This window comes from Gracilinanus agilis, chromosome 4 (assembly GCF_016433145.1).
Source record: "Gracilinanus agilis isolate LMUSP501 chromosome 4, AgileGrace, whole genome shotgun sequence".
In the NCBI taxonomy this organism is placed as follows: Eukaryota; Metazoa; Chordata; class Mammalia; order Didelphimorphia; family Didelphidae; genus Gracilinanus; species Gracilinanus agilis.
The window spans coordinates 361547131-361619219 of record NC_058133.1 but is presented as its reverse complement, the minus strand read 5'-3'; the positions used below and the strand labels follow the sequence as shown (position 1 = coordinate 361619219).

The 72089-nt window shown below is 36.1% G+C and overlaps 1 protein-coding gene across 3 annotated transcripts; it reads right to left on the bottom strand.

Moving 5' to 3' along the window:
• Window positions 1-20396: 20396 nt before the first annotated feature.
• On the bottom strand, window positions 20397-46900 carry AMD1 (adenosylmethionine decarboxylase 1). 3 transcript variants are annotated; one of them, XM_044676707.1, is made up of 9 exons: window positions 46409-46900; window positions 29118-29204; window positions 26899-27025; window positions 25604-25706; window positions 23828-23870; window positions 23591-23735; window positions 23392-23484; window positions 23144-23299; window positions 20397-22655 (listed from the first exon to the last, which is right to left on the bottom strand). In XM_044676707.1, exons 1-9 carry the CDS (start codon window positions 46516-46518, stop codon window positions 22515-22517), a joined length of 1005 nt encoding a protein of 334 aa, XP_044532642.1. In that variant the 5' UTR covers window positions 46519-46900; the 3' UTR covers window positions 20397-22514. The 3 variants fall into 3 exon arrangements, with proteins under 3 accessions (XP_044532642.1, XP_044532643.1, XP_044532644.1); XM_044676708.1 differs by lacking the exon at window positions 29118-29204; XM_044676709.1 differs by lacking the exons at window positions 23828-23870; window positions 25604-25706; window positions 26899-27025; window positions 29118-29204.
• Between the last annotated feature and the right edge of the window lie 25189 nt (window positions 46901-72089).

Below are 72089 nucleotides of genomic sequence, written 5' to 3'. Positions count from 1 at the left end.
CTTCAGGTTGGAAGAGACTTCAGAGATCATCTAGTTTAATCTGTCAGGAGGGCAACAAGGTGGCACAGTGGATAGAGTATTGGACTTGGAATCAAGAAGACTCATCTTCATGAGTTTGAACCTGGCCTCGGGCACTTACTATCTGTGAGACCATGAGCAAATCACTTAACCCTGTTTGCCTCAGTTTCCTCAAAATGAACGGTAGAAGGTAATAGGAGACCACTCTATTATAGATGCCAAGAAAACCTCATTGGGGTCATGAAGAGTTGGACACAATTGAACATCAAAATTCTGTAAGGAAGAGAACCTGTTCTCTTTGTAAGCTGTAGTGGTGTTAGTTGCCTCCCCAAGTCCCATATGTGGCTCAGGCTCTTCTTTACATTCATACATAAAGGAGACCAAGAAAATTCCCATGATGTCAGAGTGCAGAGCTAAATTCTCACACCTTATACCTTTAGTGACATAGTAATTAGTGTTGAACTTGAAGACGGAAAGGTCCAAATGTTAATCTTGTCTCTTATTAAGGCATTTATTAGCTGTGTGACTCTGGGCAAGTCAATTAGCTCTTTCAGTCTTGGTTTCCTCACCTGTAATTGGGGGATAATAATAATAATGCCTACCTTACAGGTAAAGATGTTTTAAAGATCAAATGAGGTATTATATGTAAAGCCCAAAGTGAGATACAAATGTTATACATTATAATTATAGTTTCTCACAAAATGCCTGAAAAATAAATATTTTCTTTATTGGTCCAGCTGACTTTTTTTAGATATCCTATTAGTTCTCATCATGTCACTTCACATTTGGACTTAGCCTTACCCATTACCTCATAAATCCAATGTGGTAGGTCAAAACAAGCAAAATCCTAGTGTGTGGCTCAAGTGTGAGGGTAAAAGGAAAGGTGGAAGGAGTTTATTTATTATTACCAGGGCAGGAGGGGGAAAGTAAGGGAACACACAGAGGCAAGTAGAAGCCATCACTGGAAAGAGTGAGTGATAGATTTAGAATCAGGGTAGATCTGATCTCTCACCCATGACACCCTAGTTTTGTGAACACAGGAAGACTATTATATATTCTAGGACCTCAGTTTTCTCATGCACAAAACATTTCCAGAAAAGTTTTTGTGTGTGCCATTAAGTTATACAAGGTATTGTAATTATTACCTAGAGACATATGGGTTGAAAATATTTGAGTGGAAAGATGTTCTTGCAGACTCCAGGATACGGCATCCCAAGAACTGTTATCCTTAAAAACCAGATATACCTAGAGTCTAAAAAGCAAAGATTATTGACAGGTAAGAGAATTGTAAACATAAGCACAGAACAAGATGAAAGGACAAGACTGAAACCTGTAACTTTCAGGAAGAGGGTAGAAGGGCCTGGGTCAAAAAAAGTTAGCTAGAGGGTAAAACCCTCTTTATGAGATGACAAAAATGTGAATACAACTTAGTCTAAATTTCTTACCATGAATCTAGAGTTAGCTACTGAAATGTCAAAGTACTATAATGCAATATACATAAAAACACATAAAATAATTTTATCACCTAAAATTGCTTCCTTTTCATCCTTTTTCAAGGGAGTAAGCAGGGCTGGTTTTCCTCTCAAAATTCTATTTCTGGTCTACTTACCTAGTCTTCAAATGCCAAATTTGGCCTTTCTCTAGCTCTTTTCCCTTCTAGTTATAATTCTCTACACCCCATAAAATGATCTCCAAGCCATCTTCTCCTACTACCTCTTTGTCCTTGTCAGGAAAACACCAACAGTGCATTCTTCTTCTTTTATATAACCTTAATTTATATTTTTCCTAAATTAAAGAGAAATGTAGGTTTCATTTTGATTGTTTTGTTATTCATTATCAACTATTGTGTGCTTTATTATTCATATTTGTTATTGCAAATTGTGTGACTTGCCTGGATCACACAGTTATACACTTTAAAACTTATTTGTTTTTTGCTCATTTTCTCATCCAAACATAAATGAAGCAAATACATTTAAAGGCTTTGGGAGGCCAGTTATTTTCAATTCACCAACTAATCATGAATAGATGTTTTGGAGATGATTTTGTCACACTGTAAGTATTAAAATTAATGGTTTGGCTAAATATATGAAAATTATAAATCTTTTATTTATAAAGTAGAGAAATACAAAAGGGTAGGAAAGAAATCAACCTCTAACTAAATATTGTTCCAGTGCTTGGCTCAGCCAGGACTTGTTAACCTTCGATCAGAATTAAACTATCTCCAAAAGATGGGAAGGAAAAACCAGCTATCCACTCACCCAAGACAATGACTGGAGCTGAAGGTGACTCTTGATGCCTACTTTCTTCTTTGAGCCAACCTTCTTCTTGAAGCTGACTTCCTTCTTGGAGTGACTCTCTTCTTGGAGTTCACTCTCTACTAGCCTCCTTCACCAGACCCATTGCTCAGGGATCTTCATGGCTTTTATGGTGGTTTCCTGTCCCTGTCCCTTTTCATGGGGTTCAATCACAGTTTCCAAATTGTCTGAGTTGTCACCTTTGGATTTATACCTGAGTGTGTGAACTCTTAAGTTTCCGGCTGTTTGAGTTTAGGGAAAAAGGTGGAGCTCTCCAGGTATCTTGCTGGCTTCTCACCCTAGTATCAAGTAAGATGTGAACTCACTAAGTGGTTTGTGAGCTCCTCCACCTAGTTCAAGCTTATGTTGATTCAATCAAAAGGTAGACAAAGGAGAACTAATCTTGTCCTCACAATTTAGTGAGGTACTAAGTAGGGGTACTTAAGTTATTGTCAAAAGTTTTAACTCCAACTAGGAAAAGAGAACAAAGGATTCTCTTTTCACAAGTGTGAACTCAAAGAGAACCAAGAATTCCCTTTCACAATACATTATAAGAATAACTTACTAAAAATGGATTGAAATGATTTTACAAAACAAAGATGAAAAGTCCATGCATTCTTGACATTTTGAGTAGAAGCAAATATATAGAATAAATAGATGATTTAAACTGAATTTTAAATTACTTTATTTTTTATTACTTTAGTCAGGTCAACAGAAGAAACTTAAAATATTAGGTAAGGTAATTAATTCAGTCTTCCTCTTGTTGTTACTTATAGAATGACTACTTCATTATTCACATTTATTATTACAAATTATGTAAGATTGCCCAGGTATACATTTAAAATTTTGTTTTATTTTTATATTTTTCAAGTTAATTTCAGAGTTACATTAGAAAATTCAACAATGCTTTGATTATTTTATAAACTAAGCACAAGTAAAATATATATATATATACATATATATATATAAAATTTGGGGGAGGCTAGTTTATCAAAGAGAAGTATAGGTTTCATTTTTATTATTGTTTTGTTATTTACATTTATTATTTCCTGTTTTCTCAATTCCCAAATGAGTTCTCAATTTAGAATAAAATAGTTCATAGTAAGAAACCATTCTATTCCTTATAAAAGAAATATTTTCTTTCATGGGGAGGGCAGGAAGGAGCTTAGGAGCTACGATTTCATTGGTTTAGGAAACTCCCACTCCACTACTGATATACAACTGCTGTGCAACTTGTCTCTAGAGAGTAATTGATTTTTATCTAGTCTGAATGAGTCTTGAGGCTGATATTCCTTTCTTAAGCCAATTCTCTCCACTGTGACATGTTTTCTTTTGAAATAACACTTTCTAATCTTAAAAGTTGAATATTCACATCAGTAATCTCTGAGGAGTCCAAGCACAAATGGATTTAATATCTCATCAATGAATACATATTTCTTGAATGGATAGTTCTAAATTCTGATATTTAATACAATCATCATCATGGAAGATCACAGTTAGAAAAAGACATTAGAGATCATTTATTTCAACCTCCATTTTGGAGATGAAGGAACTCGTACCCAGATACATTAAGTGATTTACCTATGGTCACATAAGTAATAAATGAGGATTTGATCTTTGGGCTTCAGTCTCAGCATTTAGTGCTTCTTCCTCTCCACCATGATGTATATCCATTTTGGGAGAGTTAGTACCGAGTACTGAGAATATTGCTAAAAAAGGGATTTTTGAAGACATTGCATGGTTACTGTGATTTCAAATTGTATCTTGTATATAATAATGCTTAATAATGTTGTTTATAATGATTAGTCAGAGCCTTACTTGGAAGAGAATATATTTCTAATGGTCTTCAGTCTCAAATTTCAGTTTCTGACAAAATGAAAACTGGGATTATCTAGCAGAGGTATATTGATTATATTACTAGAAGCTAGTATAATGGTAACTAGGTGGTATAGTGCCAGGTCTGGAGTCAGGAAGACTCATCTTCCTGAGTTCAAAGCTAGCTGTGTGACCCTGGACAAGTCACTTAACTGTGTTTGCTTTAGTTTCCTTATCTGTAAAATGAGCTGGAGAAGGAAATGGCAAACCACTCCAGTAGTGTCACCAAGAAAATCACAGAATCGGCACACTGATCAATCTCTATTTTTTTAAAACCAATCCTGAATGGTTTTGATTATTATTGCTTATTAGCATAGTTTGAGAACTAAAAATGCTAGACATCATTCTTTCCCACACTTTAAAAAAAATTATTTTCCTTGGGATTCTTGCTTTTTAATTCCTCTAATGAATTTCATCATTTTATACCTTTAAAAATAATTCCTTGATAGTTTGATTGGTATAGTATGAAACTAATTTAGGTAGTATTGTCATGTTTCTTGTAACAGACTATTCTTGAGCAATTAATACTTTGATATTTTAATTCTAATAATTTTGTGGTGAATTAATATTTGCCTTGGTAGATAGACTCCCCAGTATTTTATATATTCTGTGGTTATTTTGAATGGAATTTCTTTATCGCTTCCTCCCAGGTTTTGCTATTAACATATGGAAATGCTAAAGATTTATGTAAGTTTATTTTATATACCTAAACTCTGCTGAAGTCATTATTTTAGGTGATTTTAAATGAATCTTATGGGGTCCTCTAGATACATCATTCATATCATGTTTTACTTCCTCTTTGCTTTGCTGATTTATTCCCTTGATTTCTTTTTCTTATCTTACTACTGTAGTGATAACATTTTATTTCACCTCTTTATTGGAAAAGTCTCGAATCTTTCTCCATTTTATATTTGCTAAATTTAGATAGATACTATTCCTCATATTAGGGAAGAGTCCATTTATTCCTATGTGTTCAGAAGCAGATAATGGATTTGTCAAAAGCCTTTATGCATCTATTAATGTAATTATGTGATTACTATTTTTTAGTATGACCTATAAGGTTTATACTTTTCCTCGGATATTGAACCAACTGCATTCCTGGCATAAATCTAAACTGGTCACATATCATCTTTTTGATATATTGTTATAACCTCTAACCTAAGATTTTATTGAATATTTTTGCATTGATGTTCATTAGGGATATATGCTTTTCTTCCTGTTTTGTCTTTCCCTGGGCTTTGTTATCAAGACCATGTTTGTATTATAGACTGAAAAGATCTCTTAGTTTTGCCAACATTTAATTGTTCTTTGAATGTCTGATAGAATTCACTACTTATAAATCCATCTGGTGTTGGGTTTTGCTTTTGTTTTTCCTTTAGGTCATGATTTTCAGATAGTCTGATGATTCTTAGATATTTCTTTGCTGTTTTGATAGTATATACATTTTTTCTTTAAAAAAAAAAAACCATATCTTCTTAGAATCGATACTAAGTATTGGTGCCAAGGCAGAAGAGCAGTAAGGAATAGATAATTGGAATTAAATGACTTGCCCAGGGTCACACAGCTAGGAAGTGTCCGAGGTCACATTTGAACCCAGGACTTCCTAATCTCTAGGCCTGGCTCTCTATCCAGTGAGTCACCTAGCTGCCACTACATTTTTAAATATTTTGATTTTGTCTTGGTATTTCTTCTTGCTGCCTCACACTATTGTAGCTCTTTGTTGCCTATTACAATTTTTACAGAATTCCTAGGAAAAGTTTGCCACTATGTATTCAAAGTTATTTTATTTACCATTCTTTCCTCCCTACCTAAGCTGTCATTTCCTTTAATGTTCCATTTTGTATCACTTTATCACTTGGGCTTCTCTCCATCCAAAGCATTACTTTTATGTTAGGCATTTTTTCCTCTTTATTCCTATCTCTAGCCAGTTTCTGGAATGGTGGGGCTAGTAGTGCCCAGGCAGCCTCTACTCCTCTTTCCATACTCTTAGATGGTAGGGGTAGATCCTGCTTGGCTGTATAAGCCCCACTTTCTGTAGGAGTCCTCAGTTATTAATGCTTGCTGTGGCTACCTGGGTCCTGGTTGTGGGCACTTAGTGTTTTTTTTTTGTTTGTTTTTTTTCCTGGAATTGAATTGGATGGTTCATGGTCTGAGGCTAGTACCTGGGAGGGGAGCCCTTCTGGGCACTGGTCAGTTCCTGCCTCCTTGTCTCTGGACAGGTCTGTACTGGATGCAAGTCTGTCCCTGTCAGCTGCTAAGGGACTGGACTGTTTTGCTTGCTTTACCTTCTACCTACCGCTACTCACTGCTTCCCCAGGATCCTGGCAGTCTTTTTGTGCAGTCCTGGATTGGATGGAGTAATTTATAGCTGGTTTTTCACTTTGGTTTTATTAATGTTCCTTCTAACACATTTGGAGAACTTTACTGTGAAGGAACTGGGCTCTTCTAGGTCCTAGTAATACTTTTATTCTTCCATAGATAATTCAAAAGAGATTGCAAAACCTGGCATAATCACTGATTGACATAAAGACATAGATGCCTCCCAGATGAGGGAAAAGATACTAGGGACTGAAGCTATTAAGAATGCTTAATGACAGGCCAGAGACAGGAGGTCCTAGGTTCAAGTCTGGCCTCAGACACTTCCTAGCTGTGTGACCCTGGGCAAGTCACTTAACCCCCATTGCCTAGCCCTATAACAAATAAAAAAATTAATATAGAAGGATCTATATAAAAGATATTAGGGCTTAAAAAAATTTTTTTAAAGAATGCTTAATGATAGTTGACATAAATTTTATATTAACATAAGTTTTTCACATAATATGGCATGTTTTTACCATGGATGTAATGAATAATCTACAGGAAACTTCCTCCTTGGTTTTCTCAGTTCTCATCTTTCATGACTGGTGGTCCCTTTAGCCAGGAACCACTGGCTACTGTTGACCAGTCTTTCTTTTTCCGGCAGCTAGGTGGCAGACTGGATAGTGCTATGCCTGGAGTTAGAAAGTTCAAATGCAGTCTTAAGACACTTATTAGCTGTGTGGCTAAGTCATTTAAACTGTTTGCCTCAGTTTTCCTCATCTATAAAATGAGCTAGACAAGAAAATGGCAAACCGCTCTGGTATCTCTGCTCATAAAATCACTAAGGAGGACGATAACTGAAATGATTCAACAATAACAAAGATCACTTTAATTCTCAATTCTCTCCTTTGACTCTCTTCCTATATAGCCAACTGTTCCATCTTGATCCTTCCTGGTACGTCATCTTCCCTCCAGCCCCAACATGTCCCTCCCACCACCACCCAAAACTATGTTTTCTATCTTCTTTCATTCTCTTTACAAAATTACTCCCCTGGACAATTTCATCTACTCATGTTTCTGTTATCTCCTCCATGCAAATAATGCCTTCTCTCCAGTTCTAGCCCTAGTCTCTCCTTTATGCTCTGGTCTTCCATTTCCCCCTAAACTGCTACTCTTCCTACCTTCTCTATCTCCATTTATAACACCATCACCCTTCTAACCTCCTAGACTCCAAACCAAAGATTTAGATTAACTCCTTTCCTTTCATCCCCCAAATATATTATATCCTATCTCTTAATATCTTCCATTTCCTCCTCTTTATTAATGCCAAAATTGACTGTGATTCCTGCTCAATAGTCTTGTCTTCTCTTCCTGGAGGACAAACTATACCAATTCCTTAGCAATGACATTTAAAGCTCTTCACAATATGGATTCAATTCACCATTCCAGACTTATTTTTTTAGATCTTTATCTTCTAAGTACTAAGATACTAAGAATTAATTCTAAGGCAGAAGAGCAGTAAAAGACCTAGGGAATTGGGGTTAAGTGACTTGCCCAGGGTCACACCGCTAGGAAGTGTCTAAGGTCAAATATGAATCTAGGACCTCCTGACACTCGCTATCTACTGAGTGAGCCACCACGTTGCCCCTTAGACCTATTTCTTGCTTCTCTTCCACTTATTCTATATCCTAGCCAAGATGGATTACTAATGCAATACCCATAAAATCTTTCCTAATCTCCCCAGCTGAAAGTGGCATCTCCCTCTTTAAGTTTCCTTTAAGAAAAATTTGTCAAGATCTGTCCTTTTAAGGCATTCTACCTTGATCTATCTACACATACATCTTTGTAAACATGGTATCTACTTTAACTTTTTCTACATGTAACATTTGTTACAATAGGGTAGAGATAAATTATACCTCCTAGTTAATAAAGTGAAATAAAAGCAGCTAGCATTCACATTGTACTTGTAAGGTTTATTAAGGAGGCAGCTGGGTGGCTCAGTAGATTGAGAGCCATGCCTGGAGATGAGAGAACCTGGGTTCCAGTATGGCTTCAAACACTTCCTATGTGACCCTGGGCAAGCCACTTAACCTGTTGCCCAGCCCTTACCGCTCTTCTGCCTTGGAGCCAATACACAGTATTGATTCTAAAGATGGAAGGTAAGGGTTTAAAAAATAAAAGATTTGCAGCTCTTTACAAAGATTCCATTTGACATTCAAAAAGTTGTTGTTATATCCATTTTACAGATGAGGAAAGAGAAGCATATAGAAGTGACTTGCCCAGGGTTGCCCAGCTAGTGAGTGTCTGAAGTGGGATTTGAATTCAGTTATTCCTGATTTCCAGGTCGTTTCTTCATTGTATCACTTTCACTTAAGCTTCCTACAAGCAGTGGTCTAATTTGATGAAGTGCTTTCCAAATGGAAGTCATAGTTTGGATAGCATGTCTTTCAATCTAGTTTTTTTTTTTTTTAATAATGTAGATAATTAGAGAGAGTGGTGGGCTCCAGAGTCAGGAAGACCTGAGTTCAAATCCATCTTCAGACACTAGCTCTTTGACTTCATTTTCATTTTCCTCAATTTCCTCAACTATAAAATGGGGATAATAAATTGTAACTGATAGGCTTGCTGTGAGGCTCAAATGAGATTTGTAAAAAGTACTTAGCAGTACTACACATGGAAAATGTGATATAATTGCTCTTCTTCCTCTTTCCCTTTTTCATTGCAGTAAATTTCACTGAGTTGGTTTCAGTTTTCCGAGGCTTGAAGTGATACATACAGACCTGACTAATAGGGAAACTGAACATGTGATGCTATATGGCTATGGATCCTAGAATATCACCATCTTTTTTTTTTTTCATTTTAAAGTTTTATTGATGTTTTGTTTTACATTACAATTACAGAGGATTCTCACACTTCATGAGAGATTTCTTGTAACAAAATAAAACAGTTAAATAAAACTAAAAATACAGTGACCTCATCTGAAAGTGCATGCAACATTTCACATTTGGAGCACTCCTCTATTTAAAAAAAAAAAATCAACAGAAATCTTTTTTATTTTCCTACCCACCACACCATTGGAAAAGAAAAACTAATTTCTTGGGACAAATATGCATAGTCAAGCAAAACAAATTCCCTCAATGGCTGTATACAAAAATATTTGCCTCAGTCTGCACCCTCAATCTATTATTTCTATGTAATAGATAGCATGTTTTATCATTGATTTTCTGGTATATTGAATGGTCATTATATTGATCACAGTTCTTATAAGCTTTCAAAGTTGCTTTTTTGCAGTGTTATTATGTAAATTGTCCTGATTCTGGTCATTTCACTCATCAGTTTATAAATAATTCTCAGAATGGTCCATTTTTGTAATATTATGTGAAAGCATAAATTATTTTCGTTGTGCTTACTTTGCATCAGTTCATATAAATTTTTTCCAAGAAGAATTAAATTACAAATAACCCAAAGAGCAATGGAAAAATGGCTAACAGCAAAAAGATCTGCAGTAAATAAACAAAGACAAAAGATGTGGAATGAATATTAAAGGACTAGAAAAGGAGAGGGTAAATTAGGCCTCTCCGTAGTAAGAAGAAAGCTAAAAGGAGAGCTGATCCATTTTTCCTGTCCATTTAAAAATTCTCTCATTTGATAGCAAATATCTTTCCAAATAAATGCCTTTCTAAATATCCTCACTAGGGAGGGGGGAAAGGAAACCCACACATAAAGCTCATGTGTATAAAAGAGATTATAAAGACTATATTTGTATTGCCACGAAACCACTGGTATAACCTATATGAGGCTATTTACCACTTTGGGGAAGGGAGGGAGAAAAAAAAATCTAAATAAAGTGTTAGAAAACAATTGTGAAAAATTGTTTCTACATGTAACTGAAAAAATCATTTTTAAAAGGCTATTTATAACCTGCAATAGATTCAGTTTAGATTGGGGTGATGGCTCCTTCTTAGATTGTGGAGGTCTTCAAAGATGACTTTCCAGATTTCCTCCTTTGTACAGGAAAAGTCCCTTCCTTCTCTGGCATGTTACAGATGGGAAACTACTCATTCGTGAGTAATGGAGAGGTTAGTTTGGCTAGATTTCAGCATGCAGGAATGGTATAGAAAGAAGCTTGAAAGATAGGTTAGGGCAAATTATGAAGGGCTTTAAGAGCTGAATAGAATAATTTCTATTTTATTCTACAGGCAATAGAGAGCCATGGAATTAACTGAGGAGTGACATGGAGAGATCTATGCTTAGGAAAATCACTTTGGCAACTAAGTGTGGGATGGACTGGGGTAGGGGGAGAGAGAGAGAGAGAGAGAGAGAGAGAGAGAGAGAGAGAGAGAGAGAGAGCGCTCGATTAAGAGTCAGGAAGGAAGCAACTGTAATAATCTAGATGAGGCCTGGAACTTTGCTGGTGGTTGTAGGAATAGGGAGAAGGGGCAGAGGGAAGAGATTTGGCTACAGATGGGATATGTGAAGTAAGGGAGGAATGAAGTGTCAAGGATAACAAAGCCAAGAATGCAAATTTCAGAAGGGTACCTCAGGCAGCACCAGGGAAGTTTGAAGAGGGGTGGGTTTGAGAGCAAAGATAATATCTTACAGTTTGAAATGTCCAATAGGTGGTTGATGAGATTAGGGCTGGAGGTTTATACTGGATTCATCTGCCTTGAGAGATAATTAAATCCAGAGGAGCCCAGTGGTCACCAAGAAAAAGAATGATGAGAGAGGACTTAAGACAGAACTATGGGGGAGACAGCTACAGTTAAGGGGCATGTGAATGATGAGGAAGCAGAGGATACTAAGGAGTAGACAGGTAGGAGAACCAAAAAAGTAGTATCACAAAAACCTAACAGAATTTTCAAAAGAATGAGGTTCACCTTATCCAATTCACTAAAGAGATTAAGAAAAACAAATGAGAAAAGCCCATCAAATTTGGTGATAAAGAGATCACTGATAAGTTGAGTGAAGAGATCAGAAATCAGACTACAAAAGACTGAAGGGGGGAGAGAAAAGCCCATCAAATTTGGTGATAAAGAGATCACCGATAAGTTGAGTGAAGAGATCAGAAATCAGACTACAAAAGACTGAAGGGGGGAGGGAGAGAAAAGTGTAGACTATGAAGATAGCTTTTTTTCTAGAGGTTTAGCAGAGAAAGTGGGGAGAGATAGCACCCTTTGGAGACATCTGTAGGCTGAGCAAGTCTCTGGCTAAATGGGACTCCTTGGGAAATGGTAATTTCCTTCTCTCAATGAGCAATCTTTCCAGCTCAGGAAGAGATTGTGCAGTTTGGACTAAACGAGGTCCTAACCCGAGTTTTGTTTTAATCGGCTAGGAGTAAAGAGAGCTGAGACTACATACAGCAGCAGCAAGCAGTCTCAGTAGCAGCATAGGATTCCCCGCTCTCCCCTCACTGGCTACTACTGGTCTAGAGAATCTAGCGTGGTTAGTGATTGAACCATGCCTGTGCAGTGAACTGATGGTCAATCTACTCTCTGCTTCAACTTATTGCTTTATTGCTAAAGCACAGGTGGCATTATTTATACCAACTATTTTTAACTCTAGCACAAAAGTTTGCTTTGAACAAGGGCACTTCAGGCTGTTTCCAAGCCCCTACTCTCCCCAAACACTTCTTCACAAGATGGAAAGGCCACACCATGAGTAACCCAGTGGGAAGAGACAGGTATGGTCAGGGAAGAGTCCATTTAAAATGTTTCTCAGTCTTTTTAATTTTCATAGACCTGGCTCTTAGAGATACTGACATGTTAGGAATCTAGTGAATTTTTTTTTAAGGATTGAAAAAACTGGGGTATGTTTGAAGGCAGTAGTGAAGGAACCAGTAGGGAGAGGATAAAAAGAAGCAATTTGTGGCAAATAATGGGAAATGGGATTCAGGGCCCACCAAAAAGCAGTTAGATGGAACTGTAGACACTCAAGTCAGTGAGATTATAGTCGTAGTCACCATTCACTCATGTCTCATGACCCCATTTTGAATTTTCTAAACAAATTCTGTATTGGTTTGCCTTCTCCCAAATCATTTTCCAGATGAGTAAACTGAGACAGTTAAATGACTTGCCCAGTGTCCAGAGTCTAGGTCTAAACTCAGATGCTTTCTTGACTCATGGCCTTCTGCTCTATCCACTCTTGTTGTATGGCCACCTTGTTGCCATAAGACTAGAGTATCAATTTCAAATCTGACCTCAACTGGCTGCGGGACTCTAGGCCAGTCACTTAATCTGTTCACCTGTTTCCTCAACTATAAAATGAGGATAATCTCCCTTCACGGGGTTGTTGTGGGAATCAAATTTGTAAAGGATTTGGTGCAATGCTTGGCACATAGCATGTGCTTAATGCTCATTTCCTTCCCCTCTTCCACAAAGGGAGAGGAGGAAGAGGAGATCCTAGCATGTAATCTCACTTATTTCAGTAAATTAAGGGGTCAAAACTTCAGTCAAGAGTGGGAAGCTTGGAATAACTTTGCTGTGGGGAGTGGAATTGAGTCAATAAGGAGTAAAAAGATTGCCTTGCTGTAGTTAAGTGCCCAGGTTTTGAGTAAGCTAACTCAGTTAGCAGTTGTATGACTTCTTCAAGTTCTGCAGGAGTGTTGTATAGGAACAGAAGCAGATAGGAGGAGGAGTCATCCAGGGCAAGGATTGACAGGCAATAGGAGCAAAGATAAGTAAGGGGCACAAGTTGGGAAGGGACAGAGAAGCAGGAGAAACACTAAGAAAGCGCTGGAAGAACAGAGACGAAAGGCCACAACAAGTAAAGAATAAGTTTAGGACTGCTCATGAGGCAAAGAGAATTGCAGAAAGTTTCCAAGTCTGATTAAGGAAGGTAAAAACATTTGTGGGTAACAGTAAGATCTAAGGTTGGACATCTCTTGTGTGGCTAAGTTGGAATGGAGGAAGGATTTCAAAAGATGGAGCAACTGTGAGATTAGAGTTTGGGGAAAAGCATCGACATGGATGTTGAAGTCTCCCAAGTCTAGCAAGGAGTTGGGGGAACAGGAACATCATGAGCCAGGCACCGAAACCTGGGCACTAGTTCATAATAGCCACCATGATTTTAAGAGGGCATAAACTTTTACTTAATTAACCACAGGAGAGGCAGTGGTGACAATGGCAAGAATCTGGAACTGGTAATGTAAACAATGTGTGTATGAGAGAGTGAATATGAGATTTTGAAGGTAAAAACTGCTGTTCAGACGAAAGGGAATGCCCAGGGAATCACTGTTTTCTGAGGGAAGCCAAGTCTTAGTGTAAACAAATAGATGAAAATTTATCCACTATGGAACTAGAATAAGACGGCACAGGTACAGTTAGAATGAGACAGGGGACAGGAGAGGGCAGAGAACAGGGATGGGAGAATGTGGAGAGAGGAGGTAGGGGATAGTCTCTAGGTACCCAGTGACTCTACAGGCAGGGATGGGTAAAGTAAAAGGTAGTAGGAAGAATCTGCTAGATATATAGTGAATGGAAAAGGAAATGTTTACAGCCTCCATAGGGTGCTGTTGTCAGGTTAAGGGGCCAGGAGCACAGGGCTTGGGTGCAAATGGGACAGTGCTATCGCTGGTTTCTATTCATACCTGTTGGTCATGGATACAAAATTTCAATGTACAAAGATCATAAAGAGTTTTATTCTGCTTCATGAGGCCAAATGTAAGCCAGTAAGTCTGATCAAAGTCTATAAAAAGAATGCTTTCTTGGAAATCAACATGCTGTGATAATTGATATATACAAAGACCAACAAGTTCAGAAACTATGGCTCTCTGCCACCTTCAGCATCCTTAGTCACTGAGCTTCTGGATCCAACATTAGCTGTTGCTATTATGGTACACCGAGTCATCTTTTTGTATTACATTATTAGCCATTGTGCTTATTTCTTTCTAGATGATTCAGCTTATTTAATAGTCACAGTTAATACATCTGAGCATTTCTCTTAAGTTCTTATATTTTTTAAGAATTTAATATTCCATTTACTGATGTCATTTGTTAAACTATTCCCCAATTGACGAGCATTCATCTGTTACCAATTTTTGCTACAAGTGCCATTTGAAATTTTGGTACACATGGGACATTTTTTTCCCCTCTTTTGACTTTCTTGGGGTGAATGGATTTATCAAGTCAAAGAGTAAATGGACAAGTTTAGTAATGTTTTTTGGATAATTCCAAAATGAATAGACAAATGGCCAATTTACAATGATTAGTTTGTTTTCCAAGAGAACTTCCAGACTATTTACATCTTTTATAAACTTTGTCAATGTTGGGGATATAAGGTGAATTCTCATTTTATTTTCTTTGCTGTTTTTCTATAATCACCAAACAAATAGTCTCACTTGTAACATTCTACTTGTCCTCAATTTCAATGCAAAATCATCTGTCCTGGAGTTTTCCATCTTCCTTCTTAGCTGCCTTAATTCTTATACCTCTCCATTGCAAGTTTGCCACTTTGCTCTGTTGTTAAGATACTTTTTTCTTTCCAAAGTACCTTCTTTCTTTGACAGTGCAGCACACCATTCTAAAGAAAGAAAATCTCTAGTCAAACAGATCCACGAAGTCACATCTGCCCAGGACTGATTTGCCATCCTTATTTGTTGACTAAAATAAGCCTAAATTCTTAAGACTAATGTTTAACTATAGCGACAGTATAATAAAAATGTTAAAAAATCCTAAACTTTTCCCTAAGCCTCAAAAGTGCAGAATCAGTATAGCATAATTGGCACTGGAGAACAGATAATCTGATTCATAGCTGAGAACAGATATGTCTATAAAGTATAGAAATGTTTATATTCAACTGTTATGATGGGGATCTGTATACCTGGTCTTGGGGCCAAAGATTCCCTGAGTTTAGTTTGCAGAATATAACATATTAACAACGAAAGCAAAATATTTATTGAGCACCTAATATTTGTAAGGCACTATGGAAATACAAAGATGAACACAACATTTTTCCTACCCTCCAAGAGACCACAATGCAGTTAGTGAAACAAAACAAAAGCCGAAAAACACCAAACATCAAATGCAAGAACTCATGTAAGAATTCAAGACAGTATAGACAATATCATATATAGCAGCACATGATTTACTGCCAAGTGAATGGTAGTTAGTTTAACCTTGCTCCAAAGGTTCCAAGACCCTGAAACCAGCCAGTAGAAAGGTATTACTTCTATCTCCATTCTTAAGACATATATTCTCTTTTTATTCTTTATTTCCACTAATTCCACAATGGATTTCTTTATTCAAACACTCAATTTTAGAATAAAGTAGCTAAGACAGGGTGTTCTTTGGTATCAACAGGACTTAGCTTTGATCTCAAACAATCTGATCTTAGGTCAAAACCAAATATTTGCAATGAACAAACAAAATCAGGGTTTGTCCTTGTGATCACCAATATGTGACAGAGAAGCCTCTTTGGATTCCAAACCTTCCAGAGTTAAGACACAAATCCAACAAGGCTACATTCATTTACCAAAAACCTGGTGGCCTTATTTGCCTTCCAAATATTAAAGGGTTGGGGCCTCAGTTGTGACTTCTCAGTTCTTTTTCAAGTGAAAAATCGAATTTGACCTAATTTAGTAGAAAGAAATAGTAAGTTCCTATTAGTGGCCTTCTTTTTGATCCAAATGATAATTAACATCCCAGATCAAATTCCTCCAAATCCAGATTAAGTTCCTCTCCTACATAAGCATTGCCAAACTACTCTAATCCTCACTGACTTCCTCTTCCCTGAACTTTCACTAGTCTTTGTCATGAAATTTAGCACTTAAATTTTATAGGGTCTTCATAAAAGTTCTTGTGTACTTTCTAAATCTCATGAGATGGAGACTAAAGAGCATTCAAAGGCAATTTTATTAGGCTTTAAGACAGTGTTCTATATATAAATAAAAAAACTATTATACATTGTGATTTTAGATATCAAATCGAGAACCCCCCTCAACATTCCAATGAAATAAAAGAGTAATGGGCTAGAAATTCAATTTCTACTATCTCACTAACTAAACCAGTATTGTTAGATATAGAAAACACTTGAACACTTGAAGAATATAAAAGGATAAAAGGCAGAGAACCATTATTTTTTTTTTAAGAGGAGTCCCAGGTGGCCTTGGAAATTTTATCATCAAGAACCATAGAAAAAAACTAAGGATTAGTTTCAGGAGGTCAGATTCCTAAGTGGAATGTTACAGTAACAAGGCTCGGATTGTGCTCTTTTTTGATGTTTTGTTTCTTCCAAAGCCCATTAATAATAAGTTTGCAAAATGCAAATTTGTTTCTCTGGTAGGGAAAATGAAAAGGCTGAAGGAATGTTCTCCTTGATAAAACCAGAGTAGAGAGATGGTAGTTCCTACAAGAAAAATGGAAGAAATGCTTCAAGAGGAAAATCAAGACGAAAAGATAATCCCAAGAGACAATGGAGGGCCAAATAATGAATGTGTCAGGAGAGATTAAGGAAAACTGTATCAAAGCAGTTGTATGATAAGTTTAATTTACATGGTGTTAAGATCTACAAAACACTTTTGCATAAAATATTCTATTTAACCATTGTATAGGTATGATTATATAAAAATGAGGAAGCAGAGGCTCAGAAGGGTTTTAAGGGACTATTCAATCTTCTTAGGAAGTAGCTATGTCTGGGGCTTCATGATTATCATAATGAAGATATACACTACTAGTATTTGTGTAACAAGTCCTGTAATTGCTAGTTCTGATGAAGGTGGTTCTACCAGGGTAGTCACAATGACCTGCCCTACTATTGTTAATGCTTTCCTAACAAGTATAGGACTTGAAGGAGAGGCTTTGGGCACTTTTCAAGAAAGACCTGACAAATCAGAAACCACTTGTTAGTAAACCAAGGCTTCAGATACTGGTAAAAACCTATCTGGCTTTAGACTTAGTGAAAATGTTTTTTAAATTTAGATTTAAAACATAAAATGGTAAGGGGAGGGAAACAAAATGGTCATAGATAACCAACCACCAAACCAAATAACAAAGTAAACAGGAATGATATAGAAAAAATACAATCATTCAACATACTCAGAAGTTCACAGGAAACTTAAGGTCTAAAGATATTACATATACAATAAAGGAAATTATTGATCTTAAAGGAAGTACTTGAGTATGGTAATAGGATAAATCTTAAGAGATCCCAAGAACATTTCTAAGTGGTATCATTATATAACAAATTTTACGTATAAAAAATGATGCCCAGAAATGCCATGAGACCTGTCCAAGTTCACACAGGTAATAAGTAGCAGATTAAGGATTTAAACCAGGGTTTTCTCTCAGAACAAAGCCAGGTAAAGAAGGTCAAAAAAGCAGAATTGCATTAAGGAGAATTCTGTCTTTGTAGTGTGTCCAGTAGGACTGGTTGCCAAAATTCCTAATAGAGAGGTTTAACTGCATATTCTAAAACTCCTCCCAGTCCAGGGTTTTTTCCACTAAAAGATTGTTAATAGAAAGAAAACTGGATTTGGAATTAAAAGAAACCTAGATTCAAAGTTTGCCTTCAAAAGCCTATTTTTGATGATGGGGCAAGTACCTTCACCTCTTGGTGCTATTAGGTTTAAAAAATTATGATTGGGGGCCAGCTAGGTGGCTCAGTGGTTTGAGAGCCAGGCCTAAAGAAAGGAGTTTCTGGTTTCAAATCTGGCCTCAGATACTTCCCTGGTCAAGTCACTTAACCCCTATTGCCTAGCCCTTACCACTCTTCTGCCTTGGAACCAATACATAGTATTGCTTCTAAGATGGAAGGTAATGGTTTAAAAAAAAAAGTTATGATTGCCTAGTGTACTTAACCCCAAAATGGCTGTTGTGATGACTAAGATGACCAAGATAATACAAGCAAAAAATGTTTTAGTTTTAAAACATTATATACAAATTTCAGCTATTATGACCCTGAGGCATAGAGGGTACAGAGTTTCTTATCAAGATGTTCTGTTGTCTTGATTCCAAGGCCTGTGGGGGACTCTTGGCCACCTTTTCTGCTTTGCACCAACAGAAAAGGAAGAGAAGTGATAACAACTAGTCCTTTAGGCCAGGAGGAAATAAATAGATCTGGCAGTGTTGACATGGTTATGATAGATAGGGAGGATATTCAACTATCACAGGCCATTTGCAAGTAAACCAGTTGATAAATTCTTGAAGTAGAAACAATCAACAGGAACCTGCACAAGAGTAAAAGGTTCTGGAATTACAGATATCAGAGTTAAGTTTTGACCCAATGCTCCAAAAGGTTTGCCTTAAAAGGTATGGCCCTACTCTAGAGAACATAATTATGACAGGGACATTGAATGAATCTGCTAAGAAAAAAAGGGAATCTGTTTAAAGACATGTGTAGCTATACAGGGAATGCATTGACAACTTTTGAAATGACTTGTAGAGAAGGACTAAAGCAAAGATGAAGTAGAGTATAATCCTGTAAGAACAGTTGTTGGGAATCAGATCTTACAAACTGAGTTTTGTTGGAAGTAAAAATTTTTATCTACATTTCAGTGGGAGAAGGGCATCAAAGGGACAGAAAAGGTGGACTTGTATAGGTGACACAAAGATAACAGAAATTAGAATTACTTGCTTCCTCTTTTGCTTGTTTTTCCTCTGCAAAGGAAAATGACTTCAAACTGTTAACTGTATCCCTAGCACTTAGTGATGCTTAAGCTGGCACTTAATAAATGCTTGTTGATTATCAGGCAAGAAGACTGAAATCCAAGACAATAAAGAAAACACCTAATTTCCTAAATGAAAGTAATGTTACCACATACCCCAATATATATTACTATATCCCATAGTAACTTTACTGGCTATGGCAGATCTCAGTTTATTAAGAGCTTAGATTAAATGTTAATAGATTAAATTAACAACCTTCATTATCTCTGGTCTTAGACAAGTCACTTAAACTAACCTCCCTTTAAGATTTATGAGTAGAGGCTACAAGGTCCCCTGGAGTTCTAGATCTATGATCTTATCGGAAGCTGCAAAGGCTCAAAATCTGTACAGGTCAGGTATCAGGTAATGATTTTTTCCAATGACTCAAACTATTTAAGACATTCAATCTCTATTAGTAAAAGAAAATAGTAAACAACACTAAAGAGACCCTATCTGTTTGAAATATTAAAAACTAAAAAGCTACCATAGCTTGTTCACCTAACAGCTGTCTAAAAATGTACCCAGAAGTTAATGAGCAATGGGCATAGTCAAACAAGAAGAGATCATCAGACATATATAAAGAGTTGTGTATACCGAATATTTCAATTTAAGCAAACATTAAATACCCACATGCAAAGTGATGAAGTAGATGCTAGGGATACAAAGATGAAGGTCCTGCTCTCGAGCTTATATTCAAACTGGGGAGAGTAAGACACGCACAGAAATAATTGACAAGGGGAAAATCCAATGGGCAAATACAAAGGAAATGTCCAGGTGAAATGAGCCGGCCTTCCCCTTGAGGGAAAGGATTACAAAAGTTAAGAGATAGGGTATAGGGAGGCATTGGGTTCAAAAAGGGAAATCCCTCCCAAGAGAAAGGGAAGGGATAAATAAAGGCACTGATATGGAAGAGGCTGGAGAAAACCATTGGTGGATTCTGTCTGGTTATAACAGTTATGTAAAAGGAACACTAGAGTAAGCTAGAGCTTTATAAAGGCTTGAATACTAGGACCATCTTCTTCATAGGGCAATGGGACCCAGAAATAAGTATCAGTTTAAAGGTAGAATTAGAAGTTAAGATAGTTGTAGTAGGAATGAAAAGGAGAGGACAGATATGTCCAGGATGTTTCAGGGGCAGAATAGCTCCATTTCTGGGATCAACTCTGAAAATTAAGATGCCAAAGAATTTGGTTAACAGGATCCTAATTATTTTGAGGATAGGTTGACATAAAATAATTTACATTAAAAAAAAATCTCTGAATGTCACTAAAAATTAATTAAGCAAACTTTTATTGAAGCATTAAGTTTTGTGGTACAGATTTTGAAAATACATTTTAACTGATTAAAGTCCAACACCATGAAGAGAGAAATTATGACACCAAACTTCCCCTCTTCTGATCATACTAGATTTAGATTAATATCCATTCGACAGCTTTCACTTTTCTATCAGAGGCTTATGTTTTCATACTTATATAAATCTGTGCATTTTTCAACTAGTTAGAAAGGGATCTTCAGTATATTAAAAAAAAAAAAAATCAGACCTCAAGCCAACAAATGTCATCATCAAATCTCTTGGGACACTGTTCAAGAACAAAATCCACTTGAATTATTGGTCCTCAAAAATATCAAGCACCAAAAAGCATCAGGTGCCACATTACTTACAGATTACAGAATCAAATTGACCTCGTTGGTAGAATGCTTCTTCAATGAAGCCTTTAGTCAACAACAACATGCTTAAAATAAAAGTCAAAACAGTGTTCCAACCACTTGATTACTAACCAAGCAGATTTTAAAATTTAGAAACACTAAAAAAAAGTGTTTCATTTATAAATACGGAAGGAACAAAACACCACTGCATCAATCCAGAAAGAGTCAAAAACAATGTTGCGAGGACAAGAGGGAAATATCAAATTTAAATTAACTTTGCTGGTCTCACAGCTGCTAAAATCCCACAGTTATTTGCTGAAAATGCCAACTCTTGAAAGCCTGCATCTACATCCATTAATGACCATTTTTGAACATGCCTTATTTTTTATGAATAGCATTTTACTTCACTGTCTGTCCAGATAACCTAGACAGTTCTCACTTTGTGCAGTCATTCACTTGATGCCATCAAATCATGGTTAAAGGAATCACCACATTAATTAAGAGGAACAACAGATGAAGTCACAACACTATCAAATACAGCATAATAGTCTCATGCACCACAATATCACAGGACTTTCAGTCACAAGATAAAAAGGCATATCGATTCTGCTTGGAACAACAAAATCAGGTTAACAGAATATTGTTTACTCACAATTAGGTAGAAATGGCTGCTAAGGAAAAAGTTATGGTGAATGATCCAAGCTGACCGGCATATCTAGTCTGGTAAATTCCATATCCTTTACACTAAATCTCCCTATTAAATTTGTTGATTAAAAAAAACCATTAAGTTATTTGAAGATCTGTGGCTATACATTTGGTGCTCTATTAACTGTGGAGTATGGAAATGGCATAGTTAAAACCTTAATAACTTTGCCAATGCACTCTTAATCTTAATCAGCACATATGGAGAAAGCCTTGATGCCCCACCCCCTACCCTTGCCAATCATACATGAAAGAGACCACACCAAACCCACCTTGACCTGAATTAAGATCTGAACCAAGGTTTTGTTCCCCCAAAAGTGAAAGGCTAGTGTTAACTCAGTGTAACAGTACATTGCTCATTTTATAAAGGGAGAGGGAGGAATCACTGAGCTTAAGAACTAAAGATACAGGGAGCAAAAGTAATGTTCCAATACTCAAAATTTATATAATAAGCAAAATCATCAGCTGTAGTAATCATTAATTTTCTTAAGGTAAAATTTCTAACTCCTCAAGTGCAAAGAAACATTTATGTTTAAGTACGAATTAGTTTCGTTAGAATTAATAGAGAAAAATGTGGTCTAGAAATAGGAAGAAACTGCCCATAAAAAAACCTGGCAGCAATAGAACAGTCCCAGATGATTTAGGCTGAGGCCAACACCTAATGAGGACGAAAGCCTTGTCTGTGGGGAATTTTTGGTGATACCTGGAGAAAAATTACACCGTGCATAATCCTAATCGAATTGTTTTTACAAGTGTTGTAAAGTCTCATACAGTAAAAGTTTTTCTCTACATGCACTTCAAGTTCACAGCAAGAGTGGCATAGAATACCTAAACACAGAAGAGAGCAGTCATGCAAGATATCTAACTCCTTGATATAATAATGCATACAATTCAAAATGATTATACTATGATTACATCTAGGGCTTTCCGAAACTACAAGGTGGTGGGTATGGAAAGCATGGCCCCCTGTATCATTGACTAGAAAGCTGCCACCACCTTCTATTTGTGTTCTCTTTTTGCGTTTTTTCTTCATTTTTCTTAATCAACTCTGCTGTTGCTGCTGATTCTTAGCAAAACTGGTAAAAACGAAATTGTAATCATTGAACTGAGCAATCTGGCGATCAAGACGTTTAAACCCTTCAATCTTTTGGGCCGAAGAAAACACTGTGCGACATTTAGAACTCTGGGGGGAAAAAATTAAGAAACCATTTAGAATATACCAATGTCAAAGTAGCTTTTAAGCAAACAAGGTTATGAAATAAGTATTTCATTTGTCATATCTTCTCATTAGGACTATACTGGGTTATTTAGGTTAGCTTCTTAAAAAAAATATTTTAAACATGGATATGAGACATCTTAGAATCCCACCAAGCTTGAAATACAAACAGGATAGTAGTGAGAGATCACTATTGGTACATATTCACTCTTACAAATCTTACTGTAGGTTTTAGTTCTAAAGCACATATTTGTTTATCTGAAGAATTGTCACATATCCAATTGTTTCTACTTGCTCTACCTATCTAATATAGTCTTATCTAAACCCAAATATGGAAAACATTAACTTTAGGAAAAATGGTATAGAAAAAAACAATTACAATTATTCATATTTTTCTTGAAAGAACTGCTCTATACATACCCCGGGTTAATGCATTATCAAAAATAAAAGGTTACCTGATTTACAAAGAGGGTGGTCACAAATTTTCCAGGCTTGAAAACTTCCACTACTTTCCTGATCAGGTCATCATAAGAAGTTTGACCTATGTTAGTTTCAAAGCTAACATAAGAAAATTCTGGTTCTGGAGTGATGTGAATAGTCCAATAAGTTCCCTTAGAGGAAAAAAAAATTGCTTTAATTATAGGGAACATTTAAAAAATTAAGGGACATATGCTGACCACTTTGGTGAAGCAGAATTACTTACATCCGATTTCATTCCATTCATTGAATACCCACAAGGATTGAACATTGTAGCATCAATGACAGAACCTGGTATCAGGTCACGAATTCCACTCACCTGAAAATTTTAAATCAGAATTAAACACTTAATGACTGAAGAGAAACAACATGAAAAAGGAAAAACAGCATCAAAAATTAAGACTTTAAAAAAAAAAAAAGCCTACACGAGTGACATCATTTGCAGTAACACCATCTTTCATGTAGAACTGGTCCATAACTGCTGGGTCAAGCTCACTCATCAGAATTTCCAGTGTCTGATCTGGCTGATTAATTACTCGGCTCTCTGGAAAATCCAGAGTGTACAAGTACCTAAAAAAGACCAAAATTTTACCTTACTAAATAATGATATAACTGACATAATTCTTAACAACAAAAACTTACAAAATTTTACTGAGACATACCAGCAATCAGAATTCATACGCCCCATACAATATGCTGCTCCATCTGTTGAGAAAGGAAGAAATTTTAAAACCCAACCCACATTATTAAGTCTAATATCACCATCTTTCAGTAATTAATCTTGAAATATATTATGGCTCATATCCTTTATCATAGGTTTACGGGTTATTAGACTTAAAATAGTCATGATGGAATATATATATAAGTAGATGCAAAGATAGATATCCTCTGATCTCTACACCACTATAATTTGATCTGTTATTCATGGCTACAAAAAGAGGATATAAATAAGATGAACACTATGAATAGGTTAGATGTGGCCAAATCCCAATGGCTATAAAAAGAGGTCTGATTCATCTATGCTATATGACACTGATGGTGCACACAGGGGACATCTCTCCTCATACTAAACTTAAAAAAGACACCCAAACTAACCAAGTATTTATTAGATGTCCTACCAGATGCCAGACACCATATTAGAAATGCTGGGCAACAATTCACAACACATATCCCCATATCCCCTCCCTACCCAATCAAAACCATCTTTCTACTCTCAGACATCCAAATGGAAGAGGACACCCTACAGGTACCCAACAAAAATAGATACACAAAATATTAATATCTGGCCTTAAAATTTTTATTCCCCCTTTCCTTCTTGTCTTCAGAAAAAAAGGTACCCAAATTTCTTTTTGTTTTCTTGATCAGTAAAATTTCAAAACGTCAATGACTTCTACAACTACATTATAATTGAAAGTAATTTGCACCCACATCACTAAAGTGATTTTATGACTTAAGAAGTCATTGTGGTACAGCAGAAAGAGCCTCAGATCAAGAGACAGAAGGTCTGGATTCTAGTAAGATACTGCCTCCTTGGGTAAATCACTAAAACTTTATGGGCTTCAATTACTTCATATATAAAATGATGTGACTGGAATAGTTTGTCTCTAATCTCCCCTTTTAAAATAGTTTATGTATAATGTTTGGGAAATCTACTTTCCCCATCCTAGTAACCATATTAATTAAGAATGGCATAGAAATAAAACGAAAGGAAAATTCCTATTTTCTTCATGTTTCAGATGCCATTACAGAAATTATTAGGTTATTAAGAGCTTCTACAATGACTAAGACTATCATAGACAAATCAGAGTGAAAAATGTTTAGAATATATTTCTTCAAGGTCACTGTCTCAACATTGATATAACCCTGATTGAAAAAAAAGAGTTTCTGAATCTCAGTAGACAGTAATACATTATTTTCACAATATTTATCATCACAATGTTTTTGGAAAAAAATGACATTTCAATTTGAAATCAATTCACAATTATAGTCCTAAAAGCTGAGTATGTGAACAGAATGCTGGACTTGTAGGTTAGGACAGTCTAGGTTCAAATCCTACCTCTAACACTAACTAGGTGTGTGACCACACAGACAAACCCCACCCCTAAAAACTTTTGAGCTTTAGTTTTCTAATCTATGAAATGAGGCTGCTAATTATTAAGGAGTATTTATGTAATTCCATAAAAGGCTCAAATGAAATAACATATATTAAGTAATTCTCAAACCGTAGGCTATATAATTTACTGTTAATACTTATATTGCTGAAACAAAATTATCCCAAATAGAGAAATATATGAAATAAAATCTTAGAATTATTTCAACCAGGATCCTTTTCAGTTAATATGTGCAACCTTCACAAAATTTCTAGAATTTTCCATAATTCAATACCCATTAATAAAATTTAAATAACATATATATGCTTTGATTTAACATGAACTTACTTGGGAAAATGTCATTAAGGAATTCTACTTCTTCCTGGAAATTCCTGTGTGGGTACTCCTGGTGGGAAGGCTTCATGAAATTCTTACGAGAATAAAAGAAGCTCTGAAAAAGTATAAATGTACAACAATTAAAATGACATATAAAAATCTCTAGTCATAATTACACCCTTTCACCTAAAATAATGCTGTTATACTGCTTCAAAAAAAAAACAAAAAACTCCTTTAAACTTAATTTCTTTCCTCCCATAAACTCACAATTTCTTTTCTGTTACATTTTTTATATAATCTTAAGCTCCTTGACACCAAAGAGGTCTTTATCTTTATTGCCTTCTACTGAACTTAAAAGAATGATGGTGGTAAATGTAATTATTTATGGACATTTTATTTAAAACAATAGTTTGTGATCTAACACAAAGAACTGTTTCTTTTGAGTCAGAACAACTTTAAGCTGGAAAGAAGAGAATGAGGAGAAAGAAAATTGGAAATTAAGTGCAAATTCGAATGAATGGGTGGCTTAGAGTTATAGGGTGTGTGTCTTGTCCCAAAGTACTTGCTGAACCACACTTGAAATAAAACCACATTAGAACAGGACACTAAAGTATGCAGGGTCAGTCACAAAGCCAATTTTACACACCAGAAATAAAGGGGGAAAAAAACTACAACCCAATTCTTACATATACTGTACCCATAACTATGTCAAATAATCCCAAAATTTTATCCAAAAGATAAAAAATATGTTCAAATGGCTTGGTCAAATATTACATTTTAAAGAAATCCTAACACTCATTCTACTGACAGTAGTAGATCAAAAAACATTATCTTTGTACTAAAGAACCTAATAAGAGAACTGTCAATGAACATTAGTTGATATAAAAGAAGTTTATAACTATTTTAATAATATGAAATGAAATATAAAAGCCAAGAGTTACCCTTAGTATTTATATCCTAACTCAGTAGAAATATAATTAGTGGAAAGTATTTCTCCTTCCATTAATATTAACACAAGATCATCTAATCCTTTAACAAAATTCTAATTTCTGGAAAAAAAAAAAAAAAAAAACTACTCATTAAAAACTTTCCTGGAACCTGGAAAAAACTTACCTTTACTAATATGCTACATAGACTGATTATCTCACTCCCCAAAAGAAATGTTCTTTCTACTTGGAAAACAAAATGACTTCATGAAAGCTTCCAGGAAATATTTTTTTTCCTCTTCTCAAAAATTTAAATCAAGAAAAAAATTTCTGTTCTAGGCATGTCATCAATAGAAATACTAAAATGTTTTGTATACTTACTTGAATCGAGTCAAACCCACTGTACTCCCTAGCAAGCTCCAACAGGGGGACCAGTGCTTGCAGTAAGAGGGTGGTACCACATGTCTTCAAAATGAAACGTCTCTTGGAGACAAACATGCTACTCTCACTGTAGGTGATAAGAAAAAATCCAAGGATAAATCACAACAATGGTTCAGAAGTTGAAATCATCACACAGAAACATTAACAGTAGAAATGGTCACATCAGGCAAGTACTTGTGTAAAAGAAATATATAACATTTTACACAGACTTCTATAATTTAGATTTTGTCTACAAAGACTAAATTCCCATAGAATATTATTTACATATTAATTCACTGTCATATGTATAACTCAAAAAATGGATTTGTTCATCATTAAAGTCAACAAATAATTCAAAAGCTAACATGGTACACACCTGAACATCAGCATTCATTTCTACAAATAGAAAAAAACCACAAAACTAGCACATGAACATCAGTCTCCATATTAATTATCCTCAAAGAGCTTGAAAACCCCAGAAAAATCCAGATGTTTTTATACTATAGAGGTGTGTGTGTGTGTGTGATAGAAATTTTTTAGGTTACTCAGGAGAGCTTATTTTGAATTGTACCTTTAAGAAATTGCTGCTATGGAAAAGAGTGACTTGACAGATTCCATTACTTTTCATTGAGGTAGTCACTTAATGAGTAAACTATTATTTAGCTTTTAAGTACAGAGCATCCCCAAAAAAAGTTTTAAAAGCTGTCAACTTTTGATAGCTTTATCTGACTTTATCAGCCAATGAGAAAATAGTAAGAGGCTGAAAATGTTAATTAACAACCAACAACCTGCTCACTATGTAGTCCTCCATCACTGCTTTATACCAACATTTTGGTAAATTTATTTATATTTTAATAACAAATTTTTACAAGTTTTCTGAAGTTAAACGATCCAAATTGTCTTTCTCCCTTCTTCCCTCTCCCCTCCCGGAGCTGGAAAGCAATTTAATCTGGGCGATATATATTTTATCACACAAAACATTTCCATATTATTCATTTTTTATAAGTGAATAATCTTAAAACAGGAAAACCCCAAAACATAAACCCAAATAAACAAGTCAGAAATCATGTTTCCATCTGCATTCCTACTCCAACAGTTCTTTCTCTAGAGGCAGATGGCATTCTTTGTCACAGTTCCTCAGAATTGTCCTGGATCATTGTATTGGTTAGTAACAAAGTCTATCACTACACAATATTGCTGTTACTGTGTGTACAATGTTCTCCTGGTTCTGCTTATTTCACTCTGCATAAGTTCACGTAGGTCTTTCCAGCTCTTTCTGAAATCATCATGTTTGTCATTCCTTATAGCATTAGTAGTATTCCATCACCATCACATACCACAATTTATTCAGCCATTCTCCAATGACATCCCCCTAGTTTCCAATTCATTGCTACCAAAAAATTTTTTTCTCCTTTTATTGACCTCTTTGTGATACAGACCTAATAGTGTGGTATAGCTGGGTTAAAATGGGCAAGCATTCTTTTATAGCTCTTTGGGCATAGTTCCAAATTGCCCTCCAGAATGGTTTATCAGTTCACAATTCCACCAGCAATGCATTAGTGCCCCAATTTTGCCACACTCCCTTCAACATTTATCATTTTCCTTTACTTTCATATTGGCCAATCTGATTAAGGTGATACACCTCAGAGTTGTTTTAATTTGCATTTCTCTAATCAGGAGGGATTTAGAACACTTTTTCATGATTATTGATAGCTTTGATTTCTTCTTCTGAAAACTGTCTATTCATATTCTTTGGCCATTTTTTATCAATTAGAGAATGACTTGGATTCTTACAAATTTGACTTAGTTCTTTACATATTTGAGAAATGAGACTTTTATAATTTTTTCCCCAGTTTGTTACTTCCCATCTAATTTGGGTTGCATTGGTTTTACCTGTACAAAAATTTAAGTTGATATAATCAAAATTACTCATTTTATATCCTGAATGTTTTCTGCCTCACAGGCATTAAATAACCAATATGATAGTTGGTTTTTTTTTTTAATAAAAGTAATTTCTGTTGTAATTTAGTACAGACTTAAGTAACTTGGGAACCTAATTATGAACCAGTTATGCCTTAGCAGCTCCCATTTTAGATAGCACTTCAAGATTTAAGTTCTTCAGGGTGAAGGGGAAAAAGAAAACTGTATTCTTTTTAAACTAAAAAGTAGGATTTTATTACCTGAGTACATAAGCTTCCTGCTTGTCAGTTTTTGTCACACTTATGATTAAACAATGCACATTCTCCAAAAGTTTGTCCCACTCAAACCTAGAAAGAAAAATTTACACAATTAGTTCACACAGTCCTCAGACATCACCTCCCTACTTCCTCCCAAGATATAGCATAGAAACGCATCTCTTATAATTAGAGGGGATTGTACTATCAAATTTTTCTAAATCTGGGCAATTGAAATTCAAGCAATGCCAATTAATATACCCATCACTGTTGGACAGTTTCCTGTTGGGAACATGGACCATTTCAACAATTCTAGTTTCCCCATTTTGTTCTTGCCAGAATGTTTTTTTTTTTCAAATTCTGTTCCTATAAACTGTCTTACTTTGAAAGTAATAATTAGGCTGCTTTATCTATGAAAATATACTATTGTAAGCTTTCCTAAAATAAGCAGTCTTCATGACACAGTATGCAAGCAAAAGTGAACAATTAAATAATTTCTAATTCCATTGCTAGGCATATATTCTTATGGAGATCAAAGATGGAAAAGGTTCCACATATACCATATAATGTTTATAGAACTTTTTATTATAACAAAGAATTAGAAATAAAGTAAATATCTATTTCGAACTGCTAACTCACTTATAGGACATGCAAATATAAAGGAATGAAATCACAATGTTTTAAGAAATTATGAATATGAAGAATTTTGGAAAAAAACATGGGAAGACAAGAATTATAAATTTGGTATGCAGAACCAGGAAAATATACACAATAATACTATGCAATTAGCAATAACAATTGTGGTCTCCTAAAGATGAGAAAATGATGCCCCTTCCCTCCCTCCTTGCTGCTGTAGGGGGCCAACTGTGATTATGAAGTATTGATTACATCAACACAAATGGATAAGACTCATGGTATATAATGAGACTTTTTAAAAACTTGGTCATTGTGAAAATTTACTTTGCTCTTCTCTTCTCCTCGCCTGCCCCACCTTGGGGAAAGGAAGATGATGAGGGGATGAGTAAGTTTTCTGTCCACTGGAGAAAAAGTTATATAAAAATAAAAGATAAAAATTAAATGATAGTTTTACTAACAAAAAAGCAAACATTTCTATTTTTTTGGTGCTGATTTCATGTAACTACATTAAACCATCACTAAGCTTCAATGGTAAGATATATAACCCAACTGCAGAGAAACATACAAGATTTCTACTTTAAACAAAGGGGAAATAAACCTTTAACCTAGTCTGAAAATCTTGGTTTAACAAATATGAGCCTCGCTACAAAATCTAAGATTAACTGTTTTATTTAACCAAAGTGGATAGTTATTTTGTACTACCCAATTTAAAAATTGATGTTTATGTTTTGTGAGGAAGTAAAACAAATCAAATTTTCATTAAGTTTTACTCCAGGAATGTCTTTATTGATACCACATATTCCTTTAAAAAAAAACTTAAACATTTTACATTTCATTTTCATACAATCCCCCTAGCATGAGGCAATTCAGTATCTAAACATTCTTCTACCAGAGAATTAAGGTGTTTACTCAAAAACATCACAGATTCAATGATGAAGGGACTTTTGAGATCATCTAATAAGGGCAGGGATTTTTTTACCCTGGTATTTATGATCTTTTTTTTTTTTTAATTACAACTATTTCAAAATTATCTCCCCCACACACACACACAAACACTTAAAATCCTATGTTTTTTACTTTATGCACTTAAGAAGCATTCTGGGAAGGGGCCCATGACACAAAAGAAAAAGGTTTGAGAACCTCCCCCCCCAGGTAGTCATCTAGATCAGCTTGGAAACCTTCAGAGATGGGAAACCCAAGAACTTCCTATTTCACTTTCAGATATTTCTATTATTAGGAAAGAACCAAAACTCTTGTCTCTTTAATTTCCAACCTAATGGTCCCTGGGGACAACCTGAACAAGTTTATTCCCAAGCACACTATTGCTTATTTCCTACATTGCTCTGTAGATTTAGGAGGCTAAGAGGTCACTATAGCTTCTTTTTCTATTGCTCTATGTAAGCAGAGGGGAGAGGATAATAAACCTACTTGATAGCTGCCAAGTCAAGACAGGCCCCGGCTGTCTCCTTCCAATTATTAGTATTTCTTCCCCTCCTCCCTGAGGCACTCACCACCTTTCACATCCCAGCATTGCATCTGTCAACAACCTACTGCCAGAAACACAAGAACCAATCAGGCGTCCAGTACTGTCCTGCCCAGAAAATCTCAGCTTTGAGCTTTGTTGGCCTCTCCTATGCCTTACCAGCCCAAAAGGTAAAAGGATTAAGTGAGAAACCATCTTCAACTTCAATTAACCCATCAAGGTGATATAAGGTTAAGGAATTAAAACCCAAATATGGTTAGGGTAGCTTGTCTTGAACATAAGTTCTCAGTGGCTACACCTGCTATCATACTAGGATAGAATACACTGGTATGTTCTGCCTTTGTAAGGATGGCTAAAGGAAATGAAACCTTTGAGAAATTTTCAGTTATTTCTTCAGTTGTGCCTGACTCTTCAGACTACATTCTTGGTAAAGATCCTGGAGTGCCATTTCCTTCTCCAACTCAATTTACAGAGGAGGAAAATGAGGTGACTTTAAGAGAAGAGTCTTCCTGACTCTATGCTTGGCACTTCATCCACTGGGGCTGCCTAGCTGCCCAAAGATTTATTAAAGTCAGCATTCAGGATCAATTTTTGCTCAAATGTTACTGAATAGCTTGATTTAATTACTAGTACTTGCAATAGCACTGTTTACTATTTTTCACTGTATGTATTACAATGATTTTGACTATAGCTAAAGTTTTGTTACCCATACTACAAACATAACCAGTATTTATAAATCATTTTCCTAGAGAAATGTCTTCCATATAACTGAATTCTAAAACTTGAAAATGCACAGTCATTTCTTTTAAACCTGAATGAACTAAATGGTTCTAAGGAAAACTGGGAACAAAGCACTTTTGAATCAGGCTCTCTGATACATGGAAGCTTAAAAAATTCTACATCTTTCCCTTGTGCATAAAATGAATACAACTTACCACACAGGATTGTTGTGAATAAAGTTATTATATAATCAGAATTTTTACTGTTACTAGAAATCTTATACTCCATACCCCAAAACACATTAAAATAATTTTTTGTCTGTTTAAGAAGTTAAAATACTGACTGTGTACCATGCATTGTAAATCTATATACAAATTTTGAGAAGGCACAACCCCAATCCAATTTATTAGATGATATTCTTAATACTGTGATTACTTTATTAAAACCCAAGAAGAGTTCCAGTTATTTGATTTGTTCAAGGTCAGACATGACAGAACTAATATTTGAACCCAGATGCTGATTCCACACTGCTCCTCCCTATTGCCTAAGCTCCTATAGAGGACACCAGGCACTTAAAATGGAATGGCATAAAAAATTCAAAAATAGAATTGAAGCAGTAACAATTAAAACAATCTATATTTTTTCCTGGATTCCCAGCAGACCAATTAGTGTATGTAATGTCACATCTACTTATCTGTTGCACTTTAAGGCCAAATAAACCATTTTTGGTAATTTTATTCTGATGAAAAAGTCATCATTACATATAAGGCATTGGGAACAGGGAACAAAGATATACACAGAAAGATTTAAGATTTTCTGTGACCTCAAAGATTATCATCTTTATGTAAACAAAACAGATGGGAAAACTGGTTGGAGACTGCTATGGAAAAGGAGGGTGTATGATATATTTTATCTTAGTGGCAATCACAGATAATTTCTGCATTGAGGTATAGAAAAGGCCATTCTTATTCTGGAATGAATACAAAGTTCCATTTTAAAATATGACCTAGAAACAATTTGTCAAGTAAAATAGTTAGCTGTTCCTAAATTTCAACAAATTATATAACTTTACAGGAATGGAAAAATCATATAATTTCACCACATATTGTTCATCATGATAGTTCCACTGTCAGATGTAGGAAAATTGGGTGACAGCATAACAAATATACAGCATTCCAACTAATACATAATTGGTGGAGCTGTGAAATAGTACAACCATTTTTGGAGAGAAATTTAGAATTATGCAAGTAAAATGACCCTTTGAACTAGTATTATTATATTCTATCTATGTTTCTAATCTTGTCACTAATACTAATTTCATGACCACAGACATGTTTACTTGACCTCTCCAGGATTCAATTTTCTTATCTGTACAGTTACTTTTGAGAAATGTTTTGTAAATCTAAAAAACTATGTAAGTGTGACTTATAAAGCAGATTAAAGCAGATCTGTACAGTTACTTTTGAGAAATGTTTTGTAAATTAAAAAACTATGTAAGTGTGACTTATAAAGCAGATTCAACTTACATCCAATACTATTAAGATTATCCTTTGTAATGCAAACATATATTTAAAAATAAAATAATCATTACTGGAGCTTATACCCCAAGGAAGTCAAGAAGAAAATATCCCCATATACTTGAAAACACTTTATTAGGATGATTTTTTTTGATAGTTAAGGATTAAAGTAGATGCTTATCTCCTCGAGAATGCCAAACAAACTGTGGTTTATGAATGTAAAAAACTTAACTACTGTAAGAAATTACATGTATGATGACTACAAAGAAGCTTTATGAATTAATGCAAAGTGAAACAGCCAAGAAAAGAATGACAGAACAAAAATGACAGAAAGAATGACATAACAAAAAATTAAAAGTAAATGTAACAAAATTATGAAGCTCAAATGAGACAAATGAGATATTAAAAGTCATCTCCAATCTATCCCTTTGTGGTAGTGGGAGGTCCACGGATATTATACATTGCAGATTATTTTCAGAATTTCTCAATGTATCCATCAATTGTGCTATTTTTCTCTTTAAAAAAAATTGTCATATGGAATGGCTCTCAGAAAGAGGGAGGTTGGGAAAGGGCCTAGAGCATTATAAGAATCACACAAGTTTTCAAATGTTTTAGCTTTAAAGCTATTCACCGCAACTATAAAAACAATATAAAGAAAATAAAAAAATTTTAAGTATATAGAATCATACAGTCTGCTGAAGGAGACAATTACAAGGAGAAACCAAGGCAGAAATGAAATCACCTCTTGGAGTGCTGTTTAGAAACTTGGGAGAACAAATCATCCAGTACTCATTGAATCAGAATCTAAAAACCAAATCATTCCCAGAGGCAGATTGGAGGGGCAAAAGGGTGAGGGATATGAGGGTGGGCACATGAGACATTCAGTGACTCATAAGCCAAAGACAATATAGTCCTAATAATATTTTGAGCATCAACATTCAGATCCCTTAGCCACTGATCAAATATCCACAAGTGTCACTTTTATCATATCCCAAGACACCCATGAAAGCTTCAAATCAAAACTCCCAGCCAAAGACCTCCTCCCTCTCTCATCTCTCCTGCTCATGCTCTAATCCACCCAAATAAACCTAATTATTCTCCACTCCTACTTGACAAGTCAATAAACATTTATATATGCAATATGTCAAGCACTATACTAAGTTCTAGGGGCATAAAAAAAAGACAAAAGGCAGCCCTTATTCTCAAGGACTTTAGTCTAAAGGGGGAGGACAACTTGAAAACAACTGTGCATGCTAGAGAGCCACTGAAGTTTTTGAGGTGGGGGGTAGGGGTGGAAGGGAATAACATGGTCAGAATCTGTGGTTTAGGAAGATCCCTTCTGGCTACTAAGTGGAAGATAGACTTCTGACCCATTTTGGTTAAAAGAGAACTGTAATCAGTTCTTGGGATACTACCTTCTTGATAGAATAATGTGTCCACACTGAGAGGCCTACTAGACTTGTAGTCAAGAAAAACCTAAATTTCTAATTCTGACTCCAATATGTATTAGATTCATAACCACAGACAAGTTATTTAACCTCTTGAAGATTCAGTTTTCTTCTCTGTACAGGTTGTTTTGAGAAACTTGTTTTGTAAATTTAAGAACACTAAAAATGTGAGTTATGAATCAGTTATTTATCAATGTACCTTAGACTAAACTTGTACAGAATTCTATTAAGGGTATCCTTCATAATATATAAAGTATACAGAAATAACAAAAGACTTCAGAAAATGGCCAATAGTACCCAAGATTATCAATGTCACATTAACTAGATACACTATGTTTTGTCTTTAATCCTCTGTGCACAGTATCTTGCATCAAATTAGATATTCAATTTTTGACAAAACTATACCTAACATTACAAGGAATCTATTCAGAATGGCCTCTTTAGGAAAATACAATGGTTTGCATACTATTAATTTAGAATAAAATTTTTAAAAAGAGCTATTCAATCAAAAACCTTAAGCATGAAATATTTAAAGGAAAAGTCGGCATATAGCTATATAGATTCACTGACCTCTGTGGTCCCTTCCAATCCTATGATACATCAAAGTAGATGCTATTTTAAATAATTTGAGTCACAAGGCTCTTCAACCAAATGTGTCTCATAGGTTAGAACAGGGGTCAGCAACGTATGGCTCTTTCTGCAGGAGCCATAAAGTCAATTTTTTTTCAGGCGCTGTTACAGGAGCACGCACTGTGAGCACTGTACGGCTCTCACGAAATTACATTTTAAAAAATGTGGTGTTTATGGCTCTCACGGCCAAAAAGGTTGCCGACCCCTGGGTTAGAAGGTCAAATTTGATAATATATGAAAAGCACTATTCTAGTTATATATTGTACATCAGGAAGTCAGAAGGAGTATGAAAGATGTGTTTTGGGAGGAAAATATTTTCCTCTTTTAAAACTATATAAAGATTTTTCAGGCTGAAAGGGGGGCGGGGGAGAGGACTCGTCAGCCTGTTTACCAAAAAGATCAACTCTAATGACTGGTGCTATTAATCTGTTGCCTTTTCTGTTCTGGATAGCAGCTCAGAGAAGCTTCTTGACTTTGCATGGATTTAAGTTAGATCAATGCAGGTAGGAAAAAAAACTTGTGGGAAATACAGAGAAAGCTCAGCCCTTTAATAGGAAAAGCTTTTTTTATTTTCAAAACTTTTCGCTAAAAGGCTTTTTGGCATAGGCTGTGGATTCCTTTAATGTAAATCATTGATGCTGTAAAGTTTGAGCAATGATGTAGTCAAGTATGGAATGAGTTCCGGGAAAAGTTAATGCTGAGGTTTCAATTACTATATTTGCAACTACTGGTCCTCAGCCTTTACTGCAAGTTTTTTTTAACCATAAATATCTTGGTTTTAATGTCTTAAGTGCAACATAAAAACAATAGGATTGCCAGATATAAATTCAATACCCAATTTTAGAGCATTAGTACAACTATTAAATTAACTTGTCTTTCAGCAATAATACTATGTAGTGATAAAATTTTCACATGTAAACTTATTCTATTAAAGTAAACAGGGGGCAGTTAGATGGCTCAATGGATTGAGAGCCAGGCCTAGAGATAGAAGGTCCTGGGTTAAAATCTGACAGATACTTCCTAGGTGTGACCCTGGGCAAAGTCACTTAACCCCACCCTCACTGCCTCAACCTGTACCACTCTTCTACCTTGGAATCAATATACATGCTGATTCTAAGACAGAAGGTTAGTTTTGTTTTGTTTTTTAATAAAAAAAAAAAAAGTAACAGTTTATGCTCCTTACTTTGAGTGTCTGTGTCTAAACCCAACTCATTATCAAATAAGTGTACTGTTTTTTGAATAGTAGAGGCCAAAAAGGCTAATTTAAAATTTGATCAGATTAAGCTAGTTTTTTTCTCCCTATAGTACTTTAATGTACAGTGACAAATTTATTGACCTGTCTTCAGATCACTTCAAGAAACAGATAAGTCACAAGTAAATAGATGTTTGTATTGACACTTAATGTGTAAGAAACCCTTAAGTAATCTTTTTATTAAGCATTCTCCCATGGCTCAGAGTCAGAAATCACACACTGTTAAGGTTTTATTCTCATTTGACAGATAAGGAAACTGAGGATCAGAGGTTAAGGGTTTAGCTATCTTTCTATAGCTAAAAAGATCTGATCAGGAAGTAGAATTCAAAGGCAGATCGATCACTCCAGCCTTCAAAGCTCAATGTTTCAATGATTCATTGCAATTTCCCCCTACTTTTTTAAAAATAAACTCTGCAACTTCAACTTTAAACTCATATCCTAAAATAATTACCCAAGTTTCTGAGATATTGATCATATTTAACTGATTAGCAACTAAGCCTAGAATATCCTCTTCGTAGGAAAATTCAACAAGCACAACTTATATACAACAAAGAACATACAAAATGGCTTATAACCTTTTATGAAAATACATTTTGCTCTGCTTACACACAAAACAAGAGTTACAGATGCTACTGGTATTTTTTGAGATTGTTAAATTTATAATTTTTAAAGGTACAAGTCAATAAATGATTCACCTACTGATGTTTTTATAGGCCAACTAAGAATAATTTAGTTAGCTGCCCCTTTCTATGAACTTTATAAAATAGAATACAAAAAAAATTTTAAGCTCTGAATAGGCCAATTTTCTGTTTTCCTATAGGTTATTTTCAGAATTACTACCATTCAAAGCTTCCCAAGCTGAATTCACTCCCTCATTCAACAAATACTTATTCAGTTACTATATATAGAACAAACATGTAAGCACAATAGAGGTCATTTATTTCAGTCTTAATATAAGAACATAGAAGTTGTTAAAACAACACAAAGGTATACTTTTCTACATCTGTGTAACTGGGGGTAGGGAGGATTGATAGATGTTGCCCCCTAGGAATGGTACAAGAAAGGTCAGAAGCAGAGGCTGGAGAAGATTTTTCAGATTAAATAAACACCAACAAAAATATGGCTCGGGGTGGCTCCATGGATTGAGAGCCAGGCCTAGTCCTGGGTTCAAATTTGGTCTTAGATATGTCCAAGCTGTGTGACCTTGGGCAAGTCACTTCACCTCCATTGCCTACTGCTTTTCTGGCTTGGAACCAATAACTAGATTCTAAGAGGAAAGGTTAGGGTTATAAACCCCCCCCCCCCCACAAAACATGGGGGAGTGAAGCTTTCTAAATGATATTCATACTTTTAACAATAATGAAGGCATTACTTTAAGCAAATGAATCTTATCCATTTTATATTTATACATTCCCAGGGGAATTGTTTCTTGTGAGATACAATCCAGGTATCTCAAGATTTCAGTCTAACATTTTAATCACTTCCCACAGTATGAATCTAGGACAGTGACGGGCAAACTACAGCCTGCGGGCCAGATGCAGCCCCCTGAAATGTTTTATGAGGCCAGCATGACATTATTCCTAATCTGACAACACAATGAAACTTCAAAAGAGTTGCCTTAGAAATAGATGGACAGATGAGCATTTTCTTTCCTTTGACCCCCTCTTTAAAAAGTTTGCCCATCACTGATCTAGTATATCTAGCTCAAGGTTAATAGCTTACCAAAAAGGTGTGAGGATCAGTTATAACCAAAATTATCTTTATCAATAAAAATCTGAAAATTCCCAAATTCCTAGACTTTATTAACATATACTACCCTTTCATATGTTGCCCCAGGCAGAATTTAACCCTCATATGCAGTTTTTCTGGTCCACAAGCACCTAGGAAAAAACAAACACAAAAAAAACCCAACAAACTACAAATCAGTTTGCTAAAGTTGAAACTGAGAATGCTCAATATCACAGAAAACATTTACAGTTAAAAAAAAAAATCAAAATCGATTGCACTGAATTTGGCATATTCAGAAGACATACTAAAGAAATAAAATTATCTCCATTTTATTAAAACTATATAAACTGATTCCTGAGTCTATTCAATTCCTGATCAGAATTATAATAAGAAATTATAGAAGTTTGAAGAACAGATCCAAATTAAGCTAAGTCACACCCTGAGTAAAGTAAAATATGGAGGTTAGGGTTGGGTACACCCTTCTAACATTCCATTTTGTATTAAAAAGATGAGACTATCATGCTTCTTAACCTTTCTGGCTTAGGATTATACAAATATAATTGGCATTAGAATCAGAATTGTGACTTGTGTCTCTCAACTTCTAACCAAATGTCATTTTCTTTCCATTATACCACAATGGACCCACAGTTCCTTTATATTAATACCCACATGCCCAAGATCTCTGTACCAGTGATGACACTGTGAATATCTTATTATGCACAAGCATTCTACTTCCACAAACCATAACACTAATAATATTCTTCTGACAAGAACATCTCACTCTTCCCTTTCAAGGTATTTCTCCTTCTCAACACTACTAAGTTGAAAGTTTTCGTTCTCATGGAAACCTCCAGGCACATCACTCTTCCAAGGTGCTTGGATTTCTTTGGCCTCACTTTCTTTCCAAATTTTCAGTCTCAAATTAATCCGTTCAATTATGTTCGTCAATGTCAAATGGAACCCTTCACTGCTGCATTCTAATCCTTTTTTATTCTTCTCAGCAAAGGATCTAGTCCATAGTTCCTGCTGATATATGTATAACATAAACTGAAATCTAAACACAAAATTTTAAGAGAGGCAATCCTGTCCATAATGGATGGTTTTATACTTCATTGAAAAAACTAAGACTATCCCAAACTCCAAAAATCACCTCAAGCATTACACCCTGGGACCTCTCTCACAAAGATCAAGCCCTTCAACTTGTTATGCTTCTCAATCCCAAAGTTCTTAGCCTTCAAACATATAGAAATCTATCTGATTAAAAAACAAAATAAAGTACTTTGGCTTGGGATTAAAATGTCCATACCACTTGACCTCAAAATTCTACTTACTAGCCGTATACTTTCCTCTCCCTGACCATTAAGGCCCCCTAAACTTACCAAAATATTTAATGCAGCACACTTTTGCAGTAGCAAAGAATTGAAAACAAAAGTAGATAGATGTCCATTAACTGAAGAATGTGGTGTGTGAATGAAATGGTTATGGTATTACTGAAATGAAGAATACAGAAATGCATGCATGGATTTACACAAACTGATGCAATCCAAGATGTACAGAAGCAAAGCCAAGAAAATATACAAAGACTACAACAATGTAAGTCTAAACTTCAAAATAATAAAAAAGAATACTGCAAAATTATAAAGAACAAACATAAGCATAGTTAAGATGATTAACAATAAGTCAGCTCCCCTTACTTTTTTTAGCAGAAGAGGTTCATGAGGGTGGGAAAAGTGCTTTTGTTTTCTTTTTGTAAACCCTTACTTTCTATCTTAGAATCAATTGTATAAGGGTTAAATCACTGGAGTTAAGTGACTTAGTCTCCCAGGATCACAGCTAAGGAAGTGTCTGGAACTAATCCGAACCTTGGATTTCTATATAGTCTCCTGGTCTGGCTCTCTATTCACTCACTGAGCCACCTACCTTACCCCAAAATTGTATGTGACATTATTTTCAGAGTAAACTCTCTTCTGGAGTCTTTTTTAAAAAATCCTTATCTTTTGTCCTAGAATTGATACTAAGTATATGATTCTAAAACAAAAGAGTGGTGGTATGGGTCAAGTTAAATTTTCAATGTAACTGATTAGTATTGCTGTTTGCTTTTCTTTTTAAAAAATCATTTTTGTTTTATGAGATGGCTCTCTGGAAGAGACAAAAGGAAATTAAAACAATGTATAAACAAAAAACTATCAAAAAACTAACTTTTTAAAATAACACACCACAAAAAGTAAACAGTATGAAATGGAAATTTATAGTTTCATATGAAATCCTCTGTCTTCTAATACTGCAATTGGAAGTGTTTTGGGTTGGTTTTAAAATTCAGAATCTTGCCCCCCCCAAAAAAACTACTTTCACTATATACTATCTCTCCCCCCTCTTTCAAGCACCTGTCCTATAAAATATATGCTTATTGTTTCTTCCCTTTCACAGATTGTATATATAGTCTCCACTGATTCCATTTTCTCATCTTCCAGTTGATTTAAGCCCCTTCCATTTTCAACTAAAACTACTCTCACCAAAGTCAGCAATTATCTTCATGGGTAAATTCTCATCCTTCTTGATCTTTCTTAATCTTCTTCCTTTGGGAATATACTTTTTCATGACTCTTCTTAGCTGTCCTCTCATTTCTTTTCAGTCTTCCATTTTCTCTCCATCCAGGGCTCAGTCCTTGAATTTCTCTCCATAATCTTTACCAGCTTGATCTTCTTCCATCTGATAGACTCAAATTATTTTACTATCTCTGTGCAAATGACTCCCAAATTTTCTTGTCCAGCCTCCTGCCCTCACCCCCTTGCTCAGAGTCCAACATCTCCTTGGACAAATCCACTTGCATTTCACAGTTCTATCTCAAAACTGGCAAGTTCAAAACAGAACTCATTATCTTCCCCACCCCCTTAACCACACACTCTCTTTCCTTCTAACTTCCCGATTTCTAGCAAGGCTATCACCATTCTTGCAGTCATCTAGATTTTAAAAGGCCATCTACAGAATCAGAATGTCATATGCAGATAAAATTACAAACTCCTATTTGGCCTTTAAATGTCCCTTCATAAAATGGCTCTAGGCTGTCTTACAGGCATATTTACAATTTACACATGACCTAACCATATAGAATTATCCCATTTCCTACCATTGCATGGCAGACTTCAGTCATGTAATGTTACCATCAAACAGCTGATAGCCATGCCACAGTGGATAAGGTGCTACATTACTGTAGTCAGGAAGCTCTAACTTCAACTGGCAGTGGTGGACACTTTAGCTATGTGACCCTGGTCAAGTCATTTAATGTGTGCCTTAGTTTCCTCAACCATAAAATGGAGATAACAGCGTTATTTATCTCACAAGACTGTTGGGGTGATAAAATGAGAAACATGTAAAGTGGTTAATGAAGTGCCTGACCCGGAGTAGGTGCAATATAATTGTTTATATCCAATTCCTTCTCTCACCCTCATCCCCACTACTTCGGATGCCACTCTTCCTGTTCAAAAACAAAACTACTCTTGGAACTTGAATCAGAGGATTATAGATTTCAGGTTGGAAGGGAATTTAGAGGTCATCCACTTTAATCCCTTCATTTTACAGATTCATGAATTGAGCCTGAGAGATGTTTAACAATTTATTTAGCCAACTTTTGAGAGAGCTAGAATTTGAATTCAGGTCCTGACTCCACATCCAGTGTTCTTTCCTGGGAGATCAATGCAAATGCTTCAACAAATTACAATAAAACCCACACATAAGAACTTCTAAACCCCAGGCAAAGGTACTGTACTTATTTAAGGATAAAGACTATATATAACACTACTAGTATTATATAGCTATTATAACTACTCACTGAAGTAGGCAATGCAAATATAAATTATATTCCATTTCACAAATGCATAAACAGCCTCATAGATGTTAAACTCCTTTTCCAAGGTCACTGTAACCTTCAACTCCAATGCTTTCAATCAGGCCTTACTTCAGTCTAACATAATATGTGGAAAGACATCTATGGTTATATACTTTAATCAGCAGTACAATGACTCAAATATTTTTTGAGTTCTCTATACTAGGTGAAAGCTACTTTTAGTTAACAAAATTTAATTCCACAGGCCAAGTAGGGAAACATTACTTAAGTTTTATAAGGGACATAAAACTACTTGGGGTTTCCTTTTCCAGTCTCAAATCAAAACCTGTTCTAATTATTCATCAAAAAGATGAATATATTTATTCCATTGCAATATTAACCTACAAAACAAGCCTCAACTTGTTTAGTGCACACTGAACTAGACAGATACTCTAAAACTTATTAGTTTCCATAAGCTAACAAGGGAGATGGGAAATATGCCAAAAGAATGATACTATTTTGTAATCATCGTCATTCTTTTTACACACCTTGGAAAATTCTAAGACAATTTCTTCTTTAATGATGTTCCTCAGCCATCTTGGCTTAATACCTGGGGGGGAGGGGGTCAGAATTTTATTATGGCTTCTATATACATAATCCATCACAACCCTGCCCCATAAAATGAGGAAGATATATAGTTAGGCTTGTTTATACCTAAACAAAAATCTCTCATCATACTATTTAAACTTATAGTCAGGTTGGATAAGCATTTGGTGCTAGCCTGCTGAACCTGGAAGTTCAGGTCAGAGATGAGACAGTAAAAACTAGGTTAGTGGTTCTCTCAGGGAAAACACACACACACACACACACACACACACACACACACACACACACACANCTCTCAGGGAACACACACACACACACACACACACACACACACACACACACACACACACACGCACACGCACACGCACTCACACCCTCCTCTCTCCCACTCTGCTTGTGGACTGACTGCCAGATGTATTAGAATTCGATTGGGAGTATCTCATAATACATCAATAAAATGAGGTCTCCCCAAAAAAACATGTCGAAGCTATTAAAAAAAAATCTCTTCTTTCCAAAATTTCTAAGCAACATAATATATTCCACCAGCTGTGTTTAAGTTTCCCAAGTAGCTTAACTATACTCAGTTGGGTCAGCTACGAATTATTTCCAAATTGATAACGCTATTGATTAAAAAGTTTAGAAAAATGCTTCTACAGAAGAAATTTGAGGGAATCTAAGAAAGATTCAGGTGATTGCTCAACTGCCTATAAAGCTTAGTAAGTATTGGGGCACAAGACATGAATCCATTCTCCTAAATGCTTTTTCTTGAGAAGTACCCTAGAGAACAGAAAAAGGCAACTTGGTGTCAGTGATAAGAGCAGAGTTTTGATATTTGGGTTACAATAACTCTTCCACTACATAACCCTTAGGTTATAAAATAAATCATTTCAGTTTAGTGGGCTTTTTCATGTTTAAGTACAGTAATCTAAGAGAAGCATAAATAAGAACTTCGAGAAAAAGGATTCTCTTTCTTATATAATGGGCAGTCAGATGAAGCTCATGACACCTCAAATAATGGTTTTAAAATGCATAAAACAAAATAGTTAAAAAAAAAGAAATTTTAAAGTTTCCAAAAATGTTTTTTAAAAGTTCATGGGCTGCAGACTAAGAATTTCTGCATTCTAAATTAACAGTTTCCCTCAAAACAAAAAGATCCTACAAAGTAATTAGTTTATCAGCTGACATTTTGCATAGGTAGATTAAAACCTAACATCAAAAACTGTTCCTAAAAGTGATTATACTTTTTATCAACATCCTTCAAATTCTATGGTACTAAGTTTACCCATTGCCTTGTGAAAGGAGAAAAAAACCTACAAAAAAAACTAAACCATAAGTCCTCCATCAAATTCTTTTTTTCCAAAAAACTATAAGCTTTGGGACAAATATTTTATCTGTTGGCCAACAAAATCTGTAGCTAAGATTTCTAACTTCTATTTAATGAATATTTAAAATAACCTTTTCTGAATACTTCTAAGCACATCGGTTTTTTTTTTAATTAATTTTTTATTAATCGCTACAGACATACAAACGAGAGGCTTTGCAATGTCTTTTTAAGTGGGAGAAGTTGTGAGAAGGAAAGGTAACAGTCCTGCAGTTAGTCTTAAGTGCCACCCAAAATGTATTAAGAGCCAAAGGTCTTATTCATTTATATGCCTTGTAATCACAATGAAGTCCAGAAAAATCCTTCAGTTTTTGCTGCGGAAAAATGAACTTCAGAACGCGTCTAAAATATCTCCATAGCACCTCCTAGTTTCCCCTTAACCCCAGTTGCTCTTTATCAGAGGATTAGGGCTGAGTGGCAGCCAACATTCTTCAAAAGCCCATTGGCTGACAGCCTTAGGGGCCCAACATTCTGCCTACCCAAAAAAGCTCTCATTGGTTGCAACTTTTCAATGAAGAGAAGCCTGGTAGACTCTAAGCCTGAGCTATGAACCTCACGCGTAATCATAGTTATGGCCACTGTGGGGGAGGGTGGGGGCAGAAGAATGAGAAGGAAAGAGACAGTTAAAGCACGTTGGCCCTCCAGAGACACCAACCAGGTAGCCCGACACTACTTTAAGCAAAATTTCTTAAATGTACTTTTCGTTATACACGCCAGGATCTCCAGTAATGCAATTGCTTTCTTAAAAAGGGTAAATCAAGGGGGGCTGGGGGAGATAGGCTTTTAAATTTATTCCTAAAGGGACCACCAAACACCATCAGAGAAAGGAGTTTCTGAAAAAGGCCTCTGGCATTGTCGGTTCTTTGCCCTCAGGTGCAGGGAGCAGGGGCCCCAGATCCCCTAGACCAAGCTTAAGGCATTAGGTAGTATAATACGTTACACACAGAGCATTATGTCCCCAGGCAGAAATAATTGCAGGTTGGGTATCTATCCTATTAACGCTGCACACCAGCTTCTCATGCCCCCATCTCACAAGCTCAAGTAACAGGTTATACACAAGGTCAGAAAAGCCTCCAACCAATACTTCCCCTCCAAGCCTAAAGCCCCCGGGGGGGGGGAGGGGGTTCGTTATGCCCGTAGGGGCAGCCACCCACCAGCAGCTGCTGCAGAACAGCCTCGAGGGCAAAGGCGGGCCTCTGGCCCACAGAGGCCATGTGTGCCACGCGCTAGGCCAGAGATTTTGGTGCAGAGCATTTCAGGGCGACGGTGGCCCCCAGGTCCGAGGCTGTCGGGAGGACTGCGACACCACCGCTTCCCGTCCCCTCGCTCGCTCCCCTCCACATGGAGCCAGAGCCAGCCTGCAGGGACCTGACTAGTACACAAGGGGGAGGCCTCGGGAGGCGGGTTTTTATGGCGGCTCCGCAGGAGGCCTGCTTTAACGAAACCCTTCTCAGTGGAGGCGCCAGGAGAAATTCCCCTTCTTCCAGGCAACGGCGGGAAGAGCACATCAGTTCCTAAACCCCACGAGGAACGGAGGAGGGGGCACAATACAGGATCGGGGTTTCCTAACGCTGACAAAATCGCGTCCCGAGATAGAACCCCAGGCTTATAAGGCTAGAGTAGGCGCCGCCGATCACCACACCTGCCCGGGGGTGGGGGAGAGAAAGGGGAGGCCAAGCAACTGGCCCGCCCCCCCTTCTCGTCTTCCCCCCTCCCTCCAGGCGGGGGCGGCGCCCAGTAGCCCGGATGGGTGAGCATTCCATTCCTCAATCACCTGAAGCCCGCGCTCCCTCACCCCACCCCCGGCCCTCGAAAGGACGTTACCTGAGCGCGGCCGGCACGAGGCAGAGACCCCACCGCAAACGGCGATCCGGCTCCCTCCCCCTCCTCCCCCCCTTCCTCCTCTTCCTCCTCCTCATCATCACGAAAAATTAGAGCGCCGACTACCGAATACAGGATTTTACCACCTGACGGCGAGCAGCTAGTCCCCGGCCCTCCTCTCAACCCCAAGCTCAGCCCGCTGACCGCTTATCCGTGCTACCAACCCCTCCAGCCCCCACGCGCGGGCCCGACCTTGGGATGGTGCGGAGATCCCCAGATCCTTTGCTCTCGTCTGGCTGCTGCCGGGAGAACCAAACCTCCAGCAGTTTCTCGGTCCCTTCGAAGAAGTGTGCAGCTTCCATCACTGTGAGACAAGCGAACAACCAACAACCACAGAAAATCAACTAAATTAAATCTCTTCTTCTCCCGCCGCCGCCGCCTCCGCTGCTGCGGGTTGTTCCTGCTGCTTCTTTAAAGTTCAGGAGGTTGTTTTTTGTTTTTTGCTTTTTTTTTTGCGTGCGTGTGGTTCTTTTTTTTTGCTTGTTATAATTTTATATTAACTTTTTTTAAAAAAAAGATTAATAAAATTTTTCCCGGCTTTTTTTTTTCTCTCGTGCGAAAGTTGAACGTGAGTCTGTGTTGGAAATAGAGGCAGATGCTGTTCAGTCTCTTTTACTCCGCTGGTTCCCGTTACAGAGAAGAGCATAGAGCGAGCGCTAGCTAATGTCGCCGGCCATACTGTGTAAGCGAGGGCGCTGCGTGAGCAAGTCCCTTATATAGCCCCTCGCCCCGCAGGGCCAGGAAGTGACGCACACGACCACGCCCCTCCCGCTCATAGCACCAGCAGGCTGTCAATCATTTGCCATTTCAGGTTGGGGCGGGCCTCCCGCGAGCGCCGGGAAGCTGCCCTGCCTGTTCGGGCTTTTGCCATGGCTCCCTCGAGTGGGAGATAGCAGAGGATATGACTGCATTTGTACTAAGCAGAAGAGACCAAATTGGGGTAGAATAGGAACAGTCTAGACGAAGTTGGCGGGGAAAATTCGTTTGTAAGAGCTAAGCTTTTAAAAATTTAGCTTGCGTGGGCGGGTCCTTGTCCCGGAGCTGGGCTGGGCTGGGCGGTGTGCTGGGCGGTTCAGGGCTGGGCTGCTCTGCGCTGCGGGGGCGCGGCTCGTTCCCTTGTCTTTAGGGTGGGTTAGCTCACCCCGAGTTTTCAATGATCTGGCTGGTCTCCGCAGACTATCCCGAGGCTAAAAAGAAAAAAAAATCCACATTTCCAAAACTCACCAAGTTGCCCCAGCACTTGCAAGGAGAGGAGAAGGCTTTTGCCTCGCATGTGAATAGGAATGAATACGTATCGCTTTTACACAATAGGCAGAATCTGTTGGGGTTTTGCATTTTTTTAAAAAGGAGAAGAAAAGGCGAGTGCTGCCCAGCCCTGAAAGGCTCTGGTTCTCTCGGAATCTGCGTCTATTAACCTGTTTTTCCTTTCGAAAAAAGCTTGTCTAAGCCTCTTGAGTTTGTGGAGCGCGGAGCTCCTGCACCTGGCAACTTCATGCCTCAATGGGTCATTGTAAGAATGAGGATTTTTTCTGCAGATATTCCTCCAAATCGGAAGATACTAAATCCAACTGAGACATTAGCTCTATTGGTAAATCTGATGTCTGATTTGTTTTTTACAAATCTCAACCAACTAGAAAATGATAAATGGAAAGAGGGGCGTTGGCCCCCCCAAAACATACTTCACATTACGTCACAGAATTCTGCAGATATCTTAATAAATAGAAAATACAGTGTTCTAGAATGTGTCAACTAGAACCATTAAGAAATGTCAAGGTTAAGATGACTAATTCACATAAACTGAATATGACGGGGTCAAAATGTCATAGTGAATCTTCACCTTGTTATTTTGTACTTGGGGAATTTGGAAGACTAAAAAATGCATGCCATTTGAAGTAAATATGTCATAATATGAAATAAATTCCTCAAGATCAGAAAAGATTTTACTAAGCTGGTCTTCAAGATGATGTCAGCATGAGAAAAAGCAACTGGAAAAAGAAGAGGTTTGAGCTTGCATTCCAGATACCCTGCAGGGTATATACTTGTCCAACAAGTATAGGGGTTTGTTCACATTTCTCCATGAAACTTGTTGAAAGCAGTTTGGTATTGAGGTTGCTATTATATTTACTAATAATCTTGCTTGCCACCTTGTACAAAACATCTTACTGTTTAAATTGGGGTTATGAACTCCCCGATCACATAGCCGATCTTTCCATTAGTTGAGGCAAAGACAAGCAAATGGGTAGGCAAGTAAAGACTGTTTTGTTTTTTTTAATGGAAAGATGGCTTGTAATACTAATTGGGATGAAGATGAAAGTCCTATTGCCATGTTTTTACAAGCCATTCCATTCTTTGGCGTTAAGCACTTGCTTATAGAAATAGGGAATCGGTGTCTGTTAAAACTGCCTCAAACTCTACTTGTAGTATAAACATTATTTGTCTTATAATTGCTTGTAATTAGTTGCTTTCCAATTGTTACCATATTATTTTTTTCCAATGTAATTTTAGTCTTAATGTAGTGATGAGAATAATGATACTGTAAAACCTTGTTAATTTGATGGAAGTTGACTCAAAATAATGTGTAAATTGAAGCAATTACTGATTCCCAACCAAATGGTTTATGGAATCCTTTTTTGAACTGAAGGATCATAGGGGCATAGATCTATACTTGTAAGGGACCTCAGAGGTCATTTAATAATCCAGGGGGATTTTAACCTGAGATCCATGAACTTGTTTTTTAAAAAATATCTTGATAACAGTACTTAAATATAATTGGTTTCCTTTATAATCTCATATGTTTTATTTTAGGCATTTAAAAGCATTATTTTAAGGTAAGATGTCTTCACTTCAGATTGCCTAAGGATTCAGGATATAGAAAAAGCTTAAAAACTCCTGATAATCAACTCTCTCAATTTAGAGAATGAAAAGGAAGCCCAAATACCTGTACAAGGTTATGAAGCTAGTTATGTCCTCAGTAGTAGAGCTGGGATTAATATGTTACTTACCAGCAGAGGCTATTTTAAGTCTTGAAGCTGAGAATCTCCATGTACTTAGTTCTTAACTTGAGCAGTTAATCCATGCATGGACATACTCTATCTTAACCCAGTCAACAATTCCAAAAAGGAATTAATTTCTCCTACCATCATTTGACTCTCTTCCCCCATTACATCCTTCATCAGTAAATGATAGTACTACCAATCATTTTCATCATAATTTCAGCATTCCCAAAAAAAACCTCGAAGTCATTCTCTCATTCACTAGATATTTATTGAACATATCAGTACTTCCACATATCCAAAATGAAAGAGAATTGCATAGAAATACTAATACTACTTAGCAGTTTTAGGACTATTCAATGGCAAAGAGACTCCTGCTCAAATTACCTAGATCTGACATCCCCCTGAAAAAAAGGCATTTTTAAATAATGACTCAAAAACCAGCTCAAATGTCTTCATTCCCTAGTCTCTCTTAGTGTTGAAGAAGAATCAAATAAATAGGTGGAGACACTACATTAGTTTGGAATAGACAAGTAGACCTGATTTCTTTGGGGAAAACAAATCGATTTAGTTAGGAAAATGACTCAAAAGATCTTTTACAATAGAGTTATTAAGTAAAATATTCTGACCTAAAGGGAATCACATCTACAGCCAGCTGTGAAATAGGATTAGATGTTTAGTGTCAGAATCGACCCTTCAGAATCATCTAACCTAACCAAATGATTTTTACGTAGCAAGAAATTAAGGCAAAGAAAGGATGATTATGTTCAAGATTACACAGAATGAATGGTAGAGCTAGAATTTCAATAGAGGTTCTACTATTCCAAATTCAGTATTCTTCCCACTATATTATGCTGCCTGTCTATGTGTACTTGACTTTTGTATTTATCTTTTTGACAAATAGAATATTATGGCTCTCTCATAGAGTTGGGACAGGATGGAGCCCTCACTAAGCTTTTCTTTCTTTGAGCCCCTAGTATACATATATTCAGTAGTACTAAGTTTAGCACTTTTTATATACATTAGTTTTAATTAAAAGTCAAGCTAGATTAAACTCTTGCTTTTTTGACAAGGTTACTAGATCAGGTTATTAGGAGAATGATATAAATGTATTGTACTTGAATTTTATCAAATAATTTTACATGTTCTTAAGAGATCCTTGGAAACAAGCTAGAGAAATGTCTATCTCTCTATTTTTGGGAAGCACACTCTGTAATCCAGGCATTTTCTCTGGCTGGCCTCTATGCCTAGAATGCTCTCCCTTCTCAGTTCTACCTGCTGCCTTATTTAGTTTCCTTCAAGTCCCAATTAAAATCCTGTAGTTTACAGAGACTGTCCCAATTCCTCTTAATTCTAGTGCCTTCTTTCTGTTAATTATTTCCTATTTATCCTGTATATAACTTGTTTGTATATGTTTGTTTCCATATTGTCTCTCCCATTAAACTATAAACTCCTTAAAGGGCAGAGATTATTTTTTTTGTGTCCCCAGCCCTTAGCCAGTACCTGAAACATCCTAGATACTTAATAAATGTTTATGGATTGATTGATGACTTGACCTCAAAAGTAGTAACCTAGATAATAAACCTAGGTTGTAGTGAATGCCCCTAAAATTTGTCTTTGGCTTTATTATATTCGATAATTTTTTGTTCATTGATTGTTATTAATGTCAGGTAATACATAAAAGACATGCCCATCAAATTTTTAGATAATGTGAAGTTAGGAAAGGAAAACTAACATGTTGGAAAATTAACTCAAGATCCCTAAGGGTTTTATCATGCTAGAATAATGGACAGAATCTAATAAAGCAAAATTTATTTGGGATAAATGTAAAATCTGGCACTCAGGTTTAATAAACTAAGGCTGGGGAGAAATATGTGAGAAAACAAATGAACAAACAACCTGGGAGTTTTAGTGGACCCTAAGCTCAACATAAATCAACAGTATGCCTCCCATAGCAAAGTTGATATTCTTTTTAACAATACAGACTTCAACTTATGGATTCTTGCTTATCTGCTTATCTATCTACACATTCACCACAGAATATTCCTAAATATGCTGTGGGCCTTTTAAAAATTCTCTTGCATGGATACTAATGGAGCACATGAGCTTTCAATTTTTGTTTTTGCTTTTGCTATGTGACTAGCCAATCATGTATTTATCTTAGGACATCCTTTATGCTGTTCCTTCAACATAATTCTTTATTTTTAATAAATCATAGCCTGCTCATGCTTACTATGCCCAGGTTCACCATTCACCTCCATCATGGTGACTTCCATTTTTGGTGAGTTTGTGTTTTCTGCCTGTGAAAAAATAGCTCCATTAGTCATGTTGAATGTATCAGTGTCCAAGTATGTAGGACTTCCTAGGTCAAAATAAGGTCCGGGTTAAAGAGGTTCTTATGATCACCAAATTGACTTTTCTCTTCAATATCTCTGGAAAGCCTTGGGGTATTTCGACAGGTCACTGAGAAACTATGTCAGGGTGAGAAACTCAGGGATGAAGTGTTAATAGCATGCCATAAAATTTAATAGCCATTGCAAGTATTTTGTCAATATAGGAATCACTACAAACTCACCTTATACAGACAAGAGAATCCTATAGTTGAAAGAGACATTGGAAGGTTGGTGGTTCAATTAAAATCTGACCAAGATTGCCTCTGGAATTTCCACCCATTGCTGCTAGTTCTACTTTCTAAGGTCAAGTAGAACAAATATATTGCATCTTCCACTTGACAGTCCTTCAGATACTTGAAGACAGCTAATTATACAGATTTTTCCACCAGCCAATTATGTGCCACAGATACTCCATTGTCTCTTTTTCTAATTGGCACTTTTCTAATTTGGCAAATACTTTTTGTTGCCTTAAGTGCAAAGGAAATTCAGTATACTGGGAGAGGCCCATGGAGTATATGACATAATCATCGAAATAGACTACTTTCTTCTTGGCAGGATTTGAAATACTGAGATTATATTTCTGTGGATTTTTTAAAAATTTCATCACTATGGATACTTTCCTCTATGTAGAACCCATTCAATCAGACTAGCAAAGATTCAAACCCCCCCCCAAAAAAAAGAAAATGAAAAATATTAGAGGCTGGGTGGGGAAGCAGATATATTGATGTACTATTGATGGACCTGTGAATGGGTACAACAACTCTACAAAGATACTTCCTAGCTGTGTGATCCTGGGCAAGTCACTTTACCTGTTTGCCTTAGTTTCATCTGTAAAATGGGAATAATAATAGCACCTACCTCAGGGATGTTGTGAAGATCAAATGAAATAATTATATAGCACAGTGCCTGATACACAGTAAGTACTGTATAAATGTTAGTTACTATCATCATCATCATTATTATTATTATTATTATTATAAAGCATTTTGGAATTATACACAATAAATTACTCAATAGTGCAAGCCCTTTGCCCCAGCTATACCACTGCTAAGACAATACCCAAAAGAAATCAAAGAAAGAGGCAAAGTGGATTCTGGTCAAGTAAGGAATGGCTGAATAAATTGTGTTGTAAGAAATGATGAAATAGATGATTTAAAAATTATATGGAGGGGGCAGCTGGGTAGCTGAGTGGATTGAGAGCCAGGCCTAGAGATAGGAGGTCCTAGGTTCAAATCCGGCCTCAGACACTTCCCAGCTGTGTGACCCTGGGCAAGTCACTTGACCCCCATTGCCTACCCTTACCAATCTTTCACCTATAAGTCAATACACAGAAGTTAAGGGTTTAAAATTAAAAAAAAAAATTATATGGAAAGACCTATGATAAAGGGTGAAATAATCAGAAGAAAAATTTATACTATAACATCAATATTATAAAAATAAATATTTTTGAAGACTTTGCTGAGCCAGAACAATTTATATAATAGCACCGTAAAAACTAATTTTGAAAGTTGTAAGAATTATGACCATAATTCTTCTAAATGGTTCTAAAAGAACAATGATAAAACATGCATTCCATGACAAAGAGGTGATGGATTTAGGGTGCAGAATGATACACACACACATATATAGCATAATTATCTTTTTTTAATTTTGAAAAATTTTGTTTAGTTAATTGATTTAGAAAATTTTTCCATGATTTACATGATTCATGTTCGTTCCTTCCCCTTCTTCCATCCCCCAACCATAGCCAACAAGCAGTTCCACTGGGTTTTACATGTGTCATTGATCAAGACCTATTTCTATATTATTAATATTTGCATATAATTATCTTTCTTGACTATACATATTTCTTAGAAGGAATCAAGAAATTATTTTTTCCTCAATGGGTTCAGAGGTGAGAGAAAGAGAAAATAGGTTTTCTATTTTTTTTAACCTGTACCTTCCATCTTAGAGTCAAGATCATATTTTGTCTAGAAAACCATCCTCCATGATTACCTTCCTATATTTATATCAAATTTTGTACCTTTTGGAGACCTAATTTGGTGACTATCACTATACTTACCAACTGGTATAGCTAATCCAGTAACCAAGGATAAAAGGGGCATTGTCCCCAAATGAAGATGAAATTCAGAGCTCTTTAACTGTGGCAAAATCATAAGCCTTTGCTTTTCTACCTTTCCCCACTGAGTAGCTTTTATTTATGATTTTTAAAAATCATAATAATTTCTCAATAAAATTCTATTATCACATCCTTCAAAGAAATAAAATTAACTTCTATTCTGAACTTAAAAACTAAATTAAAAGGGCTTTTCTATTACATAGTAAAACAGAAAAAGATTAGTGTACTTAAACCTATATAACTTTCTATTATGCACAATTTTTATTTTTAAACAAAATGAGTTCAATTTGTGTCTTTCAGAGCTGTTTGTGCTTCTTTTTGGATTTTCTTCTGTTCTCTCCATTAAAAAAAAGGATACGTTAATGACCCTTTCTTCTTTGCTATTCCTATGTTTTTATTTCTATCTTCTTCTAGAAGCAGCAGGAACAAAAATATACCTTTAAATTGATTCAGTGCACATTTATAAAATTCATACTTTGTACCAAACACTGTGTTAGATGCTATGACTAAAACAAGAAAAAATGGCACCAAATCTCTCTCTTTAAAAAAATTAAAAATCTAGTGGGGATGGAAAGGACATGACATACACAAAATGGATACAATGTAGCATAAAATAGGGACAAGAACTAGAAAAGGTACCATTAGAACTTTGAGGAAAGAGAGATCACACCTGCCTGTGGAGAAGGTGTCAGAAAAATCTTCCTGGATTATTAGCATCATCTGATTTAGACCTCAGAGAAAGGAAGAGACTTCTACAGATGGAGATGGCATAGGGAGAACTTTTCCAAACATGGAAGATAGAGTGAGAAAAGAAACAGGTTCACAGAAATATACACTCTGGATTTCAAATGCTCCAGAGAAGGAGTAGTTACTTCAATGATACATATTTATGGGACTTCACCTTGGACCTCCTCCCATGTATATAATAGAGTCTCACCTTGGGTACTGCCTCCTATAGGAAGCCTAACCTGATCCTCGTAGTTTTGGGGCAGCAGTACCCTTCTCCCAGAAATTACTTTGTGTATACTTTGTATATATTTTCTATTTAATTATCTGCATCCTCTTCTCCCCAAACTCCTCCTCCAAGCTCAAGGAGGAGGTCTAGGGTTTTGGTTTTTTTAGTTCCAAATTCTCTCCCTTCTCCTGACCCCTCTTCCTTCCCCTCCCTCCCCTCTCTCTGAGATTTAGGTAAGCAAATCTGATAAAGATTTCACATTTGCAATCATGTAAAATATTTTTTCATATTCATTTTGTGAAAGAAATCTCAAATGAAAAGAAGGAGGAGGAGAAGAAGAGAAAGAAGAAGGAGGAAGGATGGACGGAAGAAGAAAGGAAGGGTCTGTGAATCCCTGTACTTTTAAAAAAAACCTTTCTCCTTTCTTCCTTTCTTTCCTTCTTTCTTCCTTTCTTCCTTCCTTCCTTCCTTCCTTTCTTTTTTTTTCCTTCCTTCCTTCCTTCCTTCCTTCCTTTCTTTCTTTCTTTCTTTCTTTCTTTCTTTCTTTCTTTCTTTCTTTCTTTCTTTCTTATTTTCTTATTTTCTTCCTTCTCTTTCTTTCATTCCCTATATACACTTACCAATGAAATAATAATTCTCTGTATGTGTGTATACATAATAAATACACATATATATTTATATCTCCTTATCAATATCCTTTCCTTAAGGTAGAGAGTCTCCAAAAGGTCAGCCTGTCCCTCAAGATAAGAGAAAAGAAAAGTTGACCGGGGTTGTGAGGAATAAAACTTGGGGGGTGGAGATGTATGAACAATTAGAATTGGGCCAAGAACCTGGGAGGTTCCTCACCTGGCTGGTGAAAGAATCTGGGGGACTGACTCATTGTGAACGAGTAATAACTAGCATCTATATAGGTTAAGGTTTTGCAAAACCCTTGACTTGCATTATCTCATTTGAGTCTTGCAACAACTCTATGAGGTGAATACAAATATTATGATCCCTGTTTAATAGATGAAGAAAGTGAGTTTCAGAAAGGTGGAGTAACTTGTATGTAGTGATAGGACTGTCAGAGGCTGGATTCAGTCAAGATCCTTTTGACTCCAGTAAGTTCAGCACTCCATCCCATTATATGAGACTGATTTTTATTTTATTAGTTAGAGTGACTGGCTAGTTCTACAGTCATTCATCAGTTCCTGCAAGACTGCAGACACCCTGCCCTATAGAAGGCAGCTATAACTGTTGCTGAAGTGCCACAAAACTCCAAGGAGTCCCAACTATGGGGAGTAGCATACATACTGATAAGCTACTCAGCCATTATCTGTATCACCCATAGGTAGGGGCCATATTTTGTTCCATTTGGTTTATCAGATAAAACTAAAGGTCTCTCAGCTTTAAGGGAAACACAAGCTAGGAATTAAAGGGAACTGAACAGGTTTAAAGGAAGATCTTTGGAGGAGGTAAGAGATTTGATTCAAGTCTTGATTAGAAGAAAGAGCATAAAATTCACCAAAAATGCCTAATATATTGTCCAGGGAGGTTATCAGGAAGTGGAGCACAAAGCAGTAACCAAAAATCCAGGAAAATATGGATTCTGGAAGGACATGCCACAAAATAGAGTGGGAGATAACCGTAGTGTTGGTTTGTGTGATATAACTTCTTGCGCTTGAGGCAAGATCCAATTAGGATCATGTGCTAATGGGGACATCTGCTCCTTGCTCCAGATCTGCTCTAGTGGTAGTCTATTTCCATGTTATCCTCACATGATATCCTTGACAAATCTAAAAATGTTCTATTTGCTTTGACTGTTTGCTAGGACCATTACCAATCCTCAATCTCATAATTCCATATTCTTAGAGACAGCTCGGTGTCTTAGTGGCTAAAGCATTGGATCTGGAGTTAGAAAGACACAAATTCAAGTCTTGGTTTAGACTAGTAGTTCTCAGAATATGATCTAGACCAAAGGGAGAATCTTATGAGGTAAAAACTCTTTTCTTAATAATACTCTTAACTTGGAAATAACACAGAACTACTAATGTAGTCAGAAAACCAAGTCTTTAATCAGGAAAGGGATAGGTCTGATATTTGGCCGCTACACAGATCCCAATGCCAAGAACTACACAGGGCCTACACCCTGGGAACTCTGGGGATGTATCCCTGGGAGAAGACACCATGCTAGATGCTTTCTTAGAAGAATGACATAACTTGGGGTTTTTTTTTATACCCTCTGGAGAACTTGAGTAACATAAGCATGCATAGGCAAACTGCAAGAAGGCTGCAAATTCCGAGGGATTTATGGTAAAGATGCTACCCACATCCAGAGGAAGGACTGCAGGAGAGGAAACATATAAGAAAAACAGCTGCTTGAACGCATGGGCTGGGGTGGACATGATTGAGGATGTGGACTTGAAACTACCACACCAATGCAACTACCAACAATTTGGAAATAGGTCTTGATCAAGGACACATGATAAAACCAGTGGAAATGTGTGTCGGCCATGGGTGGGGGGAATGCGGGGGGTGAAGGGAAAAGTAGGAGCATGAATCATGTAATCATGTTAAAAATGAATATTAATAAATGTTTAAAATTTAAAAAAAAAAAAAAAAAAGGCTGCAAAGAGGTTGCAGCCAGCAGCTGGGGTATCAAATAAACAAATACAAAGGAAAGCGTCAAACCAAGAGTTGGGCTTACTGAGAGAGGCCTTTAATATAATGCGAGAAGCTTCTAAAAAAAATAAAGGTACTCAACATTTGACTATGTCTACTAATCTCACTCAAACTAGGGTCCCCAAACACTTTAAGGTCTATAGTTCAGTCCAAAACAGGTGTGCCTAGTTACTTGAATTCTCAAGGGGTTAGGAGAAAATTTGGGGTCTCCAGATTTCAAGTTGATAATATTGATATTTTAATTTCTAGTACAAGATTAGAAATTCACTTAATTTCTAATACAACAAAAATATATTTCTAATAAAATAAATATCATAAATTATTTTTTGTAAAAGGACAGCTAGGGGACACAGTGAATAGAATGCCAGGCCTACAGTCAAGAAGACTCATCTTCAATTCAAATCTGGCCTCAGAAATCGGAAAACCTCAGAAAACAGAAACTCTGTTTGTTTCAGTTTCCTCATCTGTAAAATGAATTGGAGAAAAACATGCCAAACCATTCCAGTATCTTTGTCAAGAAAACCCCAAATAGAGTCCCAAAGAGTCAGACATGACTGAAAAAAAAAAATGACCAAACTATAGTGACATTATTTTATAAATATCATACATCAGATATAATCCCCATAAAAACTTTTTGGGAGGGTCCTCAATCATTTTTTTTAAACCCTTAACTTCTGCCTTGGAATTGGTACTGAATTCCAAAACAGAAGAGTGGTAAAGGTTAGGCAATTGAGGTTAACTGACTTGCCCAGTCACACAGCTAGGAAGTGTCTGAGGCTAAATTTAAACCCAGGTCTTCCCATTTCCAGGCCAGGAACTTTATTCACTGAGCCACCTTCCTGTCCCTTATAAAAGAAATATTCACATAGACAAAAGAGAATAGTTTACGGTGTCCACAACTGAACTTTATCCAGTCACACTCTGATAAAGAATCAAGATCTCTATAATATCTAGGAGATGCTTAAAAGGCAACATGATATATTGGCAAATAACACTGAGCAAAAAGGTAGTTGTGAGATCTTGATGACTTTGGTCAAATGAACTAATCTTTGTGAGCTTGTTTCTTCATATGTAAAATGAAGGAGCTTGAAATAGATGATTTATATGGTTATTGTTGTGTTAACTTGGAAAAAACAGAACTATTAGATAGTCTTTAATCAGGATAGGGATGGGTCCACTATTTGGCTGCCACACAGAGCCCAGCACCAAGATTTATACAGGGCCTACACCCTGGGGACTCTGGGGACATATCCCTGGGAGAAGGCACCATGCTAGATGCCAGCTCTGAAGAGTGGCAGAACTTGGGGGTCTTTTATACCCTCTGGAGAACTTGGTACATACAGCAAGCCGGCATAGACAAACTGCAAGCAAGCTGCAAAGAGGTCTGCAGTCAGCCTCAGGGGTATCAGGGAGAGGTCAACTATAACAATTACAAAGGAAAGGGTCAAACTAAGGGCTGGGCTTCCTGAGAGAGGACTTTAATACAATCAGAGAAGCTTCTAAAACAAATAAAGACACTCAATATAGGGACTATATCCACAGATCCCACCCACACTAGGGTCCTCAAACTGTTTAAGGTCTATGGTTCAACCCAAAACAGGTATGCCTGGTACTGGGATTTCTCAAAGGGCAGGGGTAAAAATTGAGGTGTCCAGATTTCACGTTGACAGTTATGTCTAAAGTTCAATAATTTAGGAGACAGATGATGACACAGAGCTTCTAGGAAATTAAGTGTATCAGTCTCTAGGTTGGCCCTGATCTTTTCCCAAGATTTCCACATAAGAACAAGATCCTACAGAATAGCTACAATTAAATGACCCTTTCATGTGGAAATAAAACCCATGTAAAAATGTATAACATCTTTTGAATTAAAAAACCAAACAACTTTACGTAAACTAGAATATCAATGAGGCACCCTATAGGTGTGCCTTCTAATTCACAGGGATCAATATTTCATCTTCAAGGTGTTCTTTGGGTCTACATCCCCTAGAGCCACAGCTCATGAGCACCCACTTTTCAATGATCATCCCAAAGACACAACTAGTTAAAAGCAAAGTTATTTTGTAAAGTGGCCTAATAAGAAACGGAGTAACAAAACATTTTCCCCATAAACCTGGTATATATTCTCCCACAAATATGCACATTAATGGGAAGAATGGGTATATGTAGGCAACATACATTGGAGGGCACACAAACTGGAAAGATGTGAGCCAGAGAATATTCTTGTAGGAGCAGTTCACTCTTACTGTGCAGAGTTGCTACTATGTTCTAGTGATGTCATTGTGTTGGTCCTACTGGTCCTGCATCTGCTGATATTATATAGTCTTTGTTGGACACCTCATTTGGCTAAAGTGCATTATTCTAGTAGACCCTGCTTGACCAAGCAGTTTCCTACACTCAGCACTACTCTACTGACTTCAGCTCCTGGGTTAGCCAAAATATTTGGCTATCAAGGGTAGAGCTGGTGTTGCCATGCTTAAAAAGCCATAGAATTTTGCCAACTTTTCTAGAAGACGTAGAAACTCTCTCTTACTACCAACAAAAAAAACCCTTTCCTCAGGTTCTTTTGTTCATTTCCTTCAAAGAGTCTATTCAACTCTGATGTTCTCATCAGCAATGCTGGCAAGTCTTCATTCAAAATCCATTTTTCCTTCCCTATATTTAAATAATGTAAGTTGAAGAGATGTTGAAGTTTCTTCATCCAAAAATTAGTACTGTATTAATAAATACAAAGTTGCCGAAACTTTGGTGTTGTCTTCAACTTTTTTTCTATCTCCATATCTCTTATGTATGTTCTCTTCTTTCCATCTCTACGGCCACCATAGATTCAGTTCTTAAGTCTATTCCAGAATTATATTCATTATAACTCAAGTAAGTTATTCTTGTCTGTAAACTTTTATCTTTTGAAATATTGTATTCTAAGCTCTTCTACTCTTTATTGTAGTAACTGCTAAGTGTTGTATGAGTTTTGACTGTGGTTTCTTTGTACTTTGGTTTCTTTCTTTCTAGTTGTTCATTAATTTTTTTTCATTTAACTGAATTTTGACCAGAATATTCCTGGAAGTTTTCATTCTAGGTTTCTTTCAGAAAGTAATTAGTGGATTAAAAAAAAAAAAACCAAAAAACCCTTAACCTTCTGTCTTAGAATTAATACTAAGTATCAGTTCTAAGGCAGAAGAGAGGTAAGGGCTAGGTAATGAGGGTTAAATGACTTGTCTAGGGTTGCACAGCTCAGAAGTGACTGAGGCCAAATTTGAAGCCAGGTCCTCCTATCGTCAGGACTGGTTCTCTATACACTGAACTACCTAGTTGCCTCAGTGGATTTTTTCTATATTCATTTTGCCTTGTGGTTCTAATAGCTCTAGGCAATTGTCATTTGTATTTTTTTTTCAAAAATTTTATTTATTTGTTTATATAGATTATTTTTTCATGGTTTACATGATTCATGTTCTTTCCCACCCCTCTTCCCTCCTTGTTCCTGGAGCCAATGAGCAATTCCACTGGGTTATAAATGTGTCATTGTTCAAAACCTATTTCCATATTATTAATATTTGCAATAGAGTGATAATTTAAAACACAGTCCTAGATAATGAATTCTAAGAAATTACAAATGAGAAGAAAAACATATGATTGATCACATGGTTTGATGGGTATATGTTTGGGGTTTTTTACTTTAAATGATCATTCTATTGCATCACTCTGAGACTCTCCTAGCTAGTAGGCTCAGAGCACTGCGATTGCCTTTCTCTGGCTTCTCTGGCAAGGTCCCCTCCTCAGTGCCTGCCTACTACTTTTTAATCTCCTTTAGTTGATTTAGGAGAGATGAAGGTAGTCAAGAGAGTTTCTTATTTTTCCCTTAATTATTTTTTTAACTGAGGTTCTTTTGTTTTATCTTTCCTGGAAAACAGGGGAGTTGGGCTGTTTTTATCCACTTTGCTATCTTGTGTGGAATCCCAAGTAGTCTTTTGAGTCACACACCCAAAGTTATTATGTAATGACTTCATACCCATAGGGGGAAAAGGCCTTGAATGCTTCTGGTATTTTACGTAAAAACAGTTACAGTCTAGTACCAAACTCCATTGCATAGCTCTGACCTCTGTCACTATCTCAAGGGTAAGGTAGCCTCTGGGGCAGCTAAGTGAGTGCAGGAAAATAGAGCACTCATCCTGGAGTCAGGAAGACCGAAATTCATTTTTTTTATTTTTTAGAAAATTTTTTTCCATGGTTATACGATTCATGTTCTTGCTCTCTCTCCCCACCCCCCAACCCCCAGTAGCTTATGCACATTTCCACTGGTTTCTTCTTATGTCATCAAGATCAAGACCTATTTCCAAATTATTGATAATTGTTCTAGAGTGGTTATTAAGAGTCTACATCCTAATCATGTCCACATCAACCCATGTGTTCAAGCAGTTGTTTTTCTTCTATGTTTCCACTCTTGTAGTTCTTCCTCTGAATGTGGGTAGCATTCTTTTCCATAAGTCCCTCAGAATTGTCCTGGGTCATTGCATTGCTGCTAGTACAGAAGTCCATTACATTCTATTTTACCACAGTGTATTGGTCTCTGTGTAAAATGTTCTCCTGATTCTGCTCCTTTCACTCTGCATCAATTCCTGGAGGTCTTTCCAGTTCACATGGAATTCCTCCAATTTATTATTCCTTTGAGCACAATAGTATTCTATCACCAGCAGATACCAAAATTTGTTCAGTCATTCCCCAATTGAAGGGCATACCCTCGTTTTCCAGTTTTTTGCCACCACAAAAAGCTCAGCTATAAATATTTTTGTACATGCCTTTTTCCCTATGATTTATTTGGGGTACAAACCCAGCAATGGTATGGCTGGATCAAAGGGCAGGCAGTCTTTTAGTGCTCTTTGGGCATAGTTTCAAATTGCCATTCAGAATGGTTGGATCAGTTCACAACTCCACCAGCAATGCATTAATGTCCCAATTTTGCCACATCCCCTCCAACATTCAATACTCTTTCCTGCTGTCATTTTAGCCAATCTGCTAGGTGTGAGGTGATATCTCAGAGTTGTTTTGATTTGCATTTCTCTAATTATTAGAGATTTAGAACACTTTCTCATGTGCTTATTGATAGTTTTGATTTCTTTATCTGAAAATTGCCTATTCATGTCCCTTGCCCATTTATCAATTGGAGAATGGCTTGATTTTTTGTACAATTGATTTAGCTCCTTGTATATTTGAGTAATTAAACCTCTGTCAGAGTTTTTTGTTATAAAGATTTTTTCCCAGTTTGTTGTTTCTCTTCTGATTTTAGTTGCATTGTTTTTGTTTGTACAAAACCTTTTTAATTTAATGTAATCGAAATTATTTATTTTACATTTTGTAATTTTTTCTAACTCTTGCTTGGTTTTAAAATCTTTCCTTTCCCAGAGATCTGATAAGTATACTATTTTGTGTTCACCTAATTTTTTATAGTTTCCTTCTTTATATTCAAGTCATTCATCCACTCTGAATTAGTCTTGGTGTAGGGAGGAAGACTCAAATTCAAATGGAGCATCAAACACTTTTTAAAAGCAATGTGATCCTAGGCAAGTCACTTAACCTTGTTTCAGTTTCTTCATTGTAAAATGAGCAGAAGAAAATGGCAAACAACTCCAGTATCTTTGCTGAGAAAACTCCAAAAAGGGGTCACAAAGAGTTGGACACAACTAATCGACTAAACAAAAATAACAAGGTGACTTCTAGAAAAATGGGTCTTGGCTTACATCACATTTGATAGTCTTTTATCATCCACCTGAACTGCCAGTCAGTTGTCTAATGTCACCTGAAGCAAGAGGAACTGGCTAGAGGCAACAACATTCCAGAGATATATCCTGTGGGGGAAGTTCCAGCTGTATTTCCATTTGACTCAGCATCCTGGGGGTAACAGATAATCTTCACTCCTTCTATATAGGTAACCCTACCTGGCTTGCTAACAGAGCATCTTCTCATTGATCTTTCCTGGCAAGTAGGATATGCTGAATTCATAGTAGCTCAGATTATTTCTCATATCTGGCAGGTAGCTCACATTGTAGAGATGATCAAAATATAGATCAGTGAGTTGTTGTCCATCCTTGAAATTTAACCATAAACATCATCTTTGAACCTTTTAGTAATATTTGTTTCACAGCAAAAAACCCAATGGAATACTAAATCTCATTGTCACTAAGTTCTCTACTGGCAAATTAACAGGTTTCTGGTGATCATAATTCTTCTGATACAGTAATATTCTTTTTTTTTTACTGTTTAATAATATTTATTTTTTAGAAAAGTTAACACGGTTACATGATTCATGCTCCTACCCTCCCCTTCATCCCCCCGTCTCCCCCCCATAGCTGATGTGCATTTCCACTGGTTTTAACATGTGATACATTAATATTCTAAGTTTTCCAAGAGTCCCATGTGGGGGAAGGAGAGAAGAGAAAAATTGCTCAACTTGCTGTCTTCTGAAAAAGGAAAAGCAAAGCGTGATTCCCTCTCAAGTTATTATTCTGCAAGTTTGGGTCTCCTCTAAATTGTCTGAGATCAAATGACACATGTAAAACCCAGTGGAATTGCATGTTGGCTATGGGAGAGGTGTGCGAGGAGGAGAGGGAAAGAATATGAATCATAGAACCATGGAAAATTTTTCATAATTAATCAGTAAAATAAAAATAAATTAAAAAACAAACAAATAAATAAATAGTCTGAGATCAGGCTACTTGAAATTATTCCTTGCCTTGGCTGTCTCTTGAGCTAGCAAGCTAGCTTTTTAAAGACCAGCTGGGATGTGGCTCAGGCTTAGTTAGTCAATACCTAGATGCTCTTTAAATTCTGCCAAGCAAAAACTTCTTCATATTTTTAAAGAGGTAAACGAGTATAGATGTATCACTGAACTTTGTTAACTTTTTCTCTCTAGTAGTTTGTATTACCTGACCCTTCTGTGATTTCATAAACTAGGTTGGGAGTGAGATGGAGGAGAGTCAATTCTTCAATCCTGACCAACTTCTCAATACTACATTAATAAAGGTTGTGTGGAGGGGGTTTTGGCTTTCCTTATAATTAGAACTATGAATTTCACCATTGTTAACACTTTCAATTATATAGTGCTTGATAGTTACACAGTACTTTCATATACATTATATCATTGAATCCTTAAAATAACCCTGCAGTGTAGTTAAGCTATGTATTAAGTGAGGGAACTGAGATTTAGAGAACTTTGGAAGCTAAGAGTAGAAATCAGAACTGATTTCTAGTTCAGTGGGTTTTTCACTCTGCTATTATTTTGTTATTTGAAGAGTGAAACTATATTAGTATGATTAATTTTCTTAATATTCTACCTGTTTATTGGTTTCTCTGTAGTGTAGTAATGAAAGAAAAAGCGCTTTAATCTAAATATTAAAACTTCTCCAGTCTAGTCTTTTTGCAATCTTTTTTTTTCCTACAAAATATTGCCTTTGTGTTTGTATATCCTTGCTAGTAAAACAAAAAGACAGATTAACTTTTTTAAATGAGTGTAATTTAGATATCAGGAACTGGTAGATATTTTTCTTTGTTGCTAATTATAACACCCATAAAAATGTGAAAGCATTAAAACTTTAGGGGATAGAACATAATTTGTCATATGATTGTAATGGAATATTTTTATGCCCTAAGAAATGATGAAAAGAAATTCAAAGAAAACTGGGAAGACTTGTATGAACTGATTCATATTAAAGTGAACAAAACTGAAAGAATAATATTTAACAAGGACTGTGATCATATAAAAGAAACAACTTAGAAAGTTTTAAGAGCTCTGATCAATGCAATGATCAATCATGATGCCAAAAGACTGATAATAAAACATGCCTCCCATATTATAGAAGAAAAATTATAGACAAGGGATGCAGACTTGGATATGTCTTCAGAATTGGTCAATGTGCTTATTTGTTTTGCTTGTTTATACTTATTGGCTATAAAAGAGGACTTTATACTTTATATTTTATAGGAAAAATTGTAGCAAGGAGTTTGTGGGTAATTATAGTGATGCAAAAAAGAAAGAAAAGAAAGAAAGGAAGGAAGGAAGGAAGGAAGGAAGGAAGGAAGGAAGGAAGGAAAGAAGAAAAATGTCACTGAATAATTTAAAAAATTCAAAGAAGAAAGCACAAGAAAATGCAGGATAAAGATTAACAGGGATGTGTTGTCTCTGTTGTGTTAAACCAAATATAAATATATATGTACATATATAGAGCATACATATATAATACATACATATATTTAAAATAGCAAACTATATAATAGATGCATAATTTCATATAGGATTCTCTTTTTCTTTTTTGTATATAGGAATGTTGATATTTGTGAAGTTCATAATAAAAATTAAATTAAATTTTAAAATTTCCAAACTTTGAGATATGTTCTTTTGCCTTGAGAAATATAGTGCTTGTTAAGGTAACCCTACCAGTTATTCTGATTAATCTTAAAATTTTATTCCATTAGTTTGCCAAATGAGAAAGTAGCAGTGTTTACAGGACCTTAGATTTTGAGCTTACGGGACCAGGTTATCTTGTCCAATTCCCTCATTTTATAGATAAGGAAACTGAATTGAGTAGAAGTGAGGTTACACAGTTAACAAATAACAAAATTGAAATCTAGATCTAGGTGTTAGGATTCTTAAGTTCAATGATCTTTCCCCAACACTGCTTCCCATATTTAAAGGATAATGGTATAAAGCCTGTAATTATATGTGAGTAAATATGTTGAAACATTTCTTATTCCAATTTCATAAATATACTCATGTTAGTTTATTTGCTTGGTTCATACAAAGTTCAAATCACAATGGATGAAACTTTTTCTTTCTTGAATCGTCTACATAAAACCTTTTTTTTTTTTTAAATCATCCCAACTGCTGGTACCTCCCCCTCAAATTATCATGCATTTATAGGCTTATTTTGTATATGCCTATACATGTTGCCTCCCCTAATATGAATGTTACTAGAGAACGGAGAAATCTTTCATTTTTTGGATGTTTTAATTCTTTTTATTTTCAGAGTCCATAGTTTGGGGCTTAGCACATAGCAAGGTTTTGATAAATATTAATTGATTGATTGACTGATTAAATGTTTATTTTTCCATTTTGTACACTGCCAATTTATGCAAGAGATTTGAAAAAAATAACTTACTTTCTTCCTTAGTCATAACTTAAAGACAGAAGGGCAAAGGATAGGCAAATGCAGTTAAATGACTGACTTGCCTGGTCACACAGTAAGGAAGTATCTGAGGTCACAATTGAACCCAGATCCTCCCAACTCCAGGACTTTTTTTTTGTGTTCCAAGAGAAGGCAAACAATATTATATCAATTATAAATGTGAATTCATGCAAAACATATGTCCATATTAGCCATGTTACAGAAAAACACGAAAAATAAACCGAGAAAAGTATGCTTTAATACACACTCAGAGTTCATTAGTTTTCTCCCTGGAAATGGATAGAATTTTTCATCATGTGTCCTTTCGATCATCATATTGAGTAGAGGAGCTGTTTTTCACAGTTGATCATTGTTACAATCTTGCTATTTCTGTGTACAACATTTTCCTGGTTTGGTTCACTTGTGATTTGTTTAAATTCAAACATATAGTAACTTTAATCTAAAATGTTGGAACAAGGACAGTGTCTGAGTTTCTCAATCATAGTCACTTTGGCAACAAAGGAGTGGCACTGTAGGCAAGCTCTGAGCAAAGCTCCATTCCAGTTAAACATGTTTATATCATGCCATCAAGTCATTATGAAAGAAACTAAGATCTGAAAAGAAACTTTGGGAATATATCAAATTCTCTCATCTTTGAATGAACCAAAAATGACAACATTCCTGAAAACTCCAGGAGAGACTATTATAATGTATTTTATTTATATTGAAATGTTGCCTATATATCTATCCCTTGAAAATTCTGTCTTTGGAAAATGTTTCCAGATAAGAGGTAGGAAAAAGAGGTAGCAAAACACTATTGAGTACAACCTATTACAATTAGAGTTAGGAGAACTGGATAAAACTTTTTGTAAAGTCACTTCATTTCTAGATAGATCATTGGCCAAAGAATACGAATAGACAGTTTGCAGAAAAAAGCAATGTTAAGACATCAACAACCATTTTCTATTTTGGAAAAAAAACTCCCAAGTTATTAATAACAAGGGGACATTTAAAACAACTCTGAGGTTCTACTTCATAGCACTGGATTGGCAAAGATGACAAAAAAGGAAGATGGCAGTTATTAGAAGGGCTGCGGGATAATAGGCATTCTCATTCTCTGGAACTGTGAATTGGTCTAACCAATCCGTAAAGTGAGTTAGAACTGTACTCCAAAAGTTACTTCATAGCTTTTTCCCCAGCTTCTAGACATATATCCCCAAGAGGCCAAAGGGAAAGGAACAATATAAACAAAACATTTATAGCAGCACTTTTTGTTGTTGTTTTAGCCAAGAATTGCACAGTCAGGGACTATTAATTGAGAAATAGCTGAATAAATTATGGAATGTGAATTTAATGGAATATTACTTTTTCCAATAAGAAATTATGAAGAGCAAATTGGGAAAAACTTGCAAAAACCGATGAAGAGTTAGGTAAGCAAACCCAGTGGAACAATTTATAACAAGGATTACAATAATATAAAAAGAATAGCTTCAAAAGATTTGTAGTGACCAGGCAAGACTGATGAAGCATGGGTAATGAACTAAGGGTGCAGAATGATAATACAGCTTCATTCATGTTCATTATGTACATTTGGTTTGCTTGACTATAATTATTTGTTATAAGAGAGAACTTCCATGAAGCAAGAATCTAGAAGGAGATTTATTTGGTGGTGATAATGATGTTTAAAAAAAGAAAAAGAAGAGAATATCAATAGAGCATTACAAAATACTCAGTAGGGGGGCAGTGAGGTGGCTCAATGGATAGAGGTCCTGGGTTTAAATCTGGTCTCAGATACTTCCTAGCTGTGTGACCCTGGGCAAGTCACTTAACCCCCCCATACCTAGCCCTTACCAATCTTCTGCCTTGGAACCAATACACAGTATTGATTCCAAGATGGAAGGTAAGGGTTTAAAAGAAGCAAAAAAAATAGAACAAGATACTCAGAAGAAGTTCAGAATGCTGTTTAGTTGTTTTTCAATCATGTCTGACTCCTTAAAAAAGATTTTCTTGGCAAAGATACTGGAATGATTTACCATTTCCTATTTCAGATCATTTTATAGATGAGTTTAAAGGGAATTCTTGGTTCACACTTGTGAAAAGGGAATCCTTTGTTCTCTTTGCCTAGTTGGAATTAACACTTTGGTTGGCAATAACTTTGAGTTGACCCAAGCTTGAACTAGGTGGGAGAAGCTTGAAAACCACTTAGTGAATTCACACCCTACCTAGTGCTAGGTGAGAAGCCAACAAGATACTTGGAGAGTTCCGCTCTTTTTCTAACAGAAACAGTCAGAAACTTGTTCACACCCTCAGAAAGTGTGAACTTTTTTGAGGAGCATTCACACCTCCAGAAGGTGTGGACTAGTTCTCACAAAGACCATCCCCTGGACAATTTGGAAGCTGTGATTGACCCCTGTGAAAAGGGGCAGGGACAGGGAACTACCATAAAAGCCATGAAAGCAGTTTGGTGGAGGAGACTGGTGAAAGGCTGGTGAAGGCTTCTGGAGAGGGAGACTTTCTGGAGAAGAAGGTCTTCTGGAGAAGGAAGTCTTCTGGATGAGTCTTCTAGCTTTCCTGGTTCGTGGAGGAGTGCTGGCTGGGACACTGAGACCTTGGTGAGACTGCTCTCAGTATCTTCTTTGGAATTCCACATGGTGAGTTTAAAGACTGAATCTTCTTGAACTTCTCTTAAGGAACTTCCCTTTAATAGAGATTCTGTGAATGAAACTTTGCTTCATTAACCTCCCTGTCTCTGGCCCTCTGACTCTTGGCTGAGGGATAATTAGATTCACCTAGGGGATCATAGCAATTTATCTACTGTGTTAGATTCCTATTTCCTTATTTCTTCTACCTCTTCTCAGTTGTAAATAAATTCCCATAAAAGTCAATTTTGACTTGAGGTTATTCCTTAATTGGGGAAATTTCCCCTGGTGACCACCTTTTAATATATATGACCAAAAAACCCTTTCCCCCCCTTACATGAGGAAACTGAGGCAAACAGGGTTATGTTACTTGCCTAAGGTCACATAGTAAGTATCTGAGATTGGATTTGAACTCGGGTCCTCCTGACTCCAGGCCAGACACTCTATCTACTGGGCCATTCATTTAAATGTACACAAGCAAATCTGTTTTGTTACTACTATGTTAAATTTAACATATATTTTAAGAAACTATATGTAAAATAAGTTGAGCGTTTCATGTGTAATCTATTTTCTTTTCTTTGTATATTGAAATATTTGTGTCTGCTGATATTAATAAATATATCATTATAATTGATTATTAATATAATATGCAATATAAATAACAAAAATAAAGTTGTGGTAAAATAAATCTAATAATTTGCTCATTTGTTCATTCACTCACTGGTATTTAATGATACCTACTCTATTCATAACTCCCTACTATGCTTTGTGTCAGATTAGAATACAGAGATCTTAATTTATAGAATCTACCACCAATTTACTTCTAAGCCACAGATGGTAGTGTTCTTCCTACCCAAAGCCTGAATCTTTTTCTCCAAGGTGTTCTTGGAATTTAGGTTTAGAAATAGGCTTACCATTCATATGGAACATCTTGACATTGCTATCTATTTTACCAGAAACAGAGCTATAATTTTTACTGGGGCTTATGTTGGTGAAATCCTTGAATTTTACAAGATTTTCATTTCATTTTACAAAGAAAGCCAGAAAATTGATCTTTTTCTTGGGCTGTGAAACAGGCATGGGTTTAAAAAAAAAAGTAAATGTGAATTTAAGTGAATAAGGGGATAATTACTAACAGTATAGCAGGGCACTTTGCTTTTCAAAAGCATTTGTTGGAGGCAGCTGGGTAGCTCAGTGGAGTGAGAGTCAGGCCTAGAGACAGGAGGTCCTAGGTTCAAACACGGCCTTAGCCACTTCCCAGCTGTGTGACCCTGGGCAAATCACTTGACCCCCATTGCCCACCCTTACCACTCTTCCACCTATGAGACAATACACCGAAATTAAGGGTTAAAAAAAAAAAAAGCATTTGCTGTAAGGCTTTACTTATTTATATAAACCCTTACTTTCTTATTTTTTTAGGTTTATTTAATTAATTAATTTTGAATATTTTTCCATAGTTACATGACTCACATTCTTTCCTTCCCCTCCTCCCTCACCCCTCCCAGAGCCAATGAGCAATTCTACTGAAACCCTTACTTTCTTACAGAAGGGCAAAGGCTAGATAAAGGGAATTAAGTGACTTGCCCAGGGTTACACAATCAGGAAATGTCTGAGGTCAGATTTGAACCCAAATCCTCCTGACTCCAGGCCTGGAGTTCTATATACTATATATACTACCATATGGCTTCAGTGAGGTTCCTTTAAAGAAAAAACTCTACTGTATGTTTTGAAAGATTAAATTTTTACATACTTAAGGAACATGATTAAAATCTTTCCTGTAATTCACTTATCTATGTGCCAATTACTGTCAAACCTCAGAAAAGGTCTGCTCTTATCTTTCTTCTTATGTTACTTGTATGTCTGAAGTGTAGCTTTGGGTTCCCACACATGGGGTTCAGTATAGGAGATCTCTCAATAGTAATCTAAATGTGACTTGTTTTGTCTTCAAGTCAAAGTTTCCACCTAGAACTTCTGCACTGCACTTGCTTTAGATCTCTAAAAGGAGTCTGTTTTCCTACAAACAACCTAGGCTGACAGCGCATGGATCATGGACCAAGTTTACTATGCATAACCAATACAGAAAAGACTTGTAAAATAGAAAGTCAAGGAAACTTTGCCCTCTAGTGAGTTATCACTTTTCTCCAGGATTTATATATAAACCTTTGAGCTTACCATGGTGCCCCAAAGTGAAGCCCCTTTGTCCATATGAGACAGGAACTTGAGTTTACTAAGGGTGATAAGAGGACCAAATAAGATAACAGATGTAAAGCTTTTTGTAAATCTTAAAGCACTTGTTGACTCTGGGAGGGGGGATGGAACTTAAGGGAAGGAAAAGAACATGAATCATGTAACCATGGAAAAATACTTAAATTAAAAAAAAAACAACCAAAATCTTAAAGCGCTACATAAATGCCATCTATTATTAGTATTATAATCCTATAGTCAATAGGCCTCCAGTTTGGTCATGATTTCATCCCCTGAGCTACTGTTCAAACACTATTTATAGAACAAGACAAAAGTCTGCTGATAAATGTGTAATGACTATCTCTCTCCGAGGGGAAAATGTATGCCCAGATACTTTTTAAAGTTTAATTTGTATTATTAACTCTTTCTTAAAGACTAAAAAAATCAACAAAATAAATCAAACCCTGATTTGTGATGATTGTCGTTTCTGAGGTATAAATGTTCACCTTGAAAATTGAACAATTGGTTTTCTTTTTTTTTAACATGTTTCTTTTTTTCTTTAGAATATTTTTCCATGGTTACATGATTCATGATCCTCCACCCCACTCTTTCATCCCCCCTTCCGAATCTGACAAGCAGTTCCACTGGGTTATACATGCATCACTGTTCAAAGCCTATTTCCATGTTATTCACATCTGCAATAGAGTGATCTTTTAACATCAAAACCCCAATCATATCCCCATCGAACTAGGTGATTGATCATATGTTTTTCTTCTG

Bases quoted from the DNA above. Each gene is read 5' to 3' on its own strand.
- AMD1 (XM_044676707.1), bottom strand. From the start codon at position 46,518: ATGGAAGCTGCACACTTCTTCGAAGGGACCGAGAAACTGCTGGAGGTT. The intron at 23,485-23,590 runs GTAGGCTTTTTT...TAAAATTTTCAG, and splicing joins CTGCAAATGATGTCACTCGT to GTGAGTGGAATTCGTGACCT. The intron at 23,300-23,391 runs GTAAGTAATTCT...TTTTCCTCTAAG, and splicing joins TGAATGGAATGAAATCGGAT to GGAACTTATTGGACTATTCA.